The sequence below is a fragment of the Vigna angularis genome, chromosome 1 (genome assembly GCF_016808095.1).
Source record: "Vigna angularis cultivar LongXiaoDou No.4 chromosome 1, ASM1680809v1, whole genome shotgun sequence".
In the NCBI taxonomy this organism is placed as follows: domain Eukaryota; kingdom Viridiplantae; phylum Streptophyta; class Magnoliopsida; order Fabales; family Fabaceae; genus Vigna; species Vigna angularis.
The window spans coordinates 62,873,022-62,941,508 of NC_068970.1; the positions used below are offsets into that span (position 1 = coordinate 62,873,022).

The 68,487-nt window shown below is 32.9% G+C and overlaps 10 protein-coding genes across 18 annotated transcripts; 6 read left to right on the plus strand and 4 right to left on the minus strand.

Annotated features, from left to right (window-relative positions):
• The first annotated feature begins 2,970 nt into the window (after positions 1-2,970).
• LOC108347170 (probable caffeoyl-CoA O-methyltransferase At4g26220) lies at positions 2,971-4,924 on the plus strand. The gene is made up of 5 exons (XM_017586326.2): positions 2,971-3,174; positions 3,252-3,331; positions 3,760-3,904; positions 3,982-4,113; positions 4,293-4,924. Exons 1-5 carry the CDS (start codon positions 3,052-3,054, stop codon positions 4,581-4,583), a joined length of 771 nt encoding a protein of 256 aa, XP_017441815.2. The 5' UTR covers positions 2,971-3,051; the 3' UTR covers positions 4,584-4,924.
• Positions 4,925-5,670: 746 nt separating this feature from the next.
• Positions 5,671-6,859, minus strand: LOC108347068 (40S ribosomal protein S15a-5). The gene is made up of 3 exons (XM_017586184.2): positions 6,673-6,859; positions 6,157-6,317; positions 5,671-6,006 (listed from the first exon to the last, which is right to left on the minus strand). The coding sequence occupies exons 1-3, from the start codon at positions 6,800-6,802 to the stop codon at positions 5,908-5,910; spliced, it is 390 nt and encodes a 129-aa protein (XP_017441673.1). The 5' UTR covers positions 6,803-6,859; the 3' UTR covers positions 5,671-5,907.
• Positions 6,860-13,101: 6,242 nt separating this feature from the next.
• On the plus strand, positions 13,102-15,930 carry LOC108346981 (F-box/LRR-repeat protein At4g29420). 3 transcript variants are annotated; one of them, XR_008246436.1, is made up of 3 exons: positions 13,102-13,660; positions 14,171-15,621; positions 15,711-15,930. XR_008246436.1 is itself a non-coding variant. In XM_017586060.2 (2 exons), the coding sequence occupies exons 1-2, from the start codon at positions 13,201-13,203 to the stop codon at positions 15,067-15,069; spliced, it is 1,359 nt and encodes a 452-aa protein (XP_017441549.1). In that variant the 5' UTR covers positions 13,102-13,200; the 3' UTR covers positions 15,070-15,697. The 3 variants fall into 3 exon arrangements, 1 of the variants encoding a protein (XP_017441549.1); XR_001833826.2 differs by having other exon boundaries at positions 15,721-15,930; XM_017586060.2 differs by lacking the exon at positions 15,711-15,930 and having other exon boundaries at positions 14,171-15,697.
• Positions 15,931-17,777: 1,847 nt separating this feature from the next.
• Positions 17,778-26,226, plus strand: LOC108347539 (zinc protease PQQL-like). Of its 2 annotated transcripts, XM_052867710.1 has the most exons (21): positions 17,782-18,123; positions 18,224-18,470; positions 18,559-18,684; positions 18,824-18,961; positions 19,049-19,183; positions 19,293-19,550; positions 19,668-19,805; positions 19,886-19,955; positions 20,065-20,278; positions 21,101-21,206; positions 21,638-21,871; positions 22,970-23,134; positions 23,215-23,364; positions 23,441-23,532; positions 23,841-23,922; positions 24,205-24,288; positions 24,370-24,490; positions 24,573-24,679; positions 24,857-24,937; positions 25,406-25,600; positions 25,691-26,226. In XM_052867710.1, the coding sequence occupies exons 1-21, from the start codon at positions 17,915-17,917 to the stop codon at positions 25,784-25,786; spliced, it is 3,048 nt and encodes a 1,015-aa protein (XP_052723670.1). In that variant the 5' UTR covers positions 17,782-17,914; the 3' UTR covers positions 25,787-26,226. The 2 variants fall into 2 exon arrangements, with proteins under 2 accessions (XP_052723673.1, XP_052723670.1); XM_052867713.1 differs by lacking the exons at positions 24,573-24,679; positions 24,857-24,937; positions 25,406-25,600; positions 25,691-26,226 and having other exon boundaries at positions 17,778-18,123; positions 23,846-23,922; positions 24,370-24,487.
• A 967-nt stretch (positions 26,227-27,193) lies between these two features.
• On the plus strand, positions 27,194-28,106 carry LOC108346980 (60S ribosomal protein L31). The gene is made up of 3 exons (XM_017586059.2): positions 27,194-27,348; positions 27,440-27,536; positions 27,671-28,106. The coding sequence occupies exons 2-3, from the start codon at positions 27,454-27,456 to the stop codon at positions 27,948-27,950; spliced, it is 363 nt and encodes a 120-aa protein (XP_017441548.1). The 5' UTR covers positions 27,194-27,348; positions 27,440-27,453; the 3' UTR covers positions 27,951-28,106.
• Positions 28,107-29,938: 1,832 nt separating this feature from the next.
• Positions 29,939-32,726, plus strand: LOC108347077 (uncharacterized). Its single transcript, XM_017586196.2, has 7 exons — positions 29,939-30,120; positions 30,241-30,302; positions 30,410-30,493; positions 31,155-31,209; positions 31,431-31,566; positions 32,115-32,165; positions 32,257-32,726. The coding sequence occupies exons 1-7, from the start codon at positions 30,027-30,029 to the stop codon at positions 32,354-32,356; spliced, it is 582 nt and encodes a 193-aa protein (XP_017441685.1). The 5' UTR covers positions 29,939-30,026; the 3' UTR covers positions 32,357-32,726.
• A 1,300-nt stretch (positions 32,727-34,026) lies between these two features.
• On the minus strand, positions 34,027-36,965 carry LOC108347649 (asparagine--tRNA ligase, cytoplasmic 1). The gene is made up of 6 exons (XM_017587034.2): positions 36,332-36,965; positions 35,437-36,030; positions 34,934-35,190; positions 34,713-34,842; positions 34,548-34,606; positions 34,027-34,438 (listed from the first exon to the last, which is right to left on the minus strand). The coding sequence occupies exons 1-6, from the start codon at positions 36,812-36,814 to the stop codon at positions 34,255-34,257; spliced, it is 1,707 nt and encodes a 568-aa protein (XP_017442523.1). The 5' UTR covers positions 36,815-36,965; the 3' UTR covers positions 34,027-34,254.
• Positions 36,966-42,482: 5,517 nt separating this feature from the next.
• LOC108347597 (vacuolar protein sorting-associated protein 32 homolog 2) lies at positions 42,483-48,886 on the plus strand. Of its 6 annotated transcripts, none has more exons than XM_017586952.2 (9): positions 42,483-42,610; positions 42,783-42,944; positions 43,548-43,647; positions 46,862-46,947; positions 47,617-47,708; positions 47,907-48,021; positions 48,164-48,359; positions 48,445-48,489; positions 48,613-48,886. In XM_017586952.2, the coding sequence occupies exons 2-7, from the start codon at positions 42,873-42,875 to the stop codon at positions 48,353-48,355; spliced, it is 657 nt and encodes a 218-aa protein (XP_017442441.1). In that variant the 5' UTR covers positions 42,483-42,610; positions 42,783-42,872; the 3' UTR covers positions 48,356-48,359; positions 48,445-48,489; positions 48,613-48,886. The 6 variants fall into 6 exon arrangements, with proteins under 6 accessions (XP_017442441.1, XP_017442440.1, XP_017442442.1 ...); XM_017586951.2 differs by having other exon boundaries at positions 48,469-48,489; XM_017586953.2 differs by lacking the exon at positions 48,445-48,489.
• Positions 48,887-50,433: 1,547 nt separating this feature from the next.
• LOC108347252 (transcription factor MYB87) lies at positions 50,434-53,917 on the minus strand. The gene is made up of 4 exons (XM_017586415.2): positions 53,677-53,917; positions 51,848-52,025; positions 51,646-51,775; positions 50,434-51,410 (listed from the first exon to the last, which is right to left on the minus strand). Exons 1-4 carry the CDS (start codon positions 53,806-53,808, stop codon positions 50,912-50,914), a joined length of 939 nt encoding a protein of 312 aa, XP_017441904.2. The 5' UTR covers positions 53,809-53,917; the 3' UTR covers positions 50,434-50,911.
• A 152-nt stretch (positions 53,918-54,069) lies between these two features.
• Positions 54,070-55,682, minus strand: LOC108346845 (zinc finger CCCH domain-containing protein 20). Its single transcript, XM_017585892.2, has one exon. It carries the CDS (start codon positions 55,516-55,518, stop codon positions 54,439-54,441), a length of 1,080 nt encoding a protein of 359 aa, XP_017441381.1. The 5' UTR covers positions 55,519-55,682; the 3' UTR covers positions 54,070-54,438.
• Between the last annotated feature and the right edge of the window lie 12,805 nt (positions 55,683-68,487).

Consider the following 68,487-nt stretch of genomic DNA (forward strand, 5'->3'; position numbering starts at 1 on the left):
CTAGAAAGGGGGCCAATGTTCAATGTGGTCCCACTTTTTTTTCGAAGTTCAATGTGATCCCATCTTTTGTAAAAAGTGTGCAATCAAGTCTTTTTTGCAAACGGCGTGAAGTTTTTAACGGAGCAGCTGACAGGGTGGACTGAATATCATTACGTGGCTTTGTGTGGGTAATACGTGGCAGAGAGAGGGTGATACGTGGCTCTGAGAGGGTAAATTTGGTAATATTAGTGAGGTTAGGAAATCAGAAATTAGGGTTCAGGAGTATTAGAGAAATTGCTAATTTGGGATATGAATGGCTTCTTCTGAAGGGTGTTCATCGTGTTCGAGAAGTTGGGACAAAGGATCTTCTGGGTGGTCTCAAGCATAACTATGAAGATTAAACAAAGCCTCTCTACATATTGAAATAAGATTAAAAAACAGATAGCAACCATAAAATAGCATGAGAAGAAAATTGGTAATTGAAAGAAGAGAAAGGAACCTGATCAATGACGGCGTCGGTGATCAAATCAGCAGCTACTTCCTTGGATTCAGAGATAACAGCGAGGTCATCAGCAACCCACTTCCTGGAAGTGAGAGGGGAGAGAACACTGCCGAACCTCTGCAAATCCCTCACATCCTTGTGCATGGCCTTGGCAGCCTTCTTCTTGGCCATTGCGAAAACCACATGATTCATGGCGTCATCGTTCATGTACACTTCGAACGCGATCTCGTCCCTGCAGGGCACGATCATGTTATAGATCCTCGCGATGAGATCGTGCCTGCTTTTCAACTCGAGCGTCGCCAACAGCCCCTGGCAGTACCTTCTCCCGCTCGCGTAGAACTTGAACGTCGTCTGCCCCTTCTCCCGCTCGCGTAGAACCCAGAAGATCCTTTGCCCCAACTTCTCGAACACGATGAACACCCTTCAGAAGAAGCCATTCGTATCTCAAATTAGTAATTTCTCTAAAACTCCTGAACCCTAATTTCTGATTTCCTAACCTCACTAATATTACCAAATTTACCCTCTCAGAGCCACGTATCACCCTCTCTCTGCCATGTATTACCCACACAAAGCCACGTAATGATATTCAGTCCACCCTGTCAGCTGCTCCGTTAAAAACTTCACGCCGTTTGCAAAAAAGACTTGATTGCACACTTTTTACAAAAGATGGGATCACATTGAACTTCGAAAAAAAGATGGGATCACATTGAACATTGACCCCCTTTCTAGGGACCAAAAGAGGTATTAAACCAAAAAAATATAACAACGTCATGCAAAATGTAAATGAATCTATCCCAACCCAACACTATGGCATATAAAAAATAAAAGAAACAAAATCGACTCTTTTCTCTTATTGGTTACACCAGACGCTGGCCCCACAAGACTACTACTATCAGCACCACCTCATTTACCACCAGAACCCATTCAAATTGTTGGAATAATAACACAAATAATATTATATGAACTTTACTTTAGGCATTTTGGAAATTTATAATAAAAACAATTACTAATTAATTTTTATACAATTCTTAAATAATTTTATCACCCAATAACACATCATAAATAAGTATTTATTTCTAAAAGGTATTAAAATAAAAATAAAAGTTATTTTTATTTTATCCAGGTTTTACATATATCAAGTAAGAAACATGATCGAATTAACAATTTATAAAAATAAATTTATCGATATTAATAAGAAAACATGATCGAATTAATTAAAAAGTAATCATCTTAATTATATTTTAGTCTCCCAAACTAAAATTAAGCCGAAGAGAAAATATGAAAAGTAAATATATAAAGTAAAAAACATGAAAATTTTAAAATTTTCCCTTTTAAAATAAAATTTAAAAGTTTATATTTTTCACTAATTCAATTACTCATGAAATTTTAATTTTTTTATCAAAATAATATTTTTTTATTGTAAGTTAAAATTCTTCTTTAAGTCAAAGAATGTATATACTAATACTATAGACACATTTACCGCAAAGAAAATAATTATCTTTGGATAATCTTTTGGAAAAAGAAAACACCTGTCAATTTATTGAATTTTCGCTTTTACCCTTATTTGAAAGTGACATTCCCGCTTTTGCCCTTATTTGAAACTTACTTCTCGAAAATGCAATCCGGAAATAGAAAATGTATTTCGGAATTTTGTTTCTGGAAAAGGAAAATATATTTCTGATTTTTTTGGAAATCTGTTTCAAAAGCTGACTTCCGAAATTTTTTTTTTGAATAATGATTTATCTCTTCCAGAAACACCGAAATATGTATTTTTTCTATCAGAATCTATTTTTTCCGGTGAACTTTTTCCCCTTTCCGGAATCGATTTTTTGTCAGTCACGTATTCTTTAAGAAAAATAAACAAAAGCTACCACAATCAAGAGTTAAATAAACGAAGGAAAATATATTTTTAACAATTTCTTTTAATAACTTTGTTAAAGAAATGAAGGAAAATATTTTTTTAATAATTTTTTTTATATCTTTTTTACAATTCTTACCTCGTGATTAATCTGTTTGAAATATTTTTTTTAAAATAAATTCAAACAATAACATATTTCAAAAAATTATAAAAAGTTATTAACATATTAGAGTCCATAAATGAAAAAAGTGGTTGTTTATTGCTGCCATGGTGTTACTCTTGGCGTCGTCCAATGACTGCGAAAGGTAAGGAGAACAACGACCTCCGGTGGTTATGGTGATAACAGTGACATGCATAAGGATGAGTAACTTCTCACATCATTGTTATAAAAAAAGGTTGATACAGTACTTTCCATCCTCTAATGACATCATCGGCTAAAACAAAATTTTGTAATGTAATTGGTACCTTAATCGGGTACTGGCTTCTCTCGAAGAAGAAACATGAAATAAACCTGAAGGTGACAGCAATTTTAACTTTTTAAGAAAGTTTAGTTATTGAAAAATTTGGTAAAATTTAGAACTTCAAAATACCCACATAAAAGGAAATAGGTGTTTGGAATCATACAAGACATATTCACTCCCCCTTGATTGTTTGTTGAACAGATGAAGGAGTGGGGGTTGCAACGTGCAACCTCCGCTTCACTTCTTTTATAATGGCCGAAACGAGGGACGCATTGTATGTCCAACACAAAAAAACAAAGAGAAACATAGGCTTAGCAGAGCATAGAGCAATGTCCTCTAATCCAATAATACTGCAGAGTGAGAAGTTGACCAAGGTAGGTTTGTCGTTCAAACAGTACTTTTTCCTTGGTTTCATTTTCATAAATTATTCAATCCAACAATGTTGTGGCAGTATATACTGGAGACTAGTGTTTACCCTCGAGAAGCCAAGACTCTCAAAGAGCTAAGGAATGTCACCGCAACACACCCTTGGTAATTATTCTCTGCCACAATTCTGTCTCAAGACATGTTAACATTATTAAAATCAACAAAGACAAAGTCTGCTATCATAGTTAAGTTAAGGTCTTGGTTGAAACTCGAAAGACTGCTATAAGTTTCAGTTTTTGGTACGAGGCTTAGTTAGAATTATAACCTATTTACTTTTACATTGCATCTTGTAGATTTGCTTCTTTTATGTTTCTTGTTTTTAGCTTCTACATCGTTTTAATGAATTTGTGGTGTGGTTATTGTGTTGATCGTGGTCCCCATTCTCAGGATCCACCTAGAGTTTTTCATTCATCTGAATATTTGTGTTAGCAGTGTCTGTGCTCAACTAGACATTAAAGGGCTTTGTTTCTTTAATTTAGTTACCATATTCAACATCAGGAAACTGTTTGTGTTATACCATTTTCACTATGCAGGGGATTTATGGGCGCTGATCCTGATGCGGGTCAGCTAATGGCCTTGCTCTTGAAGCTGTTGAATGCTAAAAAGACCATTGAAGTGGGAGTTTTTACAGGATACTCTCTTCTCCTCACTGCACTAACCATTCCAGACGATGGAAAGGTTTTCACTTTTCTTTTGTTATTTGGTACGTTTAATGTCTCTTTTATGTCACCAACTCCATTGCCTGTGTGGTGTAGATTATAGCCCTGGATCCAGATAGAGAAGCTTATGAGATAGGACTACCATTCATTAAGAAGGCTGGTGTAGAGCACAAGATCGACTTCATTCAGTCCCCAGCTCTACCTGTTCTTGATAAACTATTAGAAGACGTGAGCATGATTCTGTGTTGCTGTCATATTACGAGACAGAAAATTGTCTATAATAAATTAAGACCCTAGTTTTTGTTTTTTCTTTTGTTTCTTTCTCCCTTGTACGTAAGAGGATCTAACTCCTTTTACTTTATAGTTAGTTTTTGTTTGATATTTTGGTTCTGTTTGTTCTGTTACAGGATTCGAATAAGGATAGTTTTGACTTTGCCTTCGTTGATGCTGATAAAGATAACTACTGGAATTACCACGAGCGGCTTCTTAAACTGGTGAAGATTGGTGGGTTAATAATCTATGATAATACCCTCTGGGGTGGAACTGTTGCCTGGCCTGAAGAGGATGTTCCAATACCCAAAAGAAAATACCGGCAGGCTGTTGTAGCTTTCAACAAAGCAATTGCAGATGATTCTCGTGTTGAAATTTCTGTTGTTTCAATTGGTGATGGCTTCACTATTTGCTGGCGTGCTCAATGAACACCGTTTCTGAATGTTTCGTGCTCAATGAACACTATTTCCGAATGTTCCGTGCTCAATAAACACCATTTCTGAATGTTTTGTGCTATGATCCAAGTTAACTTGATGTCCTATGTTTTTGGTTTTTCATTCTGCTTTTTCTGTGGGTGGTTAAAATTGATTTACCTCAAACTGTGGGTCTTATGGTTTGACTGTAATGCGAATCACCGAGTGTTGCTATTTACTATTAATAAAATAAAATGTGTGATTCTTTGCCTACAAAGTAACCTCAAGTTTGTTATCGCAGAAATAAGGTGGATACCTAAACTAGTCCAGAAACAACATCGAGGACACTTCAATCTCACAAGAAAAACCAACCATTGAATTTCTCAAGATTATAAGATGAAACACACACAAAATAGCTAAAGATATCTCTAGAATATAATTTTGAAACCCCTATACTGTGACTTTCTTCAGAAATTAAATTGAGTTGTTCAAAGCTACACATAACCAACAACCTATCACTAATTTTCGTAGATAAAAAATTAATAATGTTATTATATACGTAACAATGTAAGGGCAAGGATAGAAGGAATTTACAACTGCTACGCAAAGATCGAACGTTACAATTGAAAATTTACATACTTTACAAATGAACTGCCACACATATCACAAATGTTTCTGCACACATCTAAAATTAAAATATCAATAAACTTACTATTTTGAAATTTTCATATCTAACTAGTAATATGAATGATGCCGATGTTCACTGCCTTCTTCCATGAAATATTAGAACAAGGTAATACTTAGAAATCTGGAGCTGAAATTTTCACTAGCTGAGGTATTTCTTATTTCACCCTAAATTGGATGGCAAATGCATTTGTACACGTCTATTTCAACATTCGTAGTTTACTGACGAGCTGAAAAATGTAGCAAAATAATTGGGCTTGAATTTGTTAAGCATATCATAAATGACTACTGAGAAACAGGGATGGAGATTAATTAAAACGTTGTCATCGTTTACAAGAAATATCTTCTTATCCAAAACTGCAATTCTTGAGAAAAAGGAAACCACTGCGTAGAATGATAGAATTAACCCTGGACTACATGAACTTGGAATTTGAAGTACATTAAGAAATAGGAGGCATAACATTCCTTCATGTTTAAAATACCATTTAACCAAAACAGGACTAATTTCCACAAAGCATCGAATGCAACTCATCATACTCTCCATGCATGAGCTGCTATCTTATAACATTCATACAGGAAAAAAAAATCTTTGAATGTTTATCTGGAAACATAACTGAACGTGATACACAGCCAAAATAGCATGGCAACGATCATTTCAGTGAAAGTAACCAAGAACCTGGCCGCCTACATTCTTCTTAATGGCTTCTTCATGATCCAAAACACCGTCAGGAGTAGTAATCACAACATAACCCCACTGCACACAGCAATAGAAAGGCACAATTATCTTTTTCCTTTGATTTCCATTGACATATTATTCTTAAAACACAAATTATAACAACCACAATCAGACAAAAACAGCAGTCGGAAGCTGTGACACGAAAACGAATCATTAACATAAACCAACCTGATGAGTAGGAAGAGTCTGCAATCTGTAGGCTTCAAGATCCCTTGCCTTCATATCTTTTCGGTATGTAAGAGCCTTGCAATCGTTAATCCTACCTTGTAGTTCAACCGTTATCCTCCCCACTCTATGCGGATCATAGACTTGAAAGTCTTTGATATAACCTATTAGGAATTTAAGCCAAATTAACTACACTAACAGTGGCACAGTACAGAGTAACTGTTAGAATCTTAAAGAACTTTATATCGGTTCATGGACCCTTGCAATCTTAAAGATATTTCACACACGGAAAGTCATGCTCAGACTCAGACGGAAAAGGATGACAGTAACCAAATCAACAACGAAAGTCATTCAAACTCTGATGACATAAATTTCAGAGACTGAAATCACTTTTGAAAAGCGAATTCATACCATTTCATTATTGCCAGATTTGAAATTGTGAAGCAGTTAAAAGGGGTTTCGAGTTTTAGAAAAAAGAATACAAATTATAAAAATAGTGGCTGGAGAAAGAAAAGATACCATGGTTTTTCATGATTCGGAGAAATGAAGACATAACAGTGGAAATTGGCTTGAGTTCCACCATAGCTTTCCCTCTTCTCTCTGCATTCACCATACTCCTCAAGGCATCGTTCAGGATCCTCCTTCCCATCTCTCTAAATTCTCTAACCAAACCTCCTATTTCTCTCACTAGGGTTTTCGAAATGGAAAATGTTATTTGGACAGCATTTTTAACACTGTTTTGACAACGCCACGTGTCAGCGCTTCATTGGCTCAGTAATTTGAAATTAAAACAGAGAAAGGGTTACGGGGCGAGGGGTATTTTGGGATTTCCAGGTCAAAATTTTAAGAATTGAGTTTGGCGGTTTAGGGTGGGAAAGACGTTCGTTCAACCCTTCCAGTCTCTCGCTCTCTCGCTCTCTCGCTCTCTCGCTCTCTCGCTCTCTCGCTCTCTCGCTCTCTCGTTCGTCTTCGAAACTTCCATTCCTCCTTCTTCAATACGTGCGTTGAAACCTTGGATATTCTGTGTGGCTGTGTGTTCAATCTTTACCGTAGTACGGACGTTGAACCCTTCGATCTTTTGTGTCGGTCTGTCGTCCACAAGGAAACCCTTCCATCTTGTGTGTCGCTCTGTCCTCCATCTTGCCCTTGAAACAAGATTTGAAAACATGGACATGGTCATCACTACAAGGTTTGATGCGTTGCAATCGCACGTTGGGAACATTGAACAACAACTGCAACACTTCCAAAGTGCTTCTGAAAACAATCCTCAGACTTAAAATTGGTTATTTAGGCTTTATTTTTTGCATTATAAAGAACTATGTACCATAGTTCCTACTTTGATAATTTCAAGTCTTTAATTTAATGAAGTTGTTTACTTTAAAACTGGTTTCTCAATTCTCGCCATTTATTATGTAATGTTCAATTTATGATACACTTAATACCATTGCAGTTGTGAGTAAAACACCAATACCACTAACCAATACCACTTAATGACATTGCAGTTGTCTGTAAAACTAAAACACTGTTGTAATCGTTTACAGTGGCCTGGTAAACGATTACACGAGAGAAATCACTGTTTTATACAGAAAGTTGAACTGAAGTAGTCAGCTGTGGTGTCATGGGTGATCATTGGCAAAAATTGTTACTTTCAGGCACAAGTCCACTTGTATTTACTTGGTGTTGGTGTTTCAGTCGAGGTAGAGAGTGGAAAGTGATGGGAGGTGACCCCAAGAAGTGGAGAAGAAGCCATTCTTACTTAGGGGACCAAGTTCGACAAGTGCAGAGCCAATCTGTAGAAAAAACACTATGGTAATCGTATACAGTTTCCTTGTAATCGATTACAGTGTCAAAGAAGGCGTAAACTTGATTTCTAAGGCATAATTTGAAAGGTCTTTGAGTATACATTCCAACAAAACAAGAATCAACTCATTTGGAGTTCGGTGGAGAAAGATATGAGCAAAAGAACAAGCATAGGTGAGAGTTGGCAAAAATATATGAAACGCTAACTTGAAACAATAAACTGTACCAACTCAGATGTCCAAAAATTACAAATTAGTAGTCATTGGAAAGATTTTTGAGTCTAGTTTCTAATAAAAAAAGAATCACACCATTTGGAGGTCGGTGGGAAAAGTTATCAGTAAAATAGCCAGCAAAGGTCAAAGTTGACAGCATGTTATCTCACCCAAGTTGCTCACCTCATAAACATTGTTTTTTTCCTCCATCATGGGGTGCCAAAACATCACTTCCCACCACTGAAACACAAGGAACAGCCTAAGACAAGTGCAAAAGTGCCTAAAAGTCACTTCTTTTTCCAATGGTGACCCCTGTTCACCTGACTGAGTACCTGTGTTGGCCTTTCTGTACAAATTCCAATTTTCTCTCGGGTAATCGTTTACAGTGTCCTTGTAATCGATTACCGTGTCAAAAAAGGTGTAAACTTGATTTACAAGGCATAATTTGAAAGGTCTTTGAGTCTAGATTCCAACAAAACAAGAATCAACTCATTTGGAGTTCGGTGGAGAAATATATGAACAAAAGAACAAGCAAAGGTCAGAGTTGGCAAAAATATATGAAACGCTAACTTGAAACAATAAACTGTACCAACTCAGATGTCCAAAAATTACAAATTAGTAGTCATTGGAAAGAGTTTTGAGTCTAGTTTCTAATAAAAAAAGAATCACACCATTTGGAGGTCGGTGGGAAAAGTTATCAGTAAAATAGCCAGCAAAGGTCAAAGTTGACAGCATGTTATCTCACCCAAGTTGCTCACCTCATAAACATTGTTTTTTTCCTCCATCATGGGGTGCCAAAACATCACTTCCCACCACTGAAACACAAGGAACAGCCTAAGACAAGTGCAAAAGTGCCTAAAAGTCACTTCTTTTTCCAATGGTGACCCCTGTTCACCTGACTGAGTACCTGTGTTTGACTTTCTGTACAAATTCTAATTTTCTCTCGGGTAATCGTTTACAGTGTCCTTGTAATCGATTACAGTGTCAAAAAAGGTGTAAACTTGATTTCCAAGGCATAATTTGAAAGGTCTTTGAGTCTAGATTCCAACAAAACAAGAATCAACTCATTTGGAGTTCGGTGGAGAAAGATATGAACAAAAGAACAAGCAAAGGTCAGAGTTGGCAAAAATATATGAAACGCTAACTTGAAACAATAAACTGTACCAACTCAGATGTCCAAAAATTACAAATTAGTAGTCATTGGAAAGATTTTTGAGTCTAGTTTCTAATAAAAAAGAATCACATCATTTGGAGGTTGATAGAAAAAGTTATCAGTAAAATAGCCAGCAAAGGTCAAAGTTGACAGCATGTTATCTCACCCAAGTTGCTCACCTCATAAACATTGTTTTTTTCCTCCATCATGGGGTGCCAAAACATCACTTCCCACCACTGAAACTCAAGGAACAGCCTAAGACAAGTGCAAAAGTGCCTAAAAGTCACTACTTTTTCCAATGGTGACCCCTGTTCACCTGACTGAGTACCTGTGTTGGCCTTTCTGTACAAATTCCAATTTTCTCCCGGGTAATCGTTTACAGTGTCCTTGTAATCGATTACAGTGTCAAAAAAGGTGTAAACTTGATTTCCAAGGCATAATTTGAAAGGTCTTTGAGTCTAGATTCCAACAAAACAAGAATCAACTCATTTGGAGTTCGGTGGAGAAAGATATGAACAAAAGAACAAGCAAAGGTCAGAGTTGGCAAAAATATATGAAACGCTAACTTGAAACAATAAACTGTACCAACTCAGATGTCCAAAAATTACAAATTAGTAGTCATTGGAAATATTTTTGAGTCTAGTTTCTAATAAAAAAAGAATCACATCATTTGGAGGTCGATAGAAAAAGTTATCAGTAAAATAGCCAGCAAAGGTCAAAGTTCACAGCATGTTATCTCACCCAAGTTGCTCACCTCATAAACATTGTTTTTTTCCTCCATCATGGGGTGCCAAAACATCACTTTCCACCACTGAAACTCAAGGAACAGCCTAAGACAAGTGCAAAAGTGCCTAAAAGTCACTTCTTTTTCCAATGGTGACCCCTGTTCACCTGACTGAGTACCTGTGTTGGACTTTCTGTACAAATTCCAATTTTCTCTCGGGTAATCGTTTACAATGTCCTTGTAATCGATTACAGTGTCAAAAAAGGTGTAAACTTGATTTCCAAGGCATAATTTGAAAGGTCTTTGAGTCTAGATTCCAACAAAACAAGAATCAACTCATTTGGAGTTCGGTGGAGAAAGATATTAACAAAAGAACAAGCAAAGGTCAGAGTTGGCAAAAATATATGAAACACTAACTTGAAACAATAAACTGTACCAACTCAGATGTCCAAAAATTACAAATCAGTAGTCATTGGAATGATTTTTGAGTCTAGTTTCTAATAAAAAAAGAATCACATCATTTGGAGGTCGGTGAGAAAAGTTATCAGTATAATAGCAAGCAAAGGTCAAAGTTGACAGCATGTTATCTCACCCAAGTTGCTCATCTCATAAACATTGTTTCTTTCCTCCATCATGGGGTGCCAAAACATCACTTCCCACCACTGAAACACAAGGAACATCCTAAGACAAGTGCAAAAGTGCCTAAAAGTCACTTTTTTTTACAATGGTCACCCCTGTGAATCTGACTGACTATCTGTGTTGGACTTTCTGTACAAAACCTTATTTTCTCTCGGGTAATCGTTTACGAGGGAGTTGTAAACGATTACCACAGCCTTTCTTCAGCCCTCTCAGTCATCCCTTGCTCAAGTTGCTCCCCCACTCATGAGGGGTCACTCAACACTCCTTGGCCTCACAGGACATGACCCCCACTCAAATTATGATTCAAATGAACTGGTTTTCTTATAAGTCACCCATGTTACCCATAATGACCACTCAAACACCAATATCTTACAAACGAGCCTGCAACTTAGCAAACACAAAATTTACCACATTCTGAAATCCACAAACCCACAACTCATAATAATAATGGTATTCAAAAAATAAAATATGAGACCAACTCAAACAAAAACTCAAATTTTATATCATTCAAATAAATCCGATACATTACACTTTGTTTTCTTAATCTATTTACAATGATTACAATGATCATTTACTTTCCATTAATCAACTAAATACACATATCACTCATTTTTTATTCTAAGCACTATGGTTCCGGTATATGGAGTCCTAAGTGCTCTTCCCTTGTAACGCATTCGGGATCCAACCCTAACATACGTCTTCAAAGGTTGTTCATTTCCGTCGTCGGACAATGGTCATCGGACCTTGCCATTCAGCACGATAACTTGTACGAAAAACACCACCTTTACGAAAATGGAGGGAGACAACACCACGCACACAGAACAATCACATACAAAGCTAAGTCAAGAGGCACGAAACACGTTCAGGAGACGGGACCGAGACGGGAACTTCGTTTCCAATGAAACAGAGAAAGGGGTATTTTTGGATTTTCAGTCAAAAGAAGGGTTACGGACTTCCATTTCGAAGGTTTTTATAAAATATTTTTTTTAAACCAAACCAATGAAAATAGGACACGTGGCGTTGTCAAAAAAGTGTTAAGAAATGGTTGTTGGAATATCGCGGTCCTTTCGAAATATAGTGAATTTTATGGAAAGGGCATATTCGACATTTCGCTTACGTCAAACTATGTAAATAGTTAAAATTCCAGTCACCCAAAAAGGATAATGACGTGGAAATGAAGTGGTATAGAGTTTCAAGTGGAGGGGTTCATTTTGTGATTTTAGAATCTGAGTTTTGGTTACAAGAACCCTAGAGAATCGTCTCCCTTTCCAACCACTTAGAAGTGTGCCTATTTCCACAACCGGGTCCATCATTGTTGGATTTTACAGTTCGTCATAACGTCATTGTTGACGTGTATGTTGTATCGTCGTCTCTCCCACTTAATGATAAGCGTTCGCCGCTGTCCAAACCTTTGGAAGGAACCATTCTTTATACAAATTAAAGTGGCAGAAACTCCATCGATAGCAAAATAAAAAATAAGTGAAAAGTTCAAGTAAATCAAAATAAGTGAAAAGTTCAAGTAAAAATTTTGCACAAGTAGATCAACTATGAAAATGACATTCAAAATGAATTTTGTCTTTGCTACCATTTTCTACACTTTGATTTTTACAAAAAATAGTTCTTTGAACATGAAATTTTATATAAATGGCATAATAATTGTTTCAAACATCAATTTTATGTTCAAAAATGGTTAAGGAATAAATTAGAATGAATTTTGTCTTTGCTATCGATGTAGTTTCTGCACTTTGAGTTTTACAAAAAGATAGTTTCTTGGATATGAAATTTTATATAAATGACATAATAATTGTCTCGACATCACTTCTATATTAAAAAATTGTTAAGGAATAAATTAGACACTTTAAGATGAATGTCATTTTTCATAGTTGACGTGTCTACGCAAATCCCACTTATTTTGTCTTTGCTACCAATGTAGTTTCTGCACTTTGATATTTACAAAAGATGGTTCCTTAGACATAAAATTCTATATAAATGACATAATAATTTTGTCGACATCACTTTTATGTTCAAAAATCGTTAAATAATAAATTAGGCACTTCAAAATGAATGTCATTTTCATAATTGACTTGCTTGTACAAAACATTTGCCTAAACTCTCCACGACGAAACGATAAAAACACGTCCCTTTCGATGCTTGTTCCTTCCAAACGTTCAAACGAAGACAAACACTTATCGATGAGTGAAAAGAATACATCAAAAGCAATACTCAAACGAATGGTAAACTCTAACAACACTTGTGGGAGAAAAAACGGTTATTTAGGTTCTCTCTAACCCAAACTCGATCACAAAATCAACTCTCCACTTGATATCCTACCTCACTTCATTTCCACGTCATTTTTCATTTTCTAATTTATATTCCATGTGATTTTGCCACGTGACCTTTGTCAAAATATTCTCAATGTTTTCAAACTATCTTTATCCACCGAAAAACAAAACGCAAACACAAACTCTTTTCTCTCTCTCTCTCTCTATGTTGAATGCAATTGCGCAATTCGATTGGCGATGATGGAGGAGCTTCCGGCGTCGCTGTTGGTGGAAATTGTGAGTCGTTTAACGGACACTACCGATGTGGCGCGGTGCAGGGCGGTGTCCAAGGGTCTAAACGCGGCGTCATACGAGGTGCGGTGGCTGAACGTGGTCTGTTCCATGTCGCGCTACCTCAAGTCCCGTTCGCCGGAGACCAAGCACCTCGTCACTCCCTTCAAGACCGTTTTCTCTCACCTCGTATTCCGCTCCACCTCCACTCTTGACTCCGTCTCGCTGGGCGTCGATCGCGCCCTCGGTGGCGTCTCCTTCGACGACGTCGAGGATGAGTCCGACGATCTCTACCTTACCGACATGAACTTCATCAGAGAGTGGCTTCCATCCATTTCCCACGCTCTGAAATCTTTCTCCGTCTCCGATTTCTGGGTCCAGTCTTGTTGGCGCCGATCCGAAGCCTTGTCCCTCATCTCTTCCACCTGTTAGCTTCTTGATTCTCAATTTTTCTTTCTTCATACTTTCTTTCTCTTACAAGAATGCGGTTTCTTGCGCGTGTTTCGTATTCTTTCAGTCAGAATTGGTGTTTCAATTTGTGTTGAAGATTAACATTTGTTTAGATTACTCTGGATGAAATAATATTAAAAGAACCTAATGGTATGTTTGGAAGGTAGAATTGAAGAGAAAAACGTAATATTTGAACTTTTGTTAGTTACATTTTTTTTCCTTTCATTTTCTCTCCAACCAAAGAAAATAGTTCATCAACGTTCTTTCCTCCCTGTTAAACGTACCATCAATGTCGAAATTTGAGTAGAAGGGAAATATGATGGAAAGAAATTATTGAATTTTTATTTTAAAACACTTTCTCTTAAATCAACCAAAAAAACGTATTGTATTCATTTATATCTTCTTTCTGTCCATCCAAACATCCCATAAGAATATGAATCTAAGTTTTATTTGTCTCTCATGGAAATTTGCAATATGTCTTATTCAGGCCATAATCTTGGGAAATTGGTTGTGAGGAATGCGTGGTTATCCGTGGATGGTTTGTGTTTGATGCCAACGTTGAGACATTTGACTCTTGAGTTTGTGAGACTGGATGATGAGGACTTAAGCAGGATCAATGCTTGTTTCCCTAATTTGACTCAACTCAGTCTTATTGGGGTTGGTGGACTTAAGGAGCCTAAGATTAATTTCTTACACCTTACCACTTGTCAATGGTCGGTCTCAAATGCTCCACTTTCTTTGATCATATGTGCACCTTGCCTTGTTGATTTTGATCTCAGATGCATCAAACCTAAGTTGGTTGTCCTTGAGGCCCCTTCCTTGTCCAATTTTAATCTCTCCCTCGAGAATACTGATGAGCTCAGGTTGAAAAATTGTGCTAATATACAATGCCTTCAGCTCAGTGTAGAATGCCTCTCTCTTGGTTTTTTGTTTACTATGTTTCGTCACTGCAGCACGGTGAAGAGACTTACCTTGGATTTGGTAGGAAGAAGAAAACAGGTTGATGCAGCAGTGTTTGGGATTGATACTTTGTTGGGTTGTTTTCCGAACATAACATGTCTTAGTTTAGGTCCTGGAGCCTGGCATGTGATGGAGAATTCATTTAGACGGGGAGGTTTGGCAGATGGGATTGGTATGAAGATGATAAAACAACTTATTGCACATCTAGTGGTCCATGAAGTGGAGGGTACTCTTGCATTTATCTCTTCTGTTTTGGATAAAAGCACCCAGTTGTGTGATGTTTCTCTTCTTATCCATCGTGATGTTGATTCATATGTTGCTGGCGGCCTGATCTCTTCATGCAGAAGCAAATTCCCAAGAGTGAGATGGAGATGGGGAATATGGAAAGAAGGAATCAAGGATACTTGGGTCTCTGATGGCACCTAGTTTGGTGACTGCTATCTTTGTTATGAAAAGGGGAGTTCTCATTGATTTGTTATATCATAGGTTTACGAATAGACGAGTCATGTTAGGACACTGTCAGACTTTGAATATATTTTGTTGAATCAACTCCAATAAGCATAAATGAACGTTAAACGAACCGGAATGTCGATAAAAAAATTATTTCCGATGTTAGAAAACCAGAGAAAGTTGAAAGAAACTAGACGAGGAATCAGAAAGGAGACTCTGAAATATGGTGGTATTAGTATCAGGAGAAGTTTTTCCAAACTGTGTTGGCGAATTGGATGCAGTTGGAAGTAGCATTCTTCTTTGGATTTGATCAGCATTAAAAAATATCATGGCTATAGTTAACTGTGGAGAAGAAGCCACCTTGTGGAAAGTCCTCCCCTTGTGAAATCTCTTTGTATAGATCTTTGCTGTTGTGTTATCTCTTTGTACATATCTTTGCGCTGCTCTTTTTTCAAGCATATGTATATTATTGTATATTATTCATCCCTGTTATGGTTTTATGGATTGAAGTTTAGATGTACTCACCAGGTCAGTGCTTCATTCCTGTATTTTTTCTATTACTTGTATATTTGGAGATCTATTAAAATACAAATCTTTATTTTATGAATGTCGCATAGTTTTATGCAGGTCATCGCTAAACTTTTCCATGGGTGGAAGGGCAAAGTCAATCTACCGTCTTAGGTCATACCATGTTTATAAACTTGTTCCATGTTTGCGTTATCCACATTTTCATGGAACTTATTATAGCAGCCTAATTGCATTTTATGGTAGAAGAATTCAATCCTTGTGCATAGGTTACAAATATTTATTTTTAGTATTAAGTTAGCATCAACCGCAGGATTTTATTAAAACCTTTAATAATATAAAAGTAAATTATATAAATCATATACATATTTTCTTTAGTAGCATTGATTATTTATAATATCTCTATTAGTTAAGTTAATCATACCGTCATCCATTAATGATGTCAATATCTAGGTGACTTCTCCAATTTTTCTATTGAAAACATGATATTACTTGTCTCATAATTTATCATGTCATCAGTCCTGAAAATATTAGTTTTCTCAATTGATCCATCTGCATTTATTACTCGAATTGTACAGTTGAAGTTATTAGCTAACCTTTATGACACCGGGGATTGGATCGGATTTGGATTGTTTGGATGCAACCAATTCAATATTTTTAAAATTTATATCTTAACCATTTATTTCATTGGATTAATCAGGTTTAGAATTATTTAGTTTAGTTTATTTTAAGTCAATGAGATAAATATAATAAATTTTATTAATAATTATTATAATAAACTATATTATTAAATTTTAACGAAAAATAGTATCATATTAAAAGTAAGATTTCTAATTTATAAATATTAAAATATAAATTTGAATTGAATTATATATTTATAGTGTATTACTTAAATTTGACCATAATTATTTATTTATTTTTTCTAATATTATCTGATTATCTAATCTAACTCAACTTTTAAATTTATTTTGGATTTTTTTGAATTGGATAAAAAAACAAGTATTTTTTATCAACCCTAATATTAATGTTGAAAATCAATTCTTTGTTTCGTGAAAACCAAATTTTGACAGTAGTTAATTTTTCCTTAAAAGAAAATAGAAAATAAAGAACAAAAAATAGCAATTTTATAATAGAAAATATAAGTTTGATTTTAGAATTTTGAAAAAAAAATAGATATAATGGTTCATAGTGTAAAAATGATATTTTTGTGTTTAATTAGCACACTTATACTGTCTCAGAATTTTTAGGTTTTAAAAGTTGTTCCATTCTATTTATTTTTATCAAAATAATGTACGCTTACTCATGTTTATGTATAGGTATGTTTTTTTCAGCTACCCATAATCAACTTTAATAGATTTCTATGGAAAAAAAATGGTATATTTTGTTTCATTTTTTGGGTTTTTGACACATTTTTAATGTCTTAGAAGTATTTTTTATCCGTAAAAAAATAATGAAAAATGTGTATGTGTCTAAAAGTTTTCTAATTATCTTACAAAACTAACTTTTATTCACACTTAAATTATTTTTCTCTCATTTCAAAATAAATAAAATTCAATCTCAACATTTTATTTCTTATTTTTTATTTTTACTTTCTTAAAAAGTAGATAAAAAATAAAGGTTAAATTCCGAGCAGAATTTTGGAATTGGAAATAATAAGTACAGCTAAGAATTTCACTATTCAAAAACTGAATTCTAAACAATTTTATAAAAAAATTGAAATTGAATCTACATGGGAATTACAAAATAAGATAGATATAATTGGGGAAAAAAATTAGTTTTATCTAAATTAATGTTGATGGCTTCTACAGAAAGAAAATAACATGGGAGATTTGTAGGTAAAAAGTCATAAATAACTCATACAATAAACATAATATCACTTTTAGTATAAAATTGAATTTGTGATCTTTCTTTTATATATATATATATATATATATATATAGTCATCTAACTCAATATAAGACTTCTTACTCCCATCCTTAAATTTCTCATTAATATAAAAATTGAAAAGGATGCATAAAGACAAAAATATAATTTACATCATGAAACTCCCTACTCCAATCCTTGAATTTCTGACTAATATGAAAGTAGAAAAATGCGTAAAGACAAAAATATAATTTACCTAACGTGTTCCCGAGGTGGGTTTCAAAGAAACTATTAAGTGCAAAAAGAAATTACAAAAGAAAAAAAGAAAAAGAGAAGGAAATGAGATAGGAGAGTGGTAGTATCGTGAGTGACAGTGGTAAGTGGCGCAGAATATCACGTTGAGTCTGGGCAAAGAGTGAAGAAAACAAGAAGAATGGAATTACTTCCCGCCGCTGTACCTCCGATCTCGAAGAAACAAGGGTTCAGATCGCTTAAGCTTGTCAACGCCGACATGGAGCAGCTTCTCTCCGACCAACCCGTTGGCGTCGACTACGGCACCCTCGACAATGGCCTTCGCTACTACGTTCGTTGCAATTCCAAGCCTCGCATGAGAGCCGCTCTCGCTCTCGCCGTCAGGGCTGGGTAACCGATAACCTAACCTAACCTAATTCTCCATTCGTATATCCCATGTATTATGAATCATTCAATGCTGAATTGCTGATTGTGAAATCGGTTACGGCAGATCAATTCTCGAAGAGGAGGATGAACGCGGAGTTGCTCACATTGTTGAACACCTCGCGTTCAGTGCCACCAAGAAATACACCAATCACGACATCGTCAAATTTCTCGAGAGTATTGGAGCCGAATTCGGAGCCTGTCAGAACGCCGTGACCTCTGCGGACGACACGGTTTACGAGCTATTGGTTCCGGTCGACAAGCCGGAACTGTTGTCTCAGGCCATTTCGGTCTTGGCGGAGTTCAGTTCAGAGGTCTCAATCAGAATTGTGTTATGCTCTGTTTGGATGACTCTGTTTTGTTGTTCTACTTTTTTGTAATTGGATTGTTCTGTGTTTGTAGATTCGAGTTTCGAAGGATGACTTGGCGAAAGAGAGAGGAGCTGTCATGGAAGAGTACAGAGGAAGCAGAAATGCCACGGGGCGGCTGCAGGATGCTCATTGGATGTTGATGATGGAAGGTTCAAAGGTGCCTGTATTCAACACTTGCTACTTGCTATTTTATTAGCCAATGTTGATTAAAATGGTTAGAATATGTGATTGCAGTTTGGGAAATTGTTTTATATCGATTGGTGTTGTTATTTCATTAAGTGTTGAATGGATTGCAGTATGCTGAACGTTTGCCAATTGGCCTAGAGAAAGTGATTCGGACGGTTTCTTCAGAGACTGTGAAGCATTTTTACAAGAAGTGGTACCATTTATGCAATATGGCAGTGATCGCAGTTGGAGATTTTTCTGATACGCAGGTGCTTTATTTATTCACATCTGATTTTTGTTTGGTTAAGTAACTGTGCTGATTAGTGATTTCCTTAATCGCTCACACACATTTGCAGGATGTAGTTGAGTTAATAAAGACTCATTTTGGCCAGAAAATTCCAGATCCTGATCCTCCACTTATACCAACATTCCAGGTTCCATCACATGATGAGCCACGATTTTCGTGTTTTATTGAATCCGAAGCTGCTGGGGTAAGTAGGTAACGAACCATTAACTTTTAATTCAAGTTCCAGGGTTTTTTGTTAGTGATTTTATCTTGCTTCGAAATTAACACTTTAATATGGGCTTTCCTAATAACAGTCTGCAGTGATGATTAGCTATAAGACGCCAGTGGATGAGCTTAAGACAGTGAAAGACTACCGTAATTTACTTGCAGAATCCATGTTCCTCTATGCTTTAAACCAGAGGTTCTTTAAAATAGCTCGTAGAAATGATCCACCTTATTTCTCCTGTTCTGCTGCTGCTGATGTTTTAGTCCGCCCATTAAAGGCCAATATAATGACTTCCTCTTGTAAAAGAAAAGGAACCATTGAAGCCCTGGAATCCATGTTAATAGAGGTGCCTTTCATCTTGACCTGAGTTGTATTTTCTTCATCTTTCTGTCTTTCACTTTTTTCTTCCAGTTCCCTTCTTTTGTCCCCTTTTATTTTGATATTTATGACAGCTATATTTCAGGTTGCGAGGGTAAGACTTCATGGCTTTTCAGATCGTGAAATATCTGTAGTCCGTGCACTACTGATGTCAGAGATTGAATCTGCGTATTTGGAGCGAGATCAAATTCAATCTACCAGCTTGAGAGATGAATATTTACAAGTATATATATTTTTTGCATTAGAATGTCTCATAACAAACTATAGGTGGCTTTGGAGATAATCTTCTCTTTGTTCATGCAGCATTTTCTCCACGCTGAACCTGTTGTTGGGATTGAGTATGAGGCTCAACTCCAAAAGACTCTTCTACCACGTGAGTTGATTATCTTCTACTTTTTGTTTTTTTTCTTTTGACATCAAATTTCTGTACAATCAAGCTTGTGAAGCCTTGTAATTGATGTTGTGTTATTTATACCCATCAGATATATCAACATCAGAAATCTCTAAGTGTTCTGAGAAATTAAGGACATCATGTAGCTGTGTCATAAAGACTATTGAGCCCCAGCCATTTGCTGTGCTTGATGATCTGAAAAATGTTGTTAAGAAAGTTAATCTTATGGAGGAAGAAGGGAGAATCTCTTATTGGGATGATGAACATGTTCCAGAAGAAATTGTCACTACAAAGCCAAATATGGGGTGAGTTTGATTCAACCATGAAATCGTTCTCTATTTTGTGCGTTGCATTTTCATTTGCCAATATAGTTCTTTATTTTCTGATTTCTGGCCCGCCTGTATAATCTCTTGTGAATGTATCCTTGGAATCATTGTTGTTAATCCATAGAATCAAGTCTCAGCACTGCTGTTATTAAGTACCTCCTTGGTAGCTTGTTTTAGGTAGACGTTGCATCTTTATCCTATTATGAAAGAGTGGTTGACAATGACATGTTTCTTCCTATGAGAACATTTGCAGTTTTATTCGTCATCAAAAGATCATACAAATTTGTAAAACATTAAGGTTTGACGGTTCTTTTTTAATTCATATTACTTGGATCTATTAAGAGAAAATAAAGTAAATTCCTTTCCTTGATAAGTGTCATGGTTATGTGGCCATACTTTTACTTCATTTTATCCTACCTGCCCATATGTTATAATAACAAAAATTCCAAATTTCAGAATGGTTAAAAATAATGGTTTTCCGTGTAGGGCTCAGTTTTTTTATTATTTTAGGTCTTATTGTTTACTTTGCGACTATAACCATGTTTCATTAAAATCTTGATTTTTTCTAAGTTGTGATAGCCAATATTATCTGTTTAACCAGCTGCTACTATTTATGTAAGCAGGGTTTTGTATACTAGTTATTAACCTATCATATGTATACAGTTTCTGTCATTATATAGCTTTTGAAATGTGACTTCTTCTGTATAACGATTATTATGACTGTTATGGTTTTTCTTCCAGTTAAATTGTGTTTAGGAAATCACATTCGAAATCTTGATCCCTCCCCTGTCTTCAAATTAGGCATGTTGTGCAGGAATTGGAATATTCAAATATTGGAGCTACTGAACTGGTACTGTCAAATGGCATGCGGATCTGTTACAAGCGTACAGACTTTCTTGATGACCAGGTTCCAATTCTCTTAGGCATTGCTTATCAGATTTTTCATGGTTCATAATTCATACCTATTCCTTGAATAGACATTGACCTACTTCTGTATCAATCTGGTTACATTATCGATTGACAGCTTTGCTTCAAATTTTGTTAAATTATATTACATGACCCTAATAGAGTATAATTATGATATTTAAACCTAGGGTTTTCATCTACAGATCTAATTCAACACATAAAAAAATTCCAACGCAAAATGCCCAAAACAAATAATTGATTTTTTGAAGTGTCTTATGCTGCATGTAGTCCAAGAGATTTAAGTTTCCTGCCTTTTACTAATTCAAAATTTAAATTAGCATACGCATGCACTTATTAGGCATCAGCTAACGGTGAATTTAGAATTTTAGCATTAATAATTATCTGTTCTAATCTATAGATGTGTTTTAACAGGTTATCTTCACTGGGTATTCATATGGGGGTTTATCTGAACTCCCAGAGAGTGAGTACTTCTCTTGTTCGATGGGACCAACTATTGCTGGGGAAATTGGTGTTTTTGGTTATAGACCATCTGTCCTAATGGATATGCTTGCTGGCAAGAGAGCTGAAGTTGGTACCAAGATTGGTGCATATATGAGAACTTTTTATGGTGATTGTTCACCTTCAGACCTAGAAACTGCTTTGCAGGTATCTTTGATATAATTAACAAAAAATTCTTTTCCTTTCTTGATTTGATGGCAATTTAAAGTCGTAGGATGTAGTTGCTCACAAAAATGCAAGCACATAAAAAACAATTATTAGATCATACTACATCCACCTGTTTATGTTTTAAAGCTGGAAGCAAGTAATTGTATTTTAACTTAGTATCTAGTAATAATCTTGTTCTTAATTCCTGATAATATTTCTCTTTTCTTTTTCATCCATTTATTGTATGGACTGGACATCATGTATATATATTTTTGGATTTAACTTCAATATCAATACCTTTTTTTCAAGTTATGAAATTTTTTTTTCTCATTTTTTTATTTTATGATATGCCCTAATGCCATGTGATTCCAGCTAACTTCTATTTTTACTAAAAGGCTTTTCTGCTTTTGATTCTGTTGGTAGTAATAGAATTTGCTGAGATACTGTAAAGATATTTGGTAAATTAGAGAAATATAAGATTTTTACTTTCACCTGTGGATACCTGTATAAAAATCTAAGTACGACCTACCCGCAATGTGTTGCCCACTGCCCACTGAGTATCTACGGGTGTGAATGTGCTTTTTTTGCCATTCCTAGTTAGTGCTAATCAATTCATTAACAGGGGAGAGTGATGATGGAAGATGCATTAATTAGAAGAACTTTTTCAAAAGAAGAACCCTAGGAGGAGAATTCTTTTTCCCTTTTCTAATAATTCAGTCAAGAAATGCAAGAGTTCGTTCACTTTGAGAAAATACTTTCAATTTTTATTTTTGTTTTTACTTTTAATTACAAACTCCATTCTTTGTTTTCAGTTTTAATTACAAAACTGAAACCTTATTTTCAGTTTGTTTCATGGTTTCAAAAAGTTGTATGGGAAATAGTGAAAACAAAGCTTTGAAAACAGCAAATTGATTTACAAAATTCGATGGTTTGTTATTAAAAGTGAAAAAGTAAAATGTAATAAGTAAACAGGCCTTAATAGTTCTTTTCTTTTCTATTCTGTATTACTAACTCATACACCAATTCCACTATTATATGTTAGGCTACTCTTCTTTCTACCCATTCTGATGACATTTGTTTATTTCTTACATACTCCAGCTGGTCTATCAGCTGTTTACAACAAATTTAACACCAGGTGAAGAAGATGTCAAAATAGTTATGCAGATGGCTGAAGAAGCAGTATCTGCTCAAGATAGGGATCCATATACTGCTTTTACAAACCGTGTAAAAGAGCTTAACTATGGCAACTCTTACTTTTTCCGGGTATAGCTACTTTCTGATATCAATTAAACCATTGACTGAATGATCTACTTTTGACTTTCAGCATATTCTTTGTTTTGCAGCCTATTAGAAAAAGTGACCTACAGAAGGTTGATCCACGGAAAGCTTGTGAATTCTTCAGTACATGTTTCAAAGATCCATCAACTTTTACTGTTGTGATTGTTGGAAATATTGATCCTGCTATTGCAATGCCCTTGATATTGCAGTACCTAGTGAGTACGAATCCATTAAACAAAAGCCAGGAGACCTTTTGAACTATTCTATACCAATTGATTTCTTTCCTTGCAGGGTGGGATACCAAAACCTCCTGAACCTATTATGCATTTTAACCGTGATGAACTGAAAGGATTGCCTTTCAATTTTCCAACAGAAATCCATAGGTATGTCAGCGCACTGCATTCACAAACAAAAGGTGTTATGATAATTGTTGTGTGCGTTGTACCACCAGGAAAAGATGTGCATGTTTTGTTAAGCTCTCAAATGAACTGTATGGCTTTTCAAATGAGGAAAAGATTATGCTTAGGCATCATCTCTAGGAAAGATTGTTCTCTTGCTGCCCTATTGCATCTTTTTGACAATCTGGATGTTACAAACATCTTTCCACATTATCAATTGTGTATGGATGCCCGAAATACTTTTGAAGGATTCAGTGGATGCATTTTCTAAATAAACCACACTTTGCTTGTAGAGAAGTGGTTCGGAGTCCCATGGTAGAAGCACAGTGTTTGGTGCAGATATGTTTTCCTGTAGAGCTGAGGAATGGGACCATGGTGTGTGTTCTTTTTTCCCCTAGTTTCTGAATTTATGTAATTATATAAAATTATAAATTGAACTAACAAGGAATAGTGGTCGATAACTAAGTTCCTTATGCATGTTGACTTTGTTAGGAGAGGTAAGACCCACTTTGGTAATTTCTACATTTCAGGAGATTAATCTCATGGTTTCTTGAGCAAAAAAATACAGATATTAAAACCTGTGTTAACTAAATATTATAAATAACATGATAATCTGTGTTTCGACCTGCATGGGTTTTGGGGGACTTGATTTGGCAGGTGGAGGAGATTCATTTTGTTGGGTTCTTGAGCAAGCTTCTTGAAACAAAAATAATGCAGGTTCTCCGTTTCAAGCATGGCCAGGTTTATATGTGTTACTATCTTTTCCTTCAGTTGTCATATATGGTATTCTACTATTTCTAAGACTTTGCCTCCCTCCACCAGATATACTCTGTAGGTGTTTCAGTATTTCTTGGTGGTAATAAACCCTCAAGAATAGGTGATGTTCGTGGAGACGTAAGCATAAATTTTTCTTGTGATCCAGACATATCTTCCAAGCTGGCAAGTCTCCTTCATATGTAAAATAAGTGAACTTCTCAATACATTACTTGGTGAGAATACTGTCTTATAAAATCATTTACAGGTAGATATTGCTTTGGATGAAATGTTACGTCTTCAAGAGGAAGGGCCTTCAGGACAGGACGTTTCAACCATACTTGAAATTGAGCAACGAGCTCATGAGAATGGACTGCAGGTTAATTCGATCTTGAAGTTTGTCTTATTAGCATTGTAGTCTTTACAACTCAGTCACAATTGAACAAAATTATATACACCTGACACGAATTCTTATAAGCTCATATCTTTTATCCACAAAAGCGTTCTGAATCGGGGATGAATATTTTCTTTTTACTTACTGGAACACGTCTTTCAGGAAAATTATTACTGGCTGGATAGGATTTTGCATAGCTATCAATCAAGAGTCTATGCGGGTGATGTTGGCATTTCTTTTGAGGTGAGTGACTATTGCAATGTCATGAAATGCCATGTGTCACGAGGATTGCTATTTGCATTTGGTTTTCCTCAGATTATCAGAAAGGAATTAATCATAACTTCCAGTTCTAGTTCTGTTACTTTATGACCAGTGTTGAGTTTGGAATGAAGTTTAGCACAAGAATATATGAAAATATCTCTCTTTTAATTGATTTTGATTATGACAAATGACTGCAACATTGAGATGTTCCTTGCAAGTTATTATGATCTAGACGTAAATAATCATTATTTTCTCCCCTTTTCATAATCTTGTTATAAATTAAAATTATGTTATGGATCCAGACCTGACATAAGCTGCGTTTCTTTAAATTAGATGATGGTCTGCTTTTTTATTATTATTATTATGATGATGATTGTATAGGTTACGGTCATATTTGCTCATTTTCATATACGTGAAATCTCACTAGTCGTGCAATTATCTCTGCTGCAGGTTCAAGATGAAGGGCGATCAAAAGTTAGATCATCCCTTACACCATCAACTGCACAATTGGCACTTAAAAGAATATTACCTTTTCCTTGCAAAAACAAGTATACTGTTGTGATCCTAATGCCCAAGTCTTCTCCCTTTAAATTACTGAAATCAGTATTCCAATCTGCTCGAACTAACTATGGCAAAGAAGCGAAGGTTAGTTACATCAGGCCTCTTGTAGGTAAATTATTATATACATGCCTGGAAGTATAGGAAACAACCATATATTACATTTTTGTGTGACAGATTTTGGCAGGAGTTGCTAGTCTTGCAGTTTTAGCATTCAGTTTGTGGAGACAAGGGCGAAGTAATAGCAGATTGCTTAGCAGAGCCGTGAATTAGAAATTTTCCAACTCCCGTAATTCGTTTTTTGACTTAAGGCACAAAACGTACATAACATTGTGAGAATAGGTTATGTAAATTGTTGGTTAGTGATGACTTAGGTGGCAAATTAGGTGTTTACGTAGCCCCAATGAAGGTTTGAAATGAAACATATATCTACATTGATTTGTGCTGCAGAGAAGGGTATCGAGCAGCTTTATAACAAAAGAATGGGAACTTGATGGTGAGGTGATGCGAAAATTTTTCCATGTTGGTTATTTTTCTAATCTCTCCGAAAGTACTAGTTTTGGCCGTCTGACAGTTCCAGGACAAGTCTGCAGAATAATTAAAGGGTTGCATTGCAGCTGCACCTGTATGCCTTTTAATATTATTTTTCACCTTTTTTTATAACTTTTTTAACTGTGGGGGAAATAGCAGAAATATATTCTTGTTCTTTTTTAGGATTATGCACTTGGTTTAGATTTTGGTAGAATTAATTATGAAAAATGTTTTAAATTCATTTAAAATATTGCTTTTTTAAAAATAATTATTATAAAAATATTTGCATTTAGAAATAATGTTTCAATAAGTTTTGAAAAATTAATCTTGTGTAGATACTAGAATAATGTAATTTTATGTTGGATATATATACATATATATAATGCACGCTCGATTTTAAAGAAAAATAGTCTTATTGGAAATAGTTTTATATATAGCTTTTGAATAATTTTAATCAAAGCGATGTCTTCTCAGAAAAGTATTACTTGTTATAATTATATTATCCTACAATTAATGTAAAATTAAAGTACCTAATTAAGAACTAATTAAGATATTCTTTTAAATTTAAATTTGGTTATATCTTTTAGTTATTTTCCAATTTTGTTTTTTTAATCCTATGCATTAAATCTTGTTAATAGGATCTAATTCAGTTGAGCACGGTGCATGAATTATTATAATTAAAAATTTACATAAAATGTTAAATATATTTCAACCAAATGGGTTGGGAAAAACATAGGTGTGTTTTTCTCTGCGAATATAATAAATTTACTGTGCGAATTTTATTTTTATGGATATAATCGTCCAATTCAAAACTTCAAAATCCATTTGTCAAAAATAAAATAGGTTATGTCATGATTTCTCAGAAGCCAAACAATTAGAAATTTAATTACCGTAATAAAAATAATAAAATCATATTACTTAGATTCTTGGCAATAACTTTTATTGGTAGGTCGTTTGTAAATTATTTAAAGAAATATAACCTACCTCTTTATTAAGCTTAAAAAAAGAGTTAACATATTAAACAGTTAACCATCAGTAAATTTTAAGTTATTTTATTTGTATTTAACCATTAGTCTCTCAGTAAAAAAATAAATTGAAAAAACTCTAAACAAATATACGTTTTTTGTCACTAAGAAAAAGGCTCAATGCTGAGGCCTGTAGATTGAACCCGTTATTCATAGGAGGCCCATTAGGGTTTGGATTTTATTATTGTATGTGAAATCTCCGATAATTCGCTCTTTTCTTCTGCCTCCGTTTCTTCCTCCTCTCTCAGCATCGCTGCATTTTCCAGAATCTAAAGAAAGGTATGTTGTCTTCTCTGCTCTATTTCCAGTCATAACTATTTCTATTAACGTTCAGATAGAAGCAAATCCTGAGTATATATTACATGCTTAGGTGAGTGAATAACAATGGTGGAGAAAGCCAAGGGTAGGAAAGAGGAGGTCGTCTCTCGAGAGTACACCATCAACCTCCACAAACGCTTACATGGCTGGTAATCTCCTTTTCCTCCAACTATGCAACTGTTCTGTAGAACATTTTCTGTTCCCGTTCTTTCTTAAATCGATCATCAATTCATATTTTATGTATTTAATTTTTGTTTCTGACGTTTATCACAATGATAAACAGCACGTTTAAGAAGAAGGCTCCCAAAGCAATTAAGGAAATAAGGAAGTTTGCGCAGAAGGCGATGGGGACGAATGACGTGAGAGTGGATGTGAAGCTCAACAAGTATGTCTGGAGTCAGGGGATCCGGAGTGTTCCCAGGAGGATTAGGGTTCGCATTGCTCGCAAGAGGAATGATGATGAGGATGCCAAAGAAGAGCTATACTCTCTTGTTACCGTCGTCGAGATCCCCAAGGAGGAGCTTAAAGGTTTGGGCACTAAGGTTATTGATGATGAGGATTGATTATGTACTCGATATATATCTTTTGGTTATAGTTGATTTTGCGGATTTTATATTTATCTTTTAATTTGTTGAGACGTTGAGAATATGTAGTCTGATAATATTGACTTTCTGCCTCAGTTTTGATTGCCTTAGAAAAATGAAACATATTTGAGTTTAGACACACTTTTTCCCTTTATATTGGTTGCTAACAGGATAGTGAAGGGAATAATTTCTGTTGGATGTAACAACATTTGGAAAAGGGTAGCTTGAACCTGTGTTAATACATCTAGAAACAGCTGGACTGAGTCTTACTATGGAAAAATTAGCATTTTAGAGTGCTATTGAGCTTGATGAGAAGCTAAAATTGGTGCGATCGGGTTTTGGATCATGGATTTTGGAGTTTCGTTTGAATTCCTCGTCATACCACATTGATGTGGATGAATGCAAAGATAGCTGGTTCTTGTTGTTTCAAACCCATCCTATCTCCCCCAAAACATTGTTGACTAGTGCATAACATGGTTCTTTCCAAAAAAAACTGGGCTAAATTGAACCGATTATAAGGCTCTATGGAAATAGTTCGGTTTGAACTGAACTGGTTTTCTAAGATGGTTTAGTTTAAATCGAACGGGACTCCGAAGAGGATCAGTTAAACTGAATCGGGTTGTGAAGTCCTTTGTATGGTTTGGTTTGAGCCAAGCTGTTTTACAGTTTCGGATGGAGTGGAACTTTTAATTAACCAGTTTGGTTCAATCCCAATTGTTTTATAACCGGCTCGGTACAAATCGTTTGACTTTTTTTGGGTCTAGTTTGGTATGCTAATCTCCGTTGTCAGTTTTTATTTCTTGAAGTAATGGAACTGAACACCTTGGAAATAGTATGGATCCAATGTGTGGACATTGTACTGTCTTTTGTAATGAAGCTAACAACAGTGCCTTTCATATTCTTATTCTATAAATGTGAAATTTTTAAATAAACTAAACCCAAATAAATGATACATTAATAATTAGAATTAATAGTTATTGACATTGTCGTCAATTTAAGTCTTAAAAATTATATTTTTTGTCATTAGATTCCTAAGTATTATCATTGAACTCCCTAACTATTATAATGGAATATTTTGAGGTATTTCAATTAGACATTCTTATACTTAATTTTAAACTACAAATAGATTAGAGCGTAAAAAGATAAATATCATATTTATAAATTGTTTATTTTTTATTATTTGAAAAAATTTAGATTGCGTTAAACATTTTGTAAAAATAAATTTAATCTTTAAATTGCTTAAAATATATAGCATTAAATGCATCGGGAAAACAAATTTGTAATGTTCGTAGAGATTAAATTGACTTATTAATGTATCAAATGTATGTGTAAAATATATCAATATTTTATAAGAAAATAATTGTAAAGTTTGCCGCAGTAAAAATATTTTGAAATTTTAATGTAATTATAGGAAAAAATATATTTATTATTATGTTGTTTTTATTTCTTAAATATTTTATATATTTTTATATCATAATGTCATCTTATTAATTCAGGTGTTAATGTTTCATTTTTAACAGTTTCGATCAAATATACATTAAAACTGGCGAAAACAACACACAATATTTAATATAAAATGTTAAATTTTAAACATATCATTTTAAAATAAAATATTAAATACTAGAAAAATATCAAAAACTTGAAATTTATTTAAACCTTATGCAATTTTTGGGGTGATTAAATTGATTCTTGATTTTTAACTTTCCCACAAACAACACTGGTAATTACATATACATTAGTATTTATAAATTAAATCTTTACTCAAAGGAAGAATGAGAAAAAATAGCTTTGTATAATTAGATATGTTTATGTTTTATTTAAACTTTTATGCTCTCTATTTTTCCCTTATTTTATTTGGAAAAAAAAATACATGGAAGCTTCATTTTCTCCTAGTATAATTTATAAAATAGTAACTGTCTTTGATTATTTTTTTTAATAGTTAATCATAGAATAGATTGACGAATAAATATAACGAAATACTTAACCATTAGAACAAGATTTTCCAAGAACCGTTTCAAATCTGCGACGAGAGAAAGGAATCGGTAAATTAGAACAATGAAGAAGCTCGCAAGGAAATTTCGCCATTCGGAAGACGGAAACCTCTCTCTTCCGGTGCACGACGGAGACTCTCGTCCCTTAGAATCTCATGGTACGATCTTCCTCGACTATTTCCGATTGCGGAAAAATTAAAATTATAAACATTTCATTTTTGTTTTATAAATTTGAATTGGGTCATCTAATTAATGAAGACTTAGATTTTGATGCGCAGAGCAGGAAGAGTTAGTTCGTTCTCTTGAAAGAAGTCAAGCTGAGCAGAGTCGCTTATGGAGGGTACATTCACAACACAATGTTACCTTTCTTTCTTGTTAAACACAATTTGATTGAATTCTTAAACATATTGGACTCCTGCTAACCTGGTTTTCTTTTTTACTATGTAGATGGTATTCGCAACTTTGTTCTTCTGTTACATCGTGTTTCTTTTGTACTCCATCTTCCACCAGGCTTTAACACCATGGGAACTGGTATTTTCAAGACTTTTTGCTATATTTTACACCGAAAATTTCAAATGTGTTAATTACTGTCTTCTGGAAGAATCGTTGAAATTAGAAACGGAGACTATATACCGAAGGAGGTCTATTTATCTCGTATCTCTCTAGGTTGCTTGTGATTTGAGCATTTCTTTTTTATTTTTTTAACTGGAATGCTGGTCTTATGGGATTTGATAAGCATTTTTTTTCTATTTAATTTATGTCTCATGTATTTTTGGAGATACATTGTTTGGCTGTGCTTTTGATGACATGTTCAGTCAGAAGTGGATTCTTCGGTTGGATAAACTCTGTAAACTTGTAAAGAAGAGATTAAGAAGACAAAAATGAATTAAGCCTTTCCCGTTAGTTGAAAGTAACTTGTACAACTGAGTTTTTGCAGAAGTGTACAACTTGATTTTTGAGTTATGAGAACAGTTCAATTCATTTTACCTTCTTATTTTCTTCTCCTTTTAATGTTTGTGGAAAAATTTATTCAAATTGGAGCTATGTTAAAATCTGACATAGTGGGAAGGCTCTGCATTTTACTCTTTTCCAGATTTGTAACATTGAAGCATTTTAGCTGTTTTTTTTTTCAATCTCATGATAGTTGCCTTTACTGAATATGGTATGTCTTTCTTTGTTATTTGATAAATAGCGGTATCATGCGTACTTCATGGAGGAGATCTACTCATGGACTGTTATATCTGCAGGTTCACTTCTCGTATCTGAATTTCTTCTTCCTATTTTAATCAGGAACTGTTTCATTTTGTATTATTCTGTTCTATAAGGTTGTAGATTTTATTCCCTTTGTGCCCTTATTTGCATTATCTACTTATACCGATTTGCAACGATAAAATATGATATGTTCTCCACGTATCACAAATTATGTGGATCAATGCTGTGAACTTATTTAATTGAATAACTTTTACAGACTGGGTGGCTGTTTTAGCATGCTTGTTTGCCCTCATAGGACTGCTTCATGAATCAAACCATCGCAGGAGATGGATCAAGTGTTCATGGTATACTGGCGTTACCCTGGCAGTTTTCTGGTTATATTACATGTTGAGGTAAAGCTACTTGATAAGCATGATTGATGCATTTGATATATATTCCATACAGGATTCTGCATATTGTTAAATGTAGAAACTGATAAAACCAGTCTAAACCAGCTCAATTAAAAATATTTAATAATAAATTATTTTAACTTTGTTCTTAACAATATAAAATATTTGGCAATTTCCTTCTATTCTACATATAAGCTTATTATTAATGTTATTGAAACTTTAATTCAATTATGATAAGATTTTATTTTAATTTCTATATGTATTTTAAATGTTAAGAAACAGCGAATTTATGTTTATTTTAGATTTTAACATCATAGAATTGTGATGTTATATAATATTATTTTATATATCGTTCAATTATTATAATAGTTTTATTAACACTGGTTCGACCCTTGTTTGATGAATGTTTAACCATTAAATTTTGAATTATTAAACCTTAAACCAATACTTTAACCAGTTCAATAATCGGTTCGCTTTTAAAAACATAGGATTTTGCTATCTATAGGTGCTTTCTCAACTCTTCCTGTTTAATAATAATTATTTTTTTGTAGGCTGCCAAAGTTTCGTTGGGATGTAATCTGGCTACCATTTGGTCCTCTTGGGTAGGCCATGCATTCCTTCTGTTTTGTTTTGTTTTGTTTTGTGAGCAATAACCTGGTTTAAGTGCATTGCTTCTTACTATATATGATCCAGAGCATCTGCACTCTGCCTCTATGTGGATCATTTACTAACGGAGTCATCAGAAGAGGTGAGAAAGCTTCGGGGGTACATGTATACCTACAAAGCAAGCTAGAAAGATATCGGTCTAGTGATGGAGATATGTGCATGAGAATCATTTTGGAGCATAATGACCAGACAAACTAAAGAATATTTTATATCTATCATATGGATTGGCCCCTAATATCCTTCTTATCAGCAACGGCATGGAACGGTGATGATTTCTTCTGTGGGTTCAGCTACTTTTTTTGTATTTCCTTTTATTGGATGAAAATCATTGGTAAGATAGGAACTTTCACCAAATTAGAGATCAGTTAATTGATAGCAGTTAAGGTGACATTTGAAGGTAATACCCTTTGTTTTTGTGAGGAGTTTTCGATCTGCTGTACTTGAGATCAGTTTAACATTTACTGCATGAATGAGTCAATGTTATTCCGTGCATATATTCATTCAATCCTTATGCCTAAAGATAACAGAAGAGTTTGGTGAAAACTCTCATATGCTTATTTCGGGAGCATGATGGTTCTAAGAGGGTGTGTAATGCCTATTTGCATATATTTACAAGAGCATTACAGATTGCAGTAAAAACTTTTTCTTTTGGAAAAATTGCATAAGGCGTGTATTTTTATAGATTCGTTTTGTTACATCAGTCAGTTTCTGTTACTTGTCCCCTTTTTTTGTGGAAATGATACTAACAAAGGATAGAACTTCAAATGTGTATTCCTGTCACTTGTTATGCATTCTTACCAATTGGAAGAAGAATAGAATTCCCCAAATCTCGTGGAGAAAATTCTTGTGGGAGATCTGAAATATTGTAGTGGTTATTTAAATTCATTTATACTTTATTTAATATATTAGTTTCACCAAAATATTTAGTTTACTTTTAAATTTTACCAAGTGATTATATTTTACTTTCAGATATTATTTCAAGTTATCAGCTTAAAATTTACTCTTTTTCCATTATGCATCCTCAAATTTTAATAAAATTCACACTTCAAACTAGGATTATCAAAGAAGTCTTTTCGATGGGTCGAACTAGGTTTGTGAGTCGGTTCAATTTTTAAAATAATAATTATATTTTAAAAAAGTTCGAAAGTAATATTATTTTAATATATTATAATTTATGAAACACAACATTACCTAATAATTAAAATTAGTTTTTTTAATATAATTTAAATTTTAAAAATATATACTTAAATATTTTTTAAAGTTATTTATTTTAAAGCAGACTGTAATGGTCTAATTAAGTGGGAATATTTTACTTAAAATATACTTTAACAATATTTGCACTAGTGTTTTCGTAAAAAAAATTCATAAATTACAATATCTTATACTCATTTCTGAAAATTATATTTTCTTAATTTATATTGAAATTAATTTTAATTTATAAAATGAACTCTTTACTTCTATTTTTTGGTTTATTTATATTGAAATACTTATTCAAACATATCCATAATATATATGAAGAGAAAATATGAAAAAACATGCTAGAAAGACAAGTTTAACATTCAGATAATTGTATACTAACAAAAGACAAGTTTTCTAAGACGTGTAATCCAGATTAATAAAAATAGCTCATTTACATCTAAAAAGAAAATGAAAATAATATATGTGATGAATATATATATATATATATATATATATATATATATATGTATATATAATTATAGACAATTAAAATGCTATATATCATTTTAATTACTATATTTGTATCCTCTGGCAGAGCCTGGATTCACTTCTGACGAATAATAAAACAAATATAAAGGTGGATATTAAAAAAAATTGAAGTAACAGATCAACAAGACCCAGAATCCTTTAAAAATAAATTAGTTCGGCCAAAAAGAGAATCTCAAAGACCCACTCGTGGTGTCTGCAACCACAAAAAAAAAATTAAATGCTATATATAATTACTATTTTTCAACTCAACTACTAGAGCAAGAGAATGACAACCACTAGTTATCAGAAAGAGAAAGATTATAGATCAGCTCTGCCTGGATATCGTGGAAAGGGAATCACATCTCTAATATTTTCCAGGCCGGTTGCAAAGAGAATCATTCTTTCAAAGCCAAGCCCAAATCCCGCATGTTTCACTGTTCCATACCGCCTCAGATCAAGGTACCACTCGTATGGCTCAAGAGGCAAACCCATTTCCTTTATTCTGCAACATAAAAATATAAGTCAAATAAATTCCAAGGATATCAATTAACTAAAGGAAAGAAATCAGGAAAAGACAGTAAAACATATTATATATATATATATATATGAACCTTGACTGAATAACATCATAACGCTCTTCTCTTTGGCTTCCACCAATTAGCTCTCCCACCTGAAAAATTGCATTTACTTAAATACATGCTTCTATTATGCCAAAAAAACCATCAATATAGCAATCAACCATAAACATGTTCAAAATAAAACACACAGAACGCCACCTTTGGTACAAGCACATCCATAGCAGCCACTGTTTTTAAGTCATCATTGAGCCGCATGTAGAATGCTTTGATTTCTTTTGGATAGTTATAGACAATGACTGGCTTCTGAAATTTTACCTCTGTCAGGAATCTGCATAACACCATTCCATCAAGATGTCACACAACACAAATCAATAAGCACAAGTGCTGGACCAAAAGGTGAAAAAGATATTACAAAGTACCTTTCATGCTCAGATGCTAAGTCAATACCCCATTTCACTTCATTCTCAAATTTTTTACCATTCTTCACAGCGTCTTCTAGTATTTCCACTGCTTCTGTATACGAAACTCGAATAAAGGGGGTGGAAGCAACCAACTTCAAACGATCAATGCAACCTTTATCAAACTTATCAGCCATAAACTCCATATCCTCAAGACAGTTGTCAAGTAACCACTGACACAAAAATTTCACATACGCCTCGGCACAGTTCATATCATCCTACACATAAAACACAAAAACCATGGACTTTACTGCTTCCAGCACAAAAAATTAAAAACATCAAATCTTATAACAGCAGGTTTAAGTAGGCAGCTTTGCACTGGACAAATTAAACAGTTCTCAGCCCTAACTAAAAAAAACTGCCTCATTGGACAGATAACTATAACAGAACTAAGACTAACAACAATAATGCTGCATCTGAACATAATCATGATCATTTATGAGTGAGTTCAAATTTTTATATACCTTCAACTCTGCAAACGCTATCTCAGGTTCTACCATCCAAAACTCAGCCAAATGCCTGGAAGTGTGAGAATTCTCCGCGCGAAAAGTGGGGCCAAAGGTATACACACTGCTAAGTGCACACACATAAGACTCAACTTGAAGCTGACCTGAAACCGTCAAAAACGCTTGACGTGCAAAGAAATCTTTCCCATAATCCACCTTTCCATCATCCTTCTTAGGAATCCCAGGCTTAAGCTTGGACCTCTCCTCCACCTTAGCCAAACTCTCCTTCGCCTTCTTAAGCTGATCCACAGCAGCACCAATCTCTGGCTTAGTCGCCTTGGCAGCTTTCAACTGAGACACAACATCCCCTTTCTCCTTAACAACCAACCTAGCCGCTGCCACATCTGCCTCCGTAGGAGGCGGATTCTGCAACAACTCCTTCTCCAATCTCTCAGCCTCGCTCAGCAAAGTCGTCACCTGAAACATCTCACCCGCACCCTCACAGTCACTCGTGGTAACAATCGGTGTGTGCACGTAAAGAAACCCTTCTTTGTTGAAAAAAGTATGCGTAGCATATGCAAGAGCATTTCTAATTCTAGCGACCGCAGATATCTGCAATCACACACAACATGACATAAGTATAACTACAAAAAGTAATAACAACCAAATCAATTAAGTTTATCTATAACAATTGAGATCTCTTTTTTCTTCAATTTCTAACAATATCGGTCCACAATTTCCCAAACCGAGATATTAAGTAAAGGTTTTTGCCCTCATACAATCAGAATCCGTGTTATGCCACAAAATCACGATAACACTATAAAACCTCTTGACAGAGTAAGATTATGCCATAATAACTAAATTCATTAACACTTTTAGAATAACAGTTTATGACAAAAAAGAAGGAAGGTACCGTGTTGGTTCTTGAACGAAGATGAACGAAATCTCTGAGGAACTCAAGAGTAAGTCTCATTTTGGGCAGAGGATATTTGGCGGGATCGACTGGGCCGACGTGGAGGACCTTATCGGCGCGAAGTTCGATCTTCTGTTTGGTGCCGGCGGGAGGAAGCTTGAGGTGGCCGTCGACGACGACGCAAGTTCCAGTGGGTACGAGTTGACCGAGTTCGCCAAGCGAGGCTTCAACGATAACTTGGAGGTTACCGGCGCAGCTGCCGTCGTTAATTTCGAGGAAGGCGAAGGCGTCTTTGTCGGCTTTCCGACCAGTCTTGACCCAGCCACCGACGCGCGCCTTCCGGCCGGCCAAGCCCGAGCCGCCGTCGGGGCGGGAAATGATGGAGCGGATCGGGACGCGATCCGAGAATTGGGCCTTGGGTACCTCTTCGTCGAGGGTGGTGACTGCGAGTTGGTCCGTCGGAGGAGAAGATGTGTCTGCCATTGCTGCTGACGGCTGCGGCGGAGGAAATGGGTGGCACACTGAGAAGTGCGAATAAAGGTAAACCCTAAATTGGAGTGTGAAATTCTGATGTGTCTACTGTTAAGTCTTCTTTTTTATTTTGCAGATGCTCATGCGAATAATAACTGGACAGGTTTTAGCTTTTACTCATTGTACGATGATGCTTTGTTTTGGACGGCTATAGGTGAAAAAAATATTGTTTGAATTAGAAAAAAATATATATATTTATTCATTATTAATATTTGTATTTTATTATAACAATATAATTAATTATTAATATTTTAAAGAATAATAATTTTAAGGAGGTATTTGATGATATATATATATATATATATATTTTTTTTTTTTTAAAATTAATTTGACATAAAACTGTACAAATTCACTTTTTTAGTCTTACTTAAAAAACTGATTAATTTATAGTATTTGATATTGAGATAGAAATTATTTTTTCAAGTACTAAATTGACATTTTCAGCATTTATGTCATCTGCTAATAAGCGTATTAAAAAAATATCTAAAGACTAAATCTTAGAACGAGACATGAAATAAAATAAGTGTGGGATTTAGGGTATTTTAGTAAATCTACAAGTCTTTTAAACATGAAGAAAATCTTTAAACAAATTCTGAAAACTTTGTATGCTGTGGGGAAGTATTACATGTTCTTTGCTCTTTATAGTTATAAAAGTTTTCCAAAGATAAATATTTTACATGTTTTTAGTTTCTAAAATTAAACATGGAATTAAGATTTATTTTTATTTTAAATTTTGATATACTTGAAATTATTTTTCTTAATTTTTAATTTTTATAAATAAATAAATATAAATTTTTAATTTAATTATGTTATATTTTATTACGTATCAAACACATTTCTTGAAATATTTATTTTATTTGACATATTTTAATTTACACATTAGTTACATTGTTTAATTTTAAAAAAATTAATGTAGTTAGTTTGAAATTATTTTATTTATTTATTTTTCAAGTTTAAATACTAAAAATATAAAAAAAAGTTAAATAAAAATATTATATTTAAATTTTGATAACTAAAAACATATTTAATCCAAAAATAAATATATATTTTTCATGAGATTTCTTTCCTTCAATCAAAACTTATAACGTTTATAAGTTTTCTTTTTACAGTATTAAAACTATAAACTATATATTATAAATTTTTAAATATCAAAATTATAATTTATTTCTTATTGCATACATCAAATTAATGTATGACTATCTAAAGTTTACAGCTTTTCACTGTATGTAAATGTATAGACTGAACTATCTAAAACTTAGTTTGAGTTAGGAAAAATAATTTATATCGACTAGATAAAATAATTTTATCATAATTATTAAAAAATATATACTATTATATAAAGATTATTCGTTTGGTGTCTACGTGTATTTTTTAAAAATTTACCTTTCAGTAACCACATTTTTTTAATTTTAACAACTACTCATAATATTATTTTTTTAATTTTATCTTTTTAATAACTATTTTTAAAATTCATATTATTAAAAAAATTATAACTATTTTTAATATAAATCATTTTATAATTTAATAAATTTTTACTATAATAAAAAATTGACATACATGCATATAGCACACGTATTTTCACTAATAATACTAATGAGAATACATATGTGTATTACTTTTTGGTTTAATACCCAATTTTGTCCCAGTTTGGTTGACAAATCTCAATTTAGTCCCTCGTTAGAACAATGTTTGAAATGGGTCATTACTTGTAAATTTGTGAGTCAAATTAATCACTTCCGTCAAATATAACCAAACGGAGTTAATGGAATGATAATGTGATAGTAGTTAGTGGTTACGTGTGAAAATATAATTGTTTTTGTGCTTACATGTTGGTTAATTAGAGAAGAAAGAGTTTTGGTGTATAGGCCCAAAGCTCCTTCAGATTAGAAATTAGGGTTTCTTCTTTTTTCTCTCTTGGGACAAAGTTTAGAGTCTCTTCTTCACTCCCAACCGTGGCAGTCCTGCCTTCCATCAGCCCAACACCGCCACGCATCCCACTGGCCGGCCAAAACTGTCGTCGGCGACCCCGATCATCGCCAGAGTCGTCGCCGATCACCGCGCCAACCTCTCCTCTCCTGCCTCTCTTCACGCGAGAGAAGTACTCTTACCTCTCCGCGTTGCGCCCTCACCACCGTGCCTCCCACCATTCTTCGCTGCTAGAGTCGTCGCCTCAACTGCATCAAACGAGGTCGTCGTCGCCGGGATTGTCGCCGACAGCGCTTGTTGCGGCCAAGGGAACCATCAGAGTTACCCTTTCTTTTCTTCCAAACGTTAGGGTTTCTCTCCTCCTTTTCAACTCCGCAACGCTCACCAGGAGCGATGGAGACGCCATCGTGGTTCGCTCTTGTCGGGTTCATCACCGGTCATGAATGCGAGGCCAAACTCTTGGTTGGGGTTTCTCTCTTTACGGCGTCGCTGCCATTGGAGACTAAGCCCCTAGTCGCTGCCCACACCTCCACCGAGCTTGGTTGGGGTTTCTCTCGTTCTCAAATTCCAAGGCATCATGGCATGGTTGGCCACCCCACTAGCTTCTTCTCCGAGTCCTCCCAAGAAAACGACGTTGTCGTTGTTCATTTTGTGCTTGTTGGGGACTCGAACGACGCCATTCTGGAGCGCGTCGAATCTCGAGGATCGGTAATCGAGGTCGGCGTTGACGCAGCTAAGTAACCATTGGGTGCCCAATTTCAAACAGGGCAACGAGAAGTTGTGCAGTGGCTTCGATCTTTCGGGTCCCGTGGCCATTGACGAAACGATGATCACACTAAAGAAAAAACTGAAATTTTTTATTCCTCGTCGAGTTTTTCTTCTTCGTGTGTACCTGTGAAGTTTTATGGGGTTCTTTTTTGTGTGTGGTGTGTTTCAAGCTATTTTTTGGGAGGCTTGAGGAAGGAATGAATGATGGGGTTGAATTTGAATTGAATTTGCAGAGAGAATGAAGGTTTGAATGATTTGAGAATTGAGGATTGAAGATGGAGAATGAGTTGGTTGGGATTGTTAATATGTTTTTGGTGCGTTATGTTTTTGGTTGAAAGGAGGGGAAATAGGAGAAAAGTATGATAAGAAGGATGGGAATGGACATTCGATGGAGGTGAAGATGGTGAAAAGGTGTTGGTAGTAGCTGTGAGTGGCAAAATGATTATGGCAATGGTGGAAAATGAGTTATTATCTTGATTGAGAATGAGAATGGAAAAATTGATTTTAAAAAAATCCAATTTCTTAATAAAACCCTTTGTTCTCTAATTAACCAACATGTAACCACGCACACAATTATATTTTCACACGTAACCACTCACTACTGCCACATCATCATCTCATTAACTCCATTTTGTTATATTTAACGGAATGGACTAATTTGACTCACAAATTTACAAGTAAGGACCCATTTCAAACACTTTTCTAACGAGAGACTAAATTGAAATTTGCCAACCAAACTGGGGACAAAATTAGGTATTAAACCTTACTTTTTTTAATAAAATAAAAATTTATCATAGATATTTAACTGTTAGTTTATAAAAGTCTAAAAAATTGTGTTTTAAAATTGATAATATGTTTAAATAATAAGACTTGATTATTTTAATAATAAAAATTTAAAGTATAAATAGATTATTTATAAACAAGCTTTATTATCTTAAAATCACATAATCTTTCAAAACACATTCATTTTATAACACTTTTCCTTTTTCTAGCTTTCCAAATCGGCAATTTTTCTGTTTGAATATGATGATCTTTAAGGTGAACTTCCAACTTTTATCCGATTAGTTTACGCAAAAGAGTAAGTTGATTTTATGCTATTTTATTATTTTATGTGTTTTTTTTTTTGCATGTGGGGCTTCTTGGTTTACATGTAGTGTTTCATATTTCTATAAAAGTATTTGTTAATTAGTGATCCTAATGGTATGACACGATTGTGTTTGTGTTGTTCATAGAAATAGATAGAACGTCTTGTGTTTCGGAAGGTGTTAGGGATTCTTTATTAGTATGTACGTCTTTCAAATAAGGAAAGCTAATTGCATTGGTTTAAGTTATTTACATTTGTGTTTTGCATGATCAAGTTGTGTAATGAAGTTTGATATGTTGAATCTGGTTATTTTGAATGTTTGCTTTTGTGGTTTGTCTGATTTGAGTTTGTGTTGATCGAGGAACTTAGAATTTGATCAATTTGGTTAATTGGTATGTGCCTAACATTAAAAGCTATTTTTGACCCAATTAATGAGAAGAGGGTGTCAATTTGACGATTTGAACAAGTTCCATTTTCCAAAATTACATAATTTTAATATGTTGATATTTGATACGACACTGAGTGATTGCAATCTAGCTTTGAGCGTCAGTTCATTATGTATGTCTATGAGCATTTTAGCTTTAGACTATTGAGCGCTAGTCTTGTATCGTTGAGCGTAAAAAAATGTGAATGATTTGGCGATGAGCGGTAGTAGGTCACCATTGAACGCCATATTTCACTGCAAGTTTGAAGCATTTTTGTTCTAGGACGTTGAGCCACAATAGAGTGTTGTTGAGCGTGAATTTTTGTGAAAGAATGATGTTGAGTACCGAGTCTATCACTGAGCATCGCTATTTGTGAAATGTTTGAAGTTGATTGCCTGGATCGCCGGTGAGCATCACCTCATGTGAGAAGTCTAACGTTGGACGCCACTTCTGTGCGCTAATAATGCACATGTTGAGTTTTCTTGTTCCATGATTGTTTGATAAATTTTGCAATGTACTTTAAGCATGTTTAATAGTAGTATGGTGTTTGTTCATGTATGAAAATTTTGATGATGATGAGTATGATATATGTGTTGGTGTAATTTTGTGGATCTCATTTTGAGATTTTATGGTGGCGTTTCATTAATGTATATAATTGATATATGGATTTAGTATTGGGAATTATCATGTCGCTCTAATGATCATTCAATCTCAAGTAGAAAGGGGTGGAATACATGGTAAGAGGTGCAAAATGTCCTATAGGCTTTACCTTGGCTAAAGATAATTGACAAACTAACATTGTATGTGGTAGCTAGGGTGAGCAAGTTCTTCTACCACCATAAATAAATAACTCACCAGAGTCTGTTGATATAAACTTGCTATGAATGTTGATATGAATTATTTATAGATGATAATATCCTTATACATGTTGTATGATACATTAGCTTACATGTTGTATTATATATATTTTTTGTATCGTAATTATATTTAAGATATAAAAAGAATAAAATAAGATGTTATATAAGAAGTTCCAAAATCAAGAATAAAATGATATATATTGATATAGGATAAAATTAGTAAATGATGATGTATTTTAAAACAAAGTTACATAACAGTTATAATAGTAAATTAAAAAATATTTAGAAAGATAAAATAAAATATATTAACAAAAATTGAAATTATCCAAGTACATCGTTGTTATATATTGTTAAAAATACGAAATAATTCTTTTTTATCTTAACTATAAATAATTAATTAAGTTAAAAATATAATTATAAAATTTAAAAATTAAAGTAATAAAATAATTTATATGAATAAAAATAAAATCAACATTAAATATGTAAAAACAGTTAAAATTCGATCCATAATTATATATATATATATATATATATATATATATATATATATATATATATATATATTAATTAGGGATCACAGTTGGTAACCAACAGTTGTCACCACGTGGAGGAGTCGAGAAAGGGCAGATCAAGTTTCGATTAGTTTCTCGTTCAATTGAGTTTGGGAATTTCCTCGATACTCTACAGGGTAAGTGTTCTTGCCAGATCTCCCGTTTCTTATCCAACCTTAATAATCTTCATATCTAACCTCAACAAAAATTAAAATAAACCTAATTTTTTCAAGAGGTTCGTTCATCTTCACTGTTCTTTCCGTTCATTTTCTATGAATTTGATTTTAGTGAATCCTTTTGCTGTTCCAGGGAGATCGAGTTGCGAACAGTCTTTAGAGTCCCATCTATTTTCCTATTGGACGAGCAAGGTATCTTTGTTTCGACATCTCTTAATCAACCATGTTTACCCGAATTTTTGGTAAACCTAAACAAGAAGCCAATACTCTAACGACTCTGGACAAATTAAACGAGGTAAATTGGATTTGGATCCCCCAATTGGGAGATTCTCTTTTCTTTTTTTCAACCGGAAGAATTGTGCGTAGTCGATGAATTTGAGTTTCATATATTTATATTGTGAAATCTGATTAGTGTTATCATTTTCCACGAAGTTTAAATGATAAGCCACGTTCTCGTCTTTGGAAGTTGGAATTATTACAAAACGAATTCCTGGATATCGTGGATGTTCCCATATGTTAATTCTTAGCTATTTACAAATTGGAGGAATAGAGGCAAATTTTATTTTACTCTCTGTCTCGTCCCTATTGTAATGATTTTCTCCATTTAGTGTTAAGGAAATCGCTTGATGTAAACTAAGCGAATAAACTGCATATGTTCACATCATTGTTGCGACACTGCCTCAGTAGCCAAGTTCTGCTTTTATTATCTAATTTGTCCTCATTCAAACCCGTGCAGGAATTTGCATGTATTCTGAAATTCTTTTTTTTTTCTGGTTCTATAATGTTGCATAGTTTTTCTAGACGTCCTTTGATCAAGAAAGGATCAATTTGTGAATTAATTTGCTGTTTGAGGAAACTTTTTTCTCATTTCGAGTGCTTTGTTCCTTTAATTCTGCAGACACTTGAAATGTTAGAGAAAAAAGAGAAAGTACTCCTTAAAAAGGCCGCAGCAGAAGTTGAAAGGGCCAAAGAGTTCACCAGAGCAAAGAATAAAAGGGGTATGTAGCAAAACTCATTTATGCTTGTTATCGAGAATACATGCACTGCCTGCCTACTCCACCTATGTTTGTGCTATTACTGAGGTTTTGAATGCATTCATTAGTCAAAAATTGTCATGATAGTTTCATAGAAAAAAGGATGTCAAGCTTCTCAACAAGACTTGGGGTCTCATTTGTTTTGACATCTGCGGGGTGGTAGTTGGAATGAACAAAAAGTTCCGATGAAAGTTCTGTAGGTACTTTAGAATGTGAAAAGCCATAGATTGATTAGATTTACTTTTACTCCAATTATTTTGTTATCGTGATCTTTTATTATTACTGCCACCACTGATGGATACCATTGTCACACCTACTGCTATCATTGAACGATGAATTTACTTTATATTCTCTCACAATATGGGCTTAGCGTCTAACTTTATCCTATAAAACTAGTTTGTAAGGGGTGGACTTCCTAATATAAGCATGGTGGTTATTAGTATTATATGATTCATAATACAATATTTACGGGTCAATATGATTCGAGCAGCTGGAATAAAAATTGGTGAATACAGTTTGATATGATTCAAGCTGTTGGGAACACAAATTGATGAGCGAATTATGTTTGTGCTTGAGTCATATCACGAGTTGCATGAATTGGACCAGATTCGCAATCTGGAGTAGAATTACACAGTTATGTTAGGCGTAAAATTGAAGAAAAGATTGCCAGAGTGGACAAATCTCATTGCAATGAATTCTAACTTCTTTTCTGGTCATGGCTGTTCTTGCAACAAACGTGTCCAAGGAAATAAGCTATGGAATTCACAACCCAATAGAATTTATTAAGCACTACTTAGGCCATATATCTTATCTAATAGTAGACATCCTAGTGGCTTCACACTGTGATGTTTTGTTAGCCCCACTGTCGGTAGCATTTTCTAAAATACTGTTTATGACCTATGGGTGATTGCAACTAAAGCAACTTTCCGACACACCTATCACAATCAGGACCATGGGCTTGGAGAGTGTCAATGAAGGTTACTCAACAATGGATTTAAGATAGACTTTGACTTACAGTTTTAGTTTCTCTCGAAACCAATTTAGAAGATGAGGGCTGCCCAAGCCTTATAAACACTTTTTGGTGATAACAAACTGCTGAACTGTGACTGAACTAGCCTATTGCTCATTACAGAAGCTAAAATACAAAAGGCTACTTACAATCATATGCTCTGTCACATCCCCACTAACTCAAGGTAAAAGCTGTGAGCATGCCTGAGTTTGTCTCTTAGAGTACAGAGCTGTGCCTTCAAAAAGGCTTGACACGGATGTCAGCCACCAGCTCTTAAACAGGAACATATTCAGAATGAATGACTTCTTGAGAGAACCTTCTCCTGAACAAAGAAAATATCCTACTCCATGAAGATGCAAGCTGAGAAACGAATACTGGAATTAGACTCTCTGTCACCCATGTCAAATACCCAAATCAGACATGCAATTTCAGAGGCAGCTGAGCAGAGCAAGGTTGAAGAACAGGCCAAAATCAGTTGCACCTTGATGATATTGAAGGATCTGTTTAACAACTGTCCAGTGAGGTTATGAACACGATTTGATAAACCTTGTTGACAGCATACCCAATCTCAACTCTGATAACATTAATATATTGCAGGGCCGCTACTGCCAACCATTGATTTGTGGAATCCAGGGTCCTCTGAGTAGTCTGACCAGTAGCGACACAATTTTAGATGCACAGTCAGTGGGGTAGTAATGCCGTTGACAGTTGTTATGGTGAGAATGGTGAAGGAGTAAAGAGATTTGGTTGCCATGTGTATGACTTTAAAAGCTCTGGTACTGTTCAGAAATCAGAGAGTTTTAGAATTGGCAGAAAGGTGTATTAATAAACATAGAGATCAGATAGTAACTGCTTGTAACAGAATTGTAGTGTTGTATAGTATGCTTAAGTAACTGGAGAGCTGTCAGTGAACTAACCTATTTCTTACTGCAGAAGCTAAAATAAAATGAGCTAACATGCAATCATATACTCTATTAGTGTGCAATTTGAAAATAAATTGCTAGTAGTATTAGGAAAACTGCAATCACACTATGATTTTGATGAGTCGCAATACACCCATTAACTAGAAAAAGTAGTAATTAAAAACTTAAACATCGAGCCACAATGCATTAAACACCAAGCTTGGTCAAGGTTATCCAAATTGAGTTTCAATGTTGTATTGAAAGGGGGTGTAATGAAAATAATAAGATTTATCTGAAATGCAGCACTCTATACATGTTCGTATGTGTATATATCTATGTATATGAATAAAAGATTACATAAATAAGAAAAATAACCTTTAAAACATTGGAGGTTAAACTACATCGAAAATTACAAGGATTTATACCAACTCATAAGAGCACACTGCAAAACAGCCATTTTCCTTGACAACAAAGCAGATCATGCTGCAAAGAAAGGGAGAACAAAGGAAGTCTTTAGCCTCAAACAGAGAAGCCTGAGAAGAGAACCAAAGAAAAATCAAACCAAAGAGATAGGGGCCAAATAGAAGAGTGAGGAAAGAATCAGAAAGGATCATTAGTGCGAGGGAAGAACCAGAGGAGTGTAAAAGGATGGCAGCAGAGGTGAGTTGAGGGTTGTGCCAACACAACAATTTAGGAATCAAACAAAATGATAAGGTCTCTTTCAAAAGGTTTCTATGACCTCTCCCAGATTGTTTGCTGCTGCAACCTCATTTTTTTCAAGTGTGGCAATCTGACAATTCCACTATTTGGAGCCATGATACGGCATGAGCAAACCATAGAATGCTTTTCAGTGGATGTGCATGTCAGTTGGGAAGTCCTATGTGTTGTAGGCAATTTTGATACAATTAGCTTAGTGACAAATGAGAGGCACAGGCCAGATTAATTTTAAAAAATAATAAAAGAAATTATTTTATCCATAAATGTTTTGTTCAACTTTTTGTATTAAAATTAAAAAAAAATTAGAAATGCAGTTCATAAGCTGGAGTGTGTAACTCCCCTAGATGCAGCATGTTTACCCCAATACTCTTGCCATTTGTATCACCACTTCGCACTGAACTTACATTGATAAGCTTGTATGCATTTTTTTCTGAAAATAAAATTATGCCCTCACGTATCAATGGTGAGGATTTCTTTAAAATGCGAGCCAATTCACCCATCAATGGTGTATTAATCCATTATGACTTTTTTTAATTTCTGCTTTATGCAGCTGCGATACAGTGTTTGAAGAGGAAGAGGCTATATGAACAGCAAATAGAACAGCTTGGAAATTTTCAGCTGCGTATTCATGACCAGGTGTGTGAATGCACTTTAAATTCAGCAGCTGCAACAATTGTTTTTGAAACTACAGCCCGTGAATAGTCATTTGAATCATCAAAGGAAAAGTTGTAGGCAGAAAGGTGTAAAGATTATTACTATTATTATTATTATTATTATTATTATTATATTAATAAGAATTAAATTTAACAGTGTATACGAATATTAGCATACTTTTAAAAAAATACATGAAAATATACTAGTGTCATTGAATAGGTAAAAGGGGATGGAAGAAGTGAAACTTCTGGTAATAAATAGTGAATCAAACTCATTGAATTTCAAGCTCTTATTTGTCTTTCATATGACAAATTAGGAAAAGAATAAGTCAGTTTTGGTCTTAAAATTGGAATTGAATAATCAATATGATGTAAAATAGTTTCTAATTTTTTGAAAAGAAAGTAGAAGGGTCTCGTTCAATCAGTTATGCGAACCATGCATGATTAGTTCACATGGGTCAGCTTGTTCAAGACTGGTATTTCCTTTTTTTTTTGTCTGTTTTTTGAAATCTTATTTTTTGAGGATTGGTTGGATCAGTTACTGGTTTTTTCTGTCCAAGAGCCAGTCCACACTAGTTCTGACAATTATGGGTATGATAATGTTTCAGTGCATGTAGTATCATTTATATTTTCTGCTGACAATGTGTTACAGATGATAATGTTGGAAGGTGCCAAGGCTACCACTGAAACAGTTGATGCATTGAGAACTGGTGCAGCTGCTATGAAGGCAATGCAAAAAGCAACGTACGTATATTTGTGTTTTCATTCTTGATTTACTCTTCCATATTTTTCATCATTGTTTCTAAAACCTGACAAGTTACTGTATTTTTTGTAATATGTAAAATCTCTTTGCATGTAACAGAGATGTCTTGTTTAGTTCATCCATCTTATTTAATGGGCTTCTGATTGCGACATTGTTGAATTGCGGTATTTATTTTTCAGGAATATTGATGATGTTGACAAGACCATGGATGAGATCAACGAACAGACAGAGAACATGAAACAAATTCAGGAAGCATTGTCTACTCCAATTGGTGCAGCTGCTGATTTTGACGAGGTCATTTGCTCTAATTTTAATTTTATATGCATTTGTACTCTTTGCAACTGAGAAATTATCTGTTTAGTTGTTGAGCGTAGTTATAATGTATTATGTCACATGTGAGGAGCATTCTAAAATCTGAATTTCTTTTCCATTTCAGGATGAATTGGAAGCAGAACTTGAAGAGCTGGAGGGTGCTGAATTGGAAGAGCAGCTTCTTCAGCCTGCAACTACAGCTCCAGCAGCTCCGGTGCATGTTCCATCTGGGCGACAATCCACTCGCCCTGCATCATCAAAGCCCACTGCTGAGGAAGATGAGTTGGCAGCTTTGCAGGCTGAGATGGCACTTTGAGCAGGTCCCTTTCTCAGCTGCGACACTATTGATTTATGCTATATTCATTAATCTGTTTTAGTTTGGTTGGTATTGCAATTAATGTGCAGTTGAATGGTTTGTGTGTGCACCAGTTCGATATCAACCTTTGCACAGTTGAGTTCACTTGTATAATCATAGTTTGGAATGAATTTTCTAAAATTGCTTCTCAGAAAAAGTTTGACAATCTCAATTTACGCATTTCTTATTGATTTTGCTGTTGGCTTTGATTAAGCCAGAACTTTGCAGGCATTTACGTGCATGATCTTGTAAAAACAGTGACACGGAGAATTCTGCTCCCTCTCATGCTTGCTTATCTATGAAATTATTAAGCAAACCAGAAATGTATATAAAGGTTATTAAATTCAATAGCCCTTCAAAACTTCTACTTTCTCCTGGGATGTGTCACCCTATTCAATGTCGTGTTCTGCAGAACGTTGAAAACCCTGCTTTATACGGTTGTTAAATGCTTGATGAATTCGTTATCTTTAAATATTATTCTTCAGACTGATCCATGGATATCTCATACTTAAGTCACAGTGGAGCAAGGTTGTTAAACACAGAATTTACAGCTCGGATAGTAAGAATTTACTTCTGATAAAAAATATATTAAAATATTTATAAGTAATATATATAATCATGTCATTTAAATAAGCCCGACTTCTTTTCTTATGCCCATTATAATAAATTGTGTATATTAAATTGATTATGGTCCAACAATATTAGAAAATTAGCAAAATCTAAAGAATCTAACCAAATTGTCAAATTGTATACCCACATTATTATTTTTTGCACTTCAGATTTTTTACAAAATAGTCTTATGAAGAATGTATTATATAAAATAATGTTAAATTAAATAATTTCGAAAGATTTAATAGTCTTTATTAAAATATTTTAAACATTATAAGTAACTTTTGTTAGAGAATGTCCAAAAGTTAATGTGTAGACATACTATTTTCAGATTTTTTATATTTACATTCTTAAAATTTTGTATATTCTTTATATTTTATAGATTTTGTACTCTTAAAGTTTTTTATTATGTAAAAAAATTGAAAATTTTCAGGACCAGACAAGGATACACGATATTTGAATAAAAATGCTAAACATTTAAAATAATAGAAAAACATAAATTCAAATATGATTTGTAAGCATGCTAATTAGGTAGTCAAATTAACTTTGAACAATTCAAACTTCCTATATTTGACTATGAAAGAATTAATATTTAAAATATAAGATCTTATAGACTTAAAAATAATAAAATATTTTTTTTAAAAAAATTGAAACAATTATCTTTTATTTGCCAAAAATACACTATTTTTCACGAAGTTCACCTTATAAGATATATACATTGTTGGCTTTTTATTAGAACCGATATTATTTTCCTAGCCGTATCTGATGTGTTTGCACATGTTTTTCAACTTAATATCTATGAAATATAACCTTTAGACTTGACAATAAGAGAAATACTTATTATTTTCAAAAAAAGGCCTAATTAAGTTTAACCATAAATGGTGTTTAACACAGGATAAACTAAAATTATTATATTTATAAACTAGTATTTCATAGAAAATACATCGCTATTTTTATGTCGAATAATCATAACTTAAAAATGATTAATTTCTTTATCAGTAATTCAATTTAAATATCCAAAAAGTAGTAGTTTCTATCTAAAATAAACATTTGAAATTAAAACAATCTTAAACTGGAAATTAACTTTAAAAATTTCCACAAGAACAACTCAAAATCGTACCGAATATGGTACAATTTCATTTCATAAGTTCTCATACCAATATCTGTTGGTAATTTTCAAAGCGGTATAATGTGAGGGACTAAATTGTGGAGCCTGAATAATTGCAAAACTTCATCAACAGAAAGAAAAGTGGTCAGCACAGTTTTATGTGATTATTCATTGAAAACCTTCCCAGTAAAAGGATGTCTTTCTTTATACATGTGTAGGTAAGTGTAAAAACATCATTAATACTTAGTTTTTACTCATCACTCCAATGTTTATTCAATGATGCATTTATGTATGCAATCAACAAACTGCACATGCAAAACTATAATCTTCCGACTGAAAAAACAACAAAATAAGGCAACTTTTGCAGTAAACGACTAAACGTAAAGCTTATGTGAAAGAAATCACGTAGGCTTCTCTTTCACCACTTTATATGTGATAATGGCGAAAGAGACACACTATCACGATTCATCTATGTAGTTATTGTTATTGTCAGATGGGGACCCCTCCTTTTGTTTCTTTCTAAGCTTAGAAATTCCTCAACACAACGCAACTTTCATGTCCACTGCCATCCCATTCACATTCATCAACATTTTTCAATCAAAAAAGTAAAATAGGATGTAAAGTTCTTCACTGAAAACCTCGCATAATTTCTTACACACCTAACTACTTTAATCAAATTTAAATCACAATCCACATTTGAAGGGTATATAATCACTACCACTCATTAATACCATATAATATATGAAATCAATATCCTTTTTCTTTCTGAAATGGTGCTGCTGTTTGGAGAGAACCTTTGGTTAGCCAAATGATGGCGCAATTTCGCTGCTTTTTTCTTGAGAAACAAACCCATTACTAAGCAAGAGATCTTCGTACACAAAATCAAGCAAAAGTGCTTCATTTTGACCTTCAATATCGTCATCATAGCCAAACCATTGAGTCTGGTTTTCCTGTTTCGCAAAGGATGTTGAGTTTGAAACGACTGAAACTTCATTGGATAGTGGTACACTACAGCTGCTGCCAAGACCTGAGACATTAGATCCTAAAGGCAATGGTGAAGGAACTGGAATGTGTGTCCGCTCCAAACCCAAAACACGAGACTCGGCTGAGTTCTCATGATCGAAGACACGGTCTTCAGCTCGAGACTGAGGAGTAGTGGAAGTTGTGAACTGTGGACAAACAGTATCCACAGTGGCATTGGTGTTTGCTACCAAAAACTTTTTCTTTAACTTAGCGTTCCAATGGTTTTTCACATCGTTGTCCGTTCTCCCAGGTAACTGAGCCGCAATAAGAGACCACCTAACCCCAAAAACCACAGCATATGTGATATCAAAAAGCAACACAAAACATTGTAAAACATGTTAATCTAGATTAGTGTTTTAATATATATCACGATCACATATTTTTATCGAGAATCGCTACGTACCCTTTGGAAACTGAAGGTTTTAGCACTATAAATAGAGTTACTTTTAAACTTATGAGTGCCAAAGAATCAATCTTGTCTTAGTTATAAACAAAGAATGAACGAACTTGCCTGCTTCCGATGGTTGAATAAAGGTTGCAGATAACTTGGTCTTCCTCATCGGTGAAACCTCCATGCTTGATATGAGGTCTGAGATAGTTCAGCCATCTCAGACGACAACTTTTCCCACACCGCTTTAGGCCTAAAAGTTAAAGAAAAGTGAAATAAAAATAATGAAAGTAGCAGAGTTAATTGAAAGAAGAGATATATAAACCTGCTTTTTGTGGGAGAGTTATCCAATTGCCACCAGTGCCATGTTTCTTGAGATAGTTTTTGAGGGTTTCATCTTCTTCGGGAGACCAAGGACCCCTTTTGACATTAGCTTTGTCACAACATGGAGCTCTTCCCATGGCTTTTAGGTCAGAGAAGATTTGAAAGTGAAGAAGACAACACTGAATATGGAGAGTGGAGAAGTGTTATGGTATATATTATAGAAAATGGATTGGGAAGTGGAAGGTTTGAAATGTTTGACTTTGTCTGACTGAGACAGACACACACACACTGATAGAGCTGTTTGATTTGTTTTGTTTTACTTGTTGCTGTTGTGTCCTAACTCCTAGCCAGTTTGCTCAGTGTTTCTAACCTATGCAGCTGCTTATCTTATGAAACAAGGCAAAGACTCAGTCAATGACTGTAATGCAATGCAACAAAAAGTACTTCTTTTCTCTCTCTCTCTCCCTCAATTTTATCATATCTGATCATCCATCATCCATTTAGCACTGTAAACATTACAAAGATCAAAGGGATTTCAAAGATATATGATGTTTTAGCTTTTGAAAGTGAGTGCTTAATAGTATCAGCAGTTTACTTTATAATTTTACAGACTGCTTGGAATTAGGTCTAGAGAAATATGTTGTATTATATGAATACTGTGATTGGATGAAAACGACAACGTTAATTATGAAATGCATACAGCCAAATCATATATAACCAAATCGTAAATAATCTTTTTACGATCTTTGCATTTTTCTCCATCTGAGTATCTGTAATTGTTGCATGTTTAAACAGATTACGTAAAAAATAAATATACAATAAAGATCATGCTACATAAAAAAAATATTTTAAGGATTAAAATGAAAATAAATATAAAAAATTAAATTATAAACTAATATTTTAAAAAAATGAATCTTCGTGTATATATAGTCTTAGAAAAAGGTTAAATCACAAGGTATTTAAAAACGTATTTACTAAACACTACTAACTGATAAAGTCAAACAATGTTCTTTATAGCTTTGCATATACCAAGTTGATGATATTCTTGTGGTAGATCAAATTTCATAAAAGTCATTCGCAACCTCCCTAAATGGGAAAAGCAAGAGAATGAGATTTGATATGCAACTGATTTCTTTACTATTTTTTTCTGAAGAGGGAATTCACAGTAGACTCTACAATTAAAAATGAAAAAGGATAAGATTACGGAAATTTAGTTACTTAAACTTAGCATGATACGTAGCTTTTAAAAGTAAAGAATAGTGGTCGAAAATGATGTTTTGTAGAGTAAAATGGAGAGAAAAAAGAAAGGAAGGTATGAATCCAATCCAAAACAGAAGAAAGTGGAATTTATCTTAGTGGGCTTGTGTTAGAAAATGTGGAGGATATTAATATTCTGTTTGAAGTTTAAAGGGGCAATCTTTGATTAATATGCACTTGCAATGTATCATATTTTATGAGTCAATTCCATCAGAATCTTATCTCCTAAGTCCAACAACCCTCATCATCTTGTCTGTTGTTGTTCCACTCTCATTAAGAATTCATTTATAACACTTTCTTTTCTTTTCTTCTCTAAGCAAAAACCTGTTGCCATCCAACCAACACTCTTCCCTCAAACCGGGGGATTCATTTTTATCATGTAATAATTTCCCCCTGCATTACTCACTTAGATTAGATTTCTTACATTCACCAAAGATTTTGTGTAAGTTTCACTATCAAATATTGCAAGCCCAGCAGAAGGTGAAGTCTTTACTTTTAACCGACAAGATTCAATAAGAAAAGGAAAATTGATAAACAGTAAAAAGAAGGGTCCAATATGCAGATGGTGTGTACCAAAATGGGGGACCATGTACGCTGAAAGAGGTGATGAGGGAAAACGTTTGCATCAATACCAATCCAACAAGAATGGTAGTTTGCTGCTTTCCCTTTCCTCGTTTGCCACCCTTGGCACGCAAAGCCAGCCATCAGCACAAACTCCAAATCACTATTTTCAATGTATCCCTTTCAAACTGGATCTCATGTTATAACAAGTAAATGGAGATCACTCTAACTACCAAATGCCCCAATCTGCAATCTAAATTCTATCACTCCTTCAAACATTCATACATACACTCTGCCTAATCTCACAGACCATCCATCCATTTTCAACACCTTCTTGCATCATTTCAAGCTTACTGACAAAAACAACAGAGTAATTATAAGGAAACATAAGGGCATGTGTAAAGATTTTATTTTGGAGTGATAAAGGACAGAGGTTTGAATTGTTCATAAGATATGAGAAATATTTTAAATTTATACATGAATGAGATGAGATTAGTGAAAATAAACACGGTAATTAAGACACGGGAATTATATAACTTCATCATCCGCTGCTACCTATACAAATGCTTAGGATGTTCATCCTTGAAAATCACCTGTTCATCGTCCAACAAGTCCCCCCAAAAAACCATTATACTGTCTTCACCCACACCTTTAGAATAGGCTATTTACAGAACATAAGTGGATTCTTCTTCCAAAATAAATCTCGCACTACCATTCTTCCTTTTCTTCTCCCCCGTATTCTATACACGCCGAGGGAACAGTGGCAGAATGAAATCAGCGACTCACAAGCTCCGAGACCCACCCGACATCCGGGACCACGGGCTCACCCGAACCCGGCCCGTCAAGAACGTTCTCTTTGCTCAACTTCTCGAACATCCTCGCTCTTATGTTTCTTCCGGACTCCACCCTCTCCATCACAGGCTCCTCCTCGCAACTCTGCTCCCACAGGTCAAAGTAATTCACCCCACCGCGAACCGGAGCCTGGGTTGGGGTCGAAGGAAGACTGAAGAACCCGGGTCGGATCACTGGTCCTCTGGGTGACCCGAACCCGGGAGACCCTATAACATTCCAGGAAGAAGGCAAGGACTTAATCTTCCCCAGTTGCAAGTTTCTCAGCGAAGCTACCATCTCGTTAACAGACAAAGACCCGGAACGAGTCATCGGAGACATAGGCGGCGACTCCACCGGCGGCGACAACGACCCGGGAGAAGACACGAAGGGCGCCGCCGTCTTGGAGGACTCGATCGCGTGTCTTAGAGGAGACCCGTCGTACGAGTCAGCACTGCGTGGACTCTGCTGCGGCAATACCCTTAGTTGCTCCGGCGTATGGGCAAAGAAACACACGCGCCGGCGGCAACTGGTGCCGTCCTTGCACGGTTGAGTGCGGTAACGAGCGGGGTGGAGCCAGCACTCGAAAACCCCGTGCGCGTACTCGCATGCGTCACCTTTCTTGCAACTTCCCTTGCGAAAATCGGGGCAGGCCGACCCGGAGTAGTGATACTTGCGGGGATCACGGCGGCGAGCCTTCTCGCCGGGGTGGGCGTACGGACACTCGGTCCAGTCATGTGACCTGCCACGTGCGCATCTCCGAACCTTGAACTCGAACATGCGGAAATGATCGCAGGAGTAGGCGTCAACCGGAACATCCGATTCCAGGGAAGGAACATCAGAGTCTGACTCTGCATCAGTGGAGTCGTAGTGCTGAAGGGCGCTGAGAGCTTCTTGCAGAGAGTACGGAGAGTAATCAGCATTGGCGGTGTACGGTGAAAAGATCTCCGGCGAGGATTCGTGGATGAGCGGCCACGGTGGGACGTGTACGGTTGGGTTTGCGCGGTTCGTCTCCCCCAACATCATGGTTGTGTTGCCTTTGAAGGTTGTTTTGGTTTTATTTGGATTAGATGTTTACGTCTCTTCCGGCATGGTCAGTGTCTCTTTATAAACTACCTCACTACATGTCTTTAACCCTGGTTGGGTTTACGCTAACCGTGGTTTGCTTGGAAATGAATGAACCCAGCGGAACTCCATTGCGGTTAAAGTTCACGCGGGATTTTCCTTCCCTCACCACGCCGGTGTGACAGACGCGCAGTTTGCGTTTGCCACGTATGTGAACAGGTGTTAATGCGAGGAAAGCCTTGGCACGAGCCGTTGGATTCTGATGCGCTGCCCCTAGTCACCACTTTGTATCTTCCTTCTCTTCCCAAAGCAGTAGAGTGAAGCTTATCATTCCCTACCAAAAGACACGCCCATGTACATTAATAAATCTCAAAATAACCTAATATTATTAATTATGTGTGCTATGTTAAATCATAATTTAGTTCTGATAAATCTTTCACCCCTTCTTTATTTACGGACAATTTTGAAGATTTATAATAAAAAAAGTTTCCTTTTTATTACAACTAGACATCTGATTAAATTAAACAAGTTAGTTATGTTAGGAGAAAATCAAATTGAAAACTTGAAATTATATTTATAAGTTTTTTTCATATCTTATAAAGTTCTAATTACCAACTTGTCTACCACATAGTCAATCGACTACTAGTACAATAGTGCAAACTTGTTTCGTAATGTAATCAAATGTTAAGTGTGATTTGTTCCTGTCTCCATTTTTCTCGACCATAGGTGCATACACAATTAGATATATTCTAAATCTTTTAATTTCTGTCAATCAACCTCTTAATATTAATGTAAAAAAGAAATCTTACCCAATAGAAACTAATTTTGAATTTCAATAATTTTAAAGACTAAACAGGATACGGATTTAAATAAAAAAAAAGATATCGAAGTCAATATTTAGTAAGAAAAAGAGTATTTAATTTATGCATAGTTTATGGGTGAAGAAAATAAATAGTTAAATGAGTGAAGAGAGATAAAACAAAATGGTTTAATGCAGTGGCATTGAAGTCGTGTGAGAGTTAAATGTGGGTAGGCATGTTATTCAATTTCTTGGGGAGGCATCAACACTTGGAAAGTAACGTTTATTGCTATCATCACAGTTCCCAATTTTCTTTTTACTGTCATTTTTCATTTCTTCACCTTATCCATACACTGTAGTAGTCATTTATGCTTATTTTTCGGGATTTTCTCACATTATTTTTCAACACATTCATTACAAATGTATAAGGGTTACAAAAGAATTGAGTTAGGTATGGTATAAATACCATGATTAAATATATATCATTTGTATGGATAGTGTATTGAAAATTTTACACCCAATAAATATAACAAAGTTTATAATATATTAAAAAACGAGTTTATAGTATATAAATTGATAAAATCTTCGTCTACAAATCAGCTTTTATGATTAAGTTAAGTTTGAAGTCTATTTTTTAATATGATATTAATGTTATAAATTAAATAAAATTTATTTTAACAAAGTTTATTATTTAATTATTATATTATTTATATAAAAAACCGTTATTTGTTAAATATATTATGTCATTCACTATTGAATCATTTGTTAATATTTAATTTTATATCTAAAATACATATTTTTATATAAAAAATATATTAAAAATTTTATATCAATTTAATATAAAACAAATTTATAATATATCAATAGATGAAACCTCAACTTATAATTTAATTTTATAATTTTAATTAAACTTAACTTTATTTCTTATCCATTAATAATTCCGTTATGTTTTCTACAAAAACTTTGGTATGTTTTGATTTTCCTTGGTATGAAGAAAAATGCATAAAATTAATTTTGTGGACATTATGGGCATATGATATAAAGTCCAATACTTGACTTTCAAATGAATAGTGATTTTGGCCCCTTACCTTGTCGATCTTATCGTTTCAATTACCTCACAATCGTCCATTTTGTCTTTATCATTAGGATAGATATTATTACTATTTTTTGTTTTGTCTGTGTCTTATATTCGACTACACCATTATTTTTTATGACCACTGGGTAAGAACCACTTTCTTCCAAGATATACCACCAGGTAAAAATGTTAAATTAAAATACATTATTTATTATTGATTCAAATACTTTATGATTAAATCATAAAAAGTTAACCAGGAATTTAATCACAATTTATCCATACTTTTTACGTTGAAAAAATATGTATCTTTTTTTATAATTTGTCTTGTTCAATAAATTTAAATAATCCTCACATAACCCTTAAATGAAAGTGGGGTTAAATCATTGCATCGCTTTCAACTTTTTTTTTCTCCTTCTCACTGGACCTTATTCTGATTTTCATCCAGATCTTCTAAGATTTATGGTTTGTTTAGGTCTGCAAACAAATAAAAAAAAGTAAAAGATTGAACCAGTTTATTCAATTAAAATTCCAGTTTAATTCATAATTTTTTAAGAAGTGGCTTTGTTGCTTAAGAAATTAATTTCCCAACTATAAAGTATAAATTAATAACAAATAATCTGGAACAAATTAGGAGAAACATACAAGAAAAGTTCAATAAATTAATCGAAACTTTATCACTAACAGGAACAAAGGACAGAACGCGAAGTTTTTTAGAAGGGTTGTCTTTTTTTTCCATTGGGGTCAACATTTTAGGTTTACTATTCATAACACTATCCTAAACTTCACAATCGTATCTAACATTTTAACCACAAAACATATAAATTAATTTTATCGTTATTAAAATAACAACTCCAAAAAATAAATTGTTTCTAATGTATATCAATTATGCATCCCCAGAAATGGGATAGACTTGTCAGAGATAATGGCGACTTAGAACACACAGTAAAAATGGAACCAATTTTATTTCATTTTTTGTTATTTAATGAATAATTGAATTTTTTTTATTTTATATTTTTAATTAAAACGATAGATATGATTAAAAATATTGGTTGATAGTTTTATTAATATGCTGTTTTTATAAAGAATGAGTTTTCTATTTAACGTAACATATTAACAAGTAATAGATTTATGATAAACGAATTAAAGTGTTAACTTTTCTTAAGACATATAAGAAACACAGATAAAAACTCTAATCATAATAAAATAAGTGGGAAATTCGCAAGAATCAAAATCTAATTATAACTTTCTAATATTGAAAACAAAAGACAAATTTTTTCTTTCATTTTTAGGATAAATCTTAAAATTGCTTCTGAAATAAAATAATGTCACGCCGCACGTACGACATTATTCGCCCAAAATCCTATGATGTAAGCGTGCGCCAATTTCTTTCCTTTTTTATCTCTTGTAAGTTATCCCTTTGATTTGGTTAGAATCTCAGATTAAAAAAATATACCTATTATGAAATATTATTCTATAATTTATAAGTTATAACTATTCTGCCCGCTGTAAAATAGTTTCATAATTATATATTGTGTCGCATTTCAATGAATAAAGGTGGTTTAATTGGAACTTGATGTTTCTTAAGCATATGACAGACGGTTGTTGAATCGTAAGATGTCGTGATCAAACTTGAATATCGTAAAGCCACTCTGCATTCTGATGAAGCATCAATTCTTGGTGACAAGGATGGGTGTAAGTGAGAATATTATAAATACTTTTAATAAATTAATCAATTTTATTTATTTATTTATATATATATGTTGGTAGATATTATCCGACACCAACTCTTGAAGTCCTTATCCAAATCACGCATCAATCTGCTCATAATCCAATCCAATTTATTCATGCTTCATCTTACACGGAGATTATGAAAACAAAGAAGTTTCCATTTCAAGGGTTTGCATGTGTGTGGTTCGTTGTTCGAATATTTACCATGTTGCATTCATTGTATGTTATGGTTGATGTCATATACAATACAAAGGGAAGCATGGCATTCATACATTACATATATATGTACGGTGGATGAGAAATTTATTAGTCACGTGAGGAAGTCACGTGAGGGAGAGTCCACTAGCCGACAGAATACAAGGTGTCCGTACGACGAAGTAAAATATGGGGTGCGACACATGTACGGATTCTGCCCTTATCCACGCGTCCTCCTTTGACCAAACACGTGTGCCCTGTCCTTTTCCCACTATCTCACAATCTCTCCATGCTCTGCCACGTGCCGTGTTGTTGTTCTCTCTCTGCTCTCGAGATTCGCGTGATCGCTCTCTCTTTTTACTGCCTAACTCCATCCCTATCCATCTTTCTTTTCTCTTCTTTTCCTTTTTCTTTTTATTAAAAAAACAATAAATTACCTTTGACCGCATTGATATCATCGTCTCAAAAATACCATACTGTAGTACTGTCAAATCTTCTTATTATTTTATCCTCGTTTCCCTTCTTCTGAATGATTTGATTTGGTTGGTTTATCATCCTTAATAAAGTGTAAAAATAATATGTCGCTTAATTTGAGTTTCTCTAAACGTAATATTAAGTTTAAATACATATATTTTAATATTTAACTTGAATTAAAATGAAAATAAAAGTTTAATTAATATGTCATTTGTTTGAGCTTTTAATATGGAAACAGATTAAAAATTTGTACCAAACCGTAATAAAATTGTTTTTTTTCAACACAACTATCATTACGAATAGAGTTATAGTAATAGTTTCTGTTTTTATTGTATTCTGATTACTTTATATAACTATAAAATGACATGTATCTTTATTTTCCATTTTTAAAATATTTTATCCTTCTAAGCATTTTTTAAATACTCTATAAAATTTAGGAAACTTGTGATTTCTTTCTAGATTTCTTAAACAAGTTTTCAATCTTTTTCGCAATACACGAGTTAAAATATGTGAAGAAATTTAAATTATTTTAAAAGGATCAATCTTTGGTTTGAATAACTTTTTAAATAAATTTGAATTTAAAAAGATGATAGTATAGGTTCAAGTAGTTAACCCAAACTAGTATAGGAGTATTAGAAGATTTAAAATATAAGTAGTTTTATAAACATATTTCGTTTGAGTATTTTGTAGTTGATTAATCTCCGTTAAATTTGTTTATGTGTATATTTATTATGTTTTGAGATATATGTATATCTATTTAAAGTATTAAATTGATATTTTAGTTTACATGTTTATTACTGAGCTTTTAGTATCTTGAAAATGTCATTTCTTCTTTTGGTTTAGAAATAGACTTTTTGTACCTCCTTTAAGTTAACTCTATTAGGTTAGGTGTTAGGTGTTGATGTAACGATAATGTTTAATGTCATTTTTTATGAGGTTGTCCAAGGATGTGAAGCTGTATATATTTGATAAAGACGATAACTAAAAGTTTTACATATTACGTATTAAGTTAGAATTTTATGAATTTTGAAAAGAAACGCTTAAAATTTTTAGTTAAAAAATAAAACTTGTGAAAGAATCAATGAACACTTTTCCCTAAACCGAGTAAATTAATTAATAAATGATTATTGAAAGCAAAGAGCAAGATTAAGTAGAAAGTAACCCTAAATTTTTTTTATGAAAGTATAGGAATTGAATTATGAGTCTAAATATAGTAGGGAGTAGGTGTCTAATTTTTAATTAGTGATTTAATTAAGGATAGGATCACGTGGGCTTGGGTAGTTTTATGGGTTATGTTTATTTCAACGAAGAGAAAGATAAGATATACGTAGCATTAATTTGCAAGGTATGAACATGCACGACACTAATATTTGATTTTAAAGTTCAACTTTAATAGGGCACTGTTTGCTTACCTTCTGTGTAAGGTATTAACATGTGCAAAACCCTCAGCATTTCATTTCTCAAATCACCATCGATCTAATGTTTTAGGTAAGCCTTTTTTAATAATTGTTACCACCTTTTTCAAAGCACGAAGCTAACCCTAATGGAACCAACTTATTCATGCTTTCGATTTTCTTAATATATGGATCAAGTACGATCTTGTTTAAATATATTATGTCATCCTCGAATCAAACTTTTGATGTCTCAGTTAAATATAAGATTAATATAAAGTATACAGGTGTTATTTGTTATTATTTTGCTATTAGATTTTTTATAAATATTTATTTGTATGAATAAGATATACATATGTATTCACTTGAGAGGTTTATTAGTTTTCACGATTTTGTATAAGAATATGTTATGAACTATATAAGAAATTATAATATTATTTTCAAACTTTAAATAATAAATTTATTGATTTTTTATATATTTATTTATCTTCTCTTTTGTATTTCATATAAGACTAAATTCACACTTAAATTATTAACTTTTATCAATTTATAACTATTATTTGAAGATATAATTTGATTTTAGAATAAATTTACTCATTGGAAAGAAACTAAATAAGTATCAAATGATTTTATATTTGTCAGAAAAAGTAAGAACAAAATATGAGTGACGACCTTTTACTGTCACCAGCGAGACAAATATTTTAATTCGCTTATATATTTAGACTAATAAAAAAAATATTCGAATTTAAAACTGTAAAAATTGTAAATTGTTATTTTTTAAAATCAATAGACCAAATTAAATATAATTAAAGGACGTAAATAGTTTAGTCTTTATATATATAAATCATGTTTGGAAAATATAGTTCAACTAAAAATTTAACTAAAAGAGGAAAAGCTATGACATATCTCAATTTTAAATAACTGTCGGAAACTTAGCTGATAGCTACAGCATGGTAGCTGATATAGTAAAATAGAAATATAAACAAAAAAAGCAAACACACTTAAATAATATTTTTATATCAAATTTAAATCTGACTTTACTAATAAAATATAATTTTAGTATTTAGAATTTCATTTGTAATTAATTAATTATATATATATATATATATATATATATATTTATATATATATATATATATTCTAATTTTAAATTTTTTTCGTAATTTGAAATATTCAGGAAAATTTTGTTTTTACACTTTGTTTACTTGAATGGATTTGAAAGATAAATCAATTAAATCTTATACTAATTTTCACAAACTTTACTTTCAAATTTACTTTCATTTACCTTCAAATCTACTCAAATAAACAACAAAAAATTTATTTTCAAATCTTTTTCAATCCATTCAATCACTTTCTCAAAAATTTATTCAAGTAAACAAAGTCTTAAATCAAAACTTCATTACAAATTTATTTTAAAAAGACAAGATATGTAGAATTTGGTGTCAAAAATAATTTAAATTCACTTTTTTTTTCTTAAAATTCTTTAAGACAACTTTTGAAAACAAACATAACCAAAATTGTAAATTTCAAAACTGACAAATTAACCCTCATAGTGTCATTTCAAGAAATTTAAAATCGAAATATTGTCTACACATCTTTCTCTCAACCTTTTACGGCAACCTTCATAGACAAATATAACGATATTCAAAATTTTAAAACTATAAAATTAATCGTTATAATGTTATCTCAAAAATTTTAAAATCGAAATATTGTTATTTTTCACCTATATAAAACTATTTTATTTATTCTTTAAGTTTTCTTCAATTAGATAATTTTATTTATTCTATTTAGTTGTATTAGATTTATCTAAAAATTTAAGATTAAAAAATTAATTGAGGAGAAAGTAACCTAAGTATCCACTTGTGTGAGGCTGTCAACATTCCGGGATTTCCAGTATCTACTTTCCTGTCCACTTGAAAGTGATACAACTAAATATACAAAACTACAGCTCCAATTCATTAATTAATTAACTTTCATGTCTATTCACATTTTTGACTTTTTTTATTTTTAAATATTATTTTTATTATAACCAAAATTTCAATATTAATAACTAAACATTATCATTTGTATCATTTTAAACAAATTTAACATATTCTTCAACCATTATTTCGAAAACAATTTTTCGTATTAGTTAAAATAGATTAAAAATCCCGGATTTTTTTAAATTCATATTATATTTAATTATCCTTTCATAATTTTTAATAAAAACTATTTTAAAATGTGTTAATAAACACATTAACTAGAGTGTTGAGTTGAGTGTGGGTGTGAAAGTACTTTGACATATGTATATCCACTTTTTTAGTAAAAATTTAAAACAAATATTCTAGTATTTCTTGTTGAATATTGTCCAGATTTATTCAAACTATATAATAGAATGTGAAAAGTTATAAAAAATAATTGTGGTGGTTGAGGCTTTAACCTTTATAAATTTTGTGGACATGAAATGGTATAGTATGTGAAAATGAAAGTCATAAAAACAAGTCTTAATCATATGTTTGCTTTTGTTGAGTTGCATCTCATAAAAATATTCAAGATATTTATAGTATAATGTCGGACATGGTAGTCGACATCAAATTATAGATAAATATATTTTTTATTTTAAGAATAAAAAACATATTTAACATTAAATACTATTCACACATGTATTTATATTTCTCTTCGTCGTTCTATCAATATAGAAGTTAGAAAGTTTAGTATTGATACCCTTTGTCATTACACTAAATATGATAAAGAATGTTGTCATTTTCACTTAATCACTAGCATAATCTTACATCTTCGTAAAACATTATTAAGTCATTATATTTAATTTAAAATATTAAAATTTAGTTGTGTTTATGATTAAATTAATTTTCAATATCTTATTTTTATTTTCACCATCTGTTCTTATATAGACGTTATATATATACTCGAAATAGCAATAATTATATATTGACATGTAAACAATAGATACAACATCCACACAAAAATAATCATAAAAAATGTTTATATTAACTATATTTTGATGTCATATGGTTTTATAGAACTGCAAAAGTATTTAAAAATGTTATAGTGTATTATAAAAATAAAAAAAATAAGTCTGAACGGGTAAAACTATCAACACTATTTACAACAAATTTTATTACAATTAAGTGAAAGTAAAAGAGAAAAGGATGAATGTCTAATGATTAACCTCTCTCACTAATTAAGACTAATATTTTTTGGACCGTTAAAAAACGAAGGTGAATAGTTGAAAACAACACATCTCGAAAATTAATTTCAGAAGATGAATAATAATTGAAATGCACGCATCTACATTAGGATATTTAATTATTGCAATTCAGATTTTGCCTTTGGATCTATCCGACTTTCACATGTTGCATGCATATTCACTCTTTCCTTTGCTTTTTGTCAAATCAAATTCACAAATTCAAGCTCAATATTTTAATATCCATAATCTTCTTTAATTAATTTTGGGTTTATTTCAATATTACTCGACGAATCAAAATTAAGAGAAATTCATTAACATAACTTCGTTAAAAGTATGGAGATTTTGTACTTATCAAATTCGTGAACCTCTTAAGCATATTGGTGAATTTCATTGTATAGTTTTTAAAGAGTAACATATCACTCCTTTTTGGGAAAACATTAAAAAAAATCTACCTTAATGAATTATTAAAAAATTAAATAAAAGACTAAAATAATAAATTTATGAATCGTTTTATTTATTATTTATTTTATTCACACAGATGAGGATACTATATCTGATTCGTTAAGCTTGCAGCAGGGAAAGGAAAAGGCAACAGAATTTCCATTCTTATCTAATCATGTCCTGTTAACACAACATGCGCACTAATCAGTCATTAGGAATGTTTGGCCACACTCTCTATTTTAGATAAATTCAGTTTATTTAAAATAAATAACTGTTGCTGTTTGTTACAAATTAAAAAAAATATTGTAAGATTGGCTGAAATCAACGAAGGGTTCTTTTTATGACTTTCAAAATATTTGAAGATCAACTTCAACATCAATAGTTCAATACTGTAAAGAAAATGAAAAGCAGACAACAGTTTAGGAAAGAAAAATGATAATGTGTTTTTTATTATTATTATTTTTTTATAATTTTTTATCTTTATAATATGTATAACATAAATGTAAATATATGTACCTAACTCAACCTGAATAATAATTTGACGAGAACTTTTGTTGTGATGAAACTCCATCATAGACTCAACCTAACTTCTTTTATCCTACTACTACTGGTAGGTGCAGTGGGTCCATTTGTGCCCATGCCTATCTATAGTTTTCATCTTTTTATCATTTATCTTTTTAAGAAAATCAATTCTACTGAGTCATTTTATTAATACGATAACATTATATCTATTTATGTCCTCCTTAATATGTAATTAGTGTTTAGTTTAGTTTTATAACCCGTTTTAAGCATCCCATCTTAAGTATACTTTTTAATATTCTAGCTTAAGACATTTTTGGTTTCACTCTCCCAACTTCTCTTTTGTATATTTTGTGCCTTTTATGAATTCACTTTTTCCTTCGTGGTTGCTGTTTTTTTGTTTTCAACTCTAGAGACATGGAACAGATTGTTTAAATAGTTAATTATATATTAAATAATACATGTTATAAAAAAATATTCGCATGGATTGAAACAAAAATACAATAAAATATGATGGTTGATAAAGATTACACGGAAAATAAAGCGTACACAGTTAAAACGTATTTAAGTTATTTTACAATGTTTTCTTTTTGTCTTAAATAGAAAATCAAGGAATCCAACGACATTATCGTGCTATTATGAAATTTTTGATATTTTTAGAAAAATAATATAAAAAACAAATGAAATATTAGACTAATATGACATGATTTAGTTGGGAAGAATAAGGTTTTATAATATTAAGGAAGAAATTATTAAATATATATTACTAAAATGGATGAAGAGAGAATGTGAATTTGAGAGAACGACAAATATATAGTTATGTTATGAAGGATAGAAGGAAAAATGAGAAAGAGTATGATAATTTTACATCTCCTTCATTTCTTTTATGTTTATTATTTTATTATTGTTATTTTATTGTGAATGTTTTGTATAAAAAACAGATAGAAGTATTGATGGACAAGCAAAGTCATGAGTGCACTTTAAAAATTTGGCATAAAAGGATAACGTAGGAAAAATGAGTGTTGAAGAATGAGGTAAAGGAAGAACATTTTTAGTTATGAGAGTTCAAAATGGAGTTGACAATAATTACAATAACTATTATAAAATATAAGGAAAACTAATTATAATTATTATAAATTCTAATTTGGTTCAAGTAACTAAATATGTAATTGTGTCACATATTTGAGTTTACATATTTTAGGTTGTATGATGAATTTAGGATATTTGATTAATAACATAATGTGATGTTTTGAACTGACTTACACTATTAGACATTAAACTAGTATGTTTGTACTATAATTGAAGTATTGGATTGGAACTTGACACGTCTACATCGGCATAATTGCATAAATTCGTTTTTTATAAATATGCAAATTCTCATTTTCTACAAATATGCAAATTCATTAGGCGAAGTCAATGCTAAAGTTAGAGTGTCCAATGACTTTGTGGTTACTGGACGAAAATATTTTCATTGAGCTACTTCAAAGTCAGATAACTCATTGACTTGGTTGTTGTTAAACGCATCTAGACTTCGCTTGACGAATTTTGACATATAAATTCCTCTAAAATCCACTGATGGTCTTGTTGGGCGTATATTGAGCTCATTTGACAATTTATTGAGAAAATTCTCCACTCTTAATGTTGTTGTCTCTGTTGTTATGATTTTCAAAATATCTAATTTTTCATAAACATAAAAATCTTAAGAAAAATATTTATTTTTTGGGTCTAACAAAGATTCTCCTTCTATTCTCATTCAAAATGAGAAATTGAGGATACGTACTAAAAAACTAGTTTGGAAATTGGTTAAAAATCATAATGAATTATTTTTTATTTTTGAGAAACACGACAAGAACTAACCTTATTCTTATTTATCTCAATTTATGATGAAAAATTAAGAATCACATTAATAGGTTAATATTGTTTGTTTGAAAACATTGATATTTTTCTTAACTTTTTAAGAATTTGTATTTTTTTGACATTTTTAACATGGTTGAAAAATTAAGTAGATGATGCGGACAATCGTACCTTTAAAACATTATTCAATCATCTTATAAATGAAAAGACGTTTTAAATATCAGGACAAATCACAAATACTTATACCTTTTAAAAAGGTATTAATTATTTAGGAAATGAAAAATATTAAGTATTTGGATGATATGGATGAGCATACAAATATTTATACTTTTTAAAAACAAAAGAAATCATTTTTTGTATGTTTTTCTTTTTATTTTTTTATGAAAAAGTGTGTGTACAGTAAATATTGGAGTGCGACAATCAAAATGAAACAAGCCCATGAAATAACGGTGTGGTGTGTGCATTTGGGACACAGGTGCAGGAAGGAAATACAATCAATTTCAATTCCAGAATTAAAAGCAGAGAGGTATGGAATTAGTATATTAGGTATATGAACTACAATGAAGGTACAGCAAGCAAATCCAGTCCAGGCCCAATGAAGACAATGATGCAGTAATGAAATTGAGTGTTTCATCCTATATCTCCAAACCTCCAAAAATTACATTTTTAATCTTCTAACATCTCATCCTACACTTCCAACTTTTTCAAAAATTTTATTTTCAACTTTAATAAATATTTTTTCATTTTCTTTTATTTCTTATTTACCACCTTAATAATAATTTAATTTAATTTAAAATTTAAATATTATTTAATATAATTTTATGTTTTAATAATTATTAAAATATGATTTATATTATAATAATAATTGTATTAAAAATTTATAAATAAAATAATAAAAATAAAATTAATAATAACAAAAATAAATATTTATAATCATGTATTTAAATATATTAAATTATATTAAAATATTAAATTAAATTCAATTATTATTAAAGTTTAAAAACAACAAAATTTTGAAAAGATCTGTTAATCGGATATAGATATCCGATAAGTAATGTTACATATATCCATATCCGACAATTGTTTTTAAAAATTTATCTTTTATTTAAATTTTAATAATTATTTAATTTAATTTAATATTTTAATATAATTTAAATGTATTTAAATATTTTATTTAATATAATTTTATTTGATTTTAAATAAATAATTATTTTTAAAATTTTGTCTTTTATTTAAATTTTAATAATTATTTAATTTATTTTAGTAT

What these genes read in the sequence shown, in the direction of transcription:
- LOC108347252 (XM_017586415.2), bottom strand. Translation starts at nt 53,808, where the DNA reads ATGGCTGGCTTTGCGTGCCAAGGGTGGCAAACGAGGAAAGGGAAAGCA. An exon ending in GTACATGGTCCCCCATTTTG is followed by an intron (nt 52,026 to 53,676) that starts GTACACACCATC and finishes CTCCATATTCAG; the next exon opens with TGTTGTCTTCTTCACTTTCA. An exon ending in AACTCTCCCACAAAAAGCAG is followed by an intron (nt 51,776 to 51,847) that starts GTTTATATATCT and finishes TTTAACTTTTAG; the next exon opens with GCCTAAAGCGGTGTGGGAAA.
- LOC108346980 (XM_017586059.2), top strand. Translation starts at nt 27,454, where the DNA reads ATGGTGGAGAAAGCCAAGGGTAGGAAAGAGGAGGTCGTCTCTCGAGAG. An exon ending in CACAAACGCTTACATGGCTG is followed by an intron (nt 27,537 to 27,670) that starts GTAATCTCCTTT and finishes AATGATAAACAG; the next exon opens with CACGTTTAAGAAGAAGGCTC.
- LOC108346845 (XM_017585892.2), bottom strand. Translation starts at nt 55,518, where the DNA reads ATGATGTTGGGGGAGACGAACCGCGCAAACCCAACCGTACACGTCCCA.
- LOC108347649 (XM_017587034.2), bottom strand. Translation starts at nt 36,814, where the DNA reads ATGGCAGACACATCTTCTCCTCCGACGGACCAACTCGCAGTCACCACC. An exon ending in TTAGCATCTGAGCATGAAAG is followed by an intron (nt 34,843 to 34,933) that starts GTACTTTGTAAT and finishes GGTGTTATGCAG; the next exon opens with ATTCCTGACAGAGGTAAAAT. An exon ending in TATGATGTTATTCAGTCAAG is followed by an intron (nt 34,439 to 34,547) that starts GTTCATATATAT and finishes TTTATGTTGCAG; the next exon opens with AATAAAGGAAATGGGTTTGC.
- LOC108347170 (XM_017586326.2), top strand. Translation starts at nt 3,052, where the DNA reads ATGGCCGAAACGAGGGACGCATTGTATGTCCAACACAAAAAAACAAAG. An exon ending in AGAGTGAGAAGTTGACCAAG is followed by an intron (nt 3,175 to 3,251) that starts GTAGGTTTGTCG and finishes ATGTTGTGGCAG; the next exon opens with TATATACTGGAGACTAGTGT. An exon ending in TTGATAAACTATTAGAAGAC is followed by an intron (nt 4,114 to 4,292) that starts GTGAGCATGATT and finishes GTTCTGTTACAG; the next exon opens with GATTCGAATAAGGATAGTTT.
- LOC108347597 (XM_017586952.2), top strand. Translation starts at nt 42,873, where the DNA reads ATGTTTACCCGAATTTTTGGTAAACCTAAACAAGAAGCCAATACTCTA. An exon ending in CTCTGGACAAATTAAACGAG is followed by an intron (nt 42,945 to 43,547) that starts GTAAATTGGATT and finishes TTAATTCTGCAG; the next exon opens with ACACTTGAAATGTTAGAGAA. An exon ending in AAGGCAATGCAAAAAGCAAC is followed by an intron (nt 47,709 to 47,906) that starts GTACGTATATTT and finishes TTTATTTTTCAG; the next exon opens with GAATATTGATGATGTTGACA.
- LOC108346981 (XM_017586060.2), top strand. Translation starts at nt 13,201, where the DNA reads ATGATGGAGGAGCTTCCGGCGTCGCTGTTGGTGGAAATTGTGAGTCGT. An exon ending in GTCCCTCATCTCTTCCACCT is followed by an intron (nt 13,661 to 14,170) that starts GTTAGCTTCTTG and finishes TGTCTTATTCAG; the next exon opens with GCCATAATCTTGGGAAATTG.
- LOC108347539 (XM_052867710.1), top strand. Translation starts at nt 17,915, where the DNA reads ATGGAATTACTTCCCGCCGCTGTACCTCCGATCTCGAAGAAACAAGGG. An exon ending in TGGCGGAGTTCAGTTCAGAG is followed by an intron (nt 18,471 to 18,558) that starts GTCTCAATCAGA and finishes CTGTGTTTGTAG; the next exon opens with ATTCGAGTTTCGAAGGATGA. An exon ending in CATATCTTCCAAGCTGGCAA is followed by an intron (nt 24,491 to 24,572) that starts GTCTCCTTCATA and finishes ATTTACAGGTAG; the next exon opens with ATATTGCTTTGGATGAAATG.
- LOC108347068 (XM_017586184.2), bottom strand. Translation starts at nt 6,802, where the DNA reads ATGGGAAGGAGGATCCTGAACGATGCCTTGAGGAGTATGGTGAATGCA. An exon ending in CCGAATCATGAAAAACCATG is followed by an intron (nt 6,318 to 6,672) that starts GTATCTTTTCTT and finishes AATTCCTAATAG; the next exon opens with GTTATATCAAAGACTTTCAA. An exon ending in AGACTCTTCCTACTCATCAG is followed by an intron (nt 6,007 to 6,156) that starts GTTGGTTTATGT and finishes TGCTGTGTGCAG; the next exon opens with TGGGGTTATGTTGTGATTAC.
- LOC108347077 (XM_017586196.2), top strand. Translation starts at nt 30,027, where the DNA reads ATGAAGAAGCTCGCAAGGAAATTTCGCCATTCGGAAGACGGAAACCTC. An exon ending in TCGTCCCTTAGAATCTCATG is followed by an intron (nt 30,121 to 30,240) that starts GTACGATCTTCC and finishes TTTGATGCGCAG; the next exon opens with AGCAGGAAGAGTTAGTTCGT. An exon ending in AGCAGAGTCGCTTATGGAGG is followed by an intron (nt 30,303 to 30,409) that starts GTACATTCACAA and finishes TTTACTATGTAG; the next exon opens with ATGGTATTCGCAACTTTGTT.